The sequence below is a fragment of the Buteo buteo genome, chromosome 7, assembly GCF_964188355.1.
Source record: "Buteo buteo chromosome 7, bButBut1.hap1.1, whole genome shotgun sequence".
Taxonomy (NCBI): domain Eukaryota; kingdom Metazoa; phylum Chordata; class Aves; order Accipitriformes; family Accipitridae; genus Buteo; species Buteo buteo.
The window spans coordinates 41,503,530-41,557,180 of record NC_134177.1 but is presented as its reverse complement, the minus strand read 5'-3'; the positions used below and the strand labels follow the sequence as shown (position 1 = coordinate 41,557,180).

Sequence of the window (53,651 nt, the reverse complement as noted above, 5' to 3'; positions counted from 1 at the left end):
CCCTTCACAATGCCAGCGAGCTGCGGCGGTGCCTCCCCCCTGGGAGCAGGGAGATGCCGGTCGGTGGCTGCAGGACTGCAGTGCAGGCTGGCGACCGGGCAACATCGATCCGCAGCGGCCGTGGTGAACGGACATGGCTGCAGCGTCTCCTCCGTGTCGTCCTGCGGAGCCGATGGAGTGGGGGGGTGTGAGATGCCGTGCTGGGAGACCACCGCGGCGAGCTGTAGCTCCGTGATCATTAAACAGCTAACGGTGAGCTGGCGAAGCGCTGTCTGCTGCCATCCTTCCCCGGTGGCCGAGGACTCAGGTGGGGGGAGCAGCAGAGACAAAGGCCCTGGTGCTTTGTCACAGCTGGCCACCGCAGCCAGGTGCACAGCCCCAAGTCCCCCCCTGCCCCATCAAAACGGCCTTTGGTGTCCCCGAGGTGGTGACCGTGGGGTGACAGACACCCCAAACCTTTGCATCACCTGAGCAGGCAGCATGGAAGCAACACAGCCTGCCTGATGCAGCTCTGTGAGGTGGCAAAGCGGGCACGCACTGCCCAAGCCCCACCAGCCCCCCAGGAGCAACACCAGCCCAGGGCTGGGCTGCGGAGGGAACCAGCCTCCTCCTCCTCCCACCGCCGCTGTCACGTAACCGGCAACAAACTGAAGGGCAAAAAACTCACAGCTGTGGGAAACGCTCGCTTCTGCTGCATTGGTTTTAACCCACAGCAGCTCCCGGGCCTGTTCCTGGCTGAGCAAACAGGGAAAGTGCTTCTGTCCCCTGACCCTGGGACTGCTCCTGCACCACAGCGTCTTCCATCCCTCACAGCACCGACACCGCACTGCCCCGCTGCTCCCCAGATCCCCAGGCTGCGCAAGCAGGAAGCAAATTAAAAAGTTTCATCCAATTTCTCTCTTTTACCAAATATATTGCACTGTACCCCCAAGGAAAGCCATGGTTAGAGAGAAATCCTGTGAGCATGGCCCTGGGCTGCAGACCGGAAAGCCTGGTCTGCCCCAGCAGCAGTCAAACAGGGTGCCTGCAATTATAACAACAATAAAAATTTCTGTGTGGTTCTGGAAAATATCAGAGCCAAGAACATAGCGACAAGTTTTTCTTGTTCACGAAGGCACTTTGTACAGAGGAAGATACAAAAGTCTCCCAACACACGCACGCTGAACCAGCAGACATTTTGTTCCTGAAACAAAGACCAGCCCTAGCACTGCCAGGGATGAGAGGTTTTTCTAGACCCAGACCAGCTAGACACTTGGCTTAATAGCTTTCACCAGGGATATTAACAAACACAAACCTTTGGGGTTTAACAGCTGCAGGAGCTGTGTGCTCTACAGATGCTTCCTTTGGCTGAGCTGAGGGACCCCAATTTTGAACAGCTATTCAAGGCTCTGAAAGCACCTCACACACAGGGCAGCCTCACCCTCCTCTCCTCAAAGCCCTCATCGTCATACCCACATACTCATGTGTACAACAAAGTTGGGAAAAAATCAAAGGGAGGTAACAAAGAACCATTTAACCTGGCCCTGTGTTAACGCTGCAGAGCAGCACAGTGAGCTGAGGAGGATTCTTTGGCCCTTCTGGAGGGCACGGCAACACAGTGATGTTTCACCAAGATGGCAGGCTGCACGTGGCTCGCTGGAGCCCCATTTATTACAGAGACTGTTATCAAACCGCCCCAGCCCCCGGGGGCTCAGCCTGTCCCTGTCCGGGGCGGAAGCGGTCCAAGAAGTCCAGGTAGGCCTTCTTCTGTGGTGCAGCAGCAGGGATGAAATGCCCGCCGGGGTGGGTGAGGACAACAGGCTCCACGAAGTGCTGGGCCAGCTCCCTGCTGAGGGTGGCAGCGATGACGGCGTCAGCATCGCCCACGACGTGCAGCGTAGGCAGGGCGATGGGCTCTCGGTAGAACTGGCCGTGGGCTGGGGCGCGGCTGGCGAACCCGGCCACCAGGATGGCGAAGGCCACGGGGAAGCGGGGGTCACCGCGGGCCCTCAGGGCGCACACCATGGCGGCCAGCGCCGCGCCCTGGCTGAAGCCCAGCAGCCCGTCAAAAGGTCCGTGCTCCGCCAGCGCCGCCGCCACGGCCGACAACGACTCTTCCAGCCCCGCCGGCGCCGCCGCCACCTCCCCCGCCTCAAAACTGCCGGGCCCAGAGAACCACCAGCCGCGGGGGGGGTCGTCCTCGTCGCCGTCCTCGCCGCCGCCGGGCACGGGGTGCGGTGCGCTGACCGCCACCAGCTCTGCCCGGCCACGCAGAGCCTTGCGCAGCGCGCCGGTGCGCTGCCGAAAGCGACGCTCGCTCTGCCGGTAGCCGTGCAGACCCAGCAACCGCAACGGCCGCCCCTCCGACATGGCGGCCGCCGCCACCGGAAGCCGAGAGCGCCGCTTCCGTCTGTCTTCCCTCCCCCTCACACCTTCCCGCCGAAACCCGTGGCGCTCATTGGACGGCGAGGCGAGCGGGCCGGCGCGCCTCTGCGTTGGGGCGCCAGCGCGCCCCCTGGCGGCGGGAGGCCGCAGCGTAGCGGGAGAGAGACCGGCGGCGGGACGTGGCGGCCCCGGGGGGACGGGACGGGACGGGACGGGACGGGACGGGACGGGGCCCGGTGCGACCGGGGGCTGCTGCGGGCAGAGCCTGCAGCACGGCCTGGCCTTGCAGGGAGCCACTGCCCGCGGGCAGCCGCGTCGGTCCTTGCGGGGAGCGGTGTCGTCGAGGTATGGGGTGCGTCCCCATCCATCCCGGTGCTGGTACCGGGAAGCCCCGGCGGTGCTTACCCTCGGTGTTGGGGGGTGTGGGGGGGTGGGGGTGTGTGTCCCCCGCCGGGTCCCGGAGCGTGGCGGCAGCAGGACGGGGTGCAGGCTGCGCTCATGAGGCTGCTGGGTCCCCGGTGCTTAGCTTCTCCTCGCCCTCCACCGGCGTGGGGGGGGTCACGGGTGGCTTCCCCTGCCGCAGAGAGAAGGGGGGGTGTCAGGATGGGACCCCAGCCCCTGCCTGACCTGTGATGAGCCTGCCCGTGCTCAGCCCACAGCTTCCCATGGGGCACGGCTGGGGGAATCCCCCCCTCCCGGGGAGCTGCGGGGCCAGGCGGGCGCTCGCCCCGGTAAGGGCTGTGGGGTGCGGGTGGGGGGGGCTCACCGGCCGGGCTGGCACCGGCCCCGTTACTGTTCACCGGGAACGAAGCCACAGGGTGGCGCTTTCGGCACGTGGCACCGGGCACCGTACGGCACCGTACACGCACTGTACTGGCACAGGGCGTTCAACCCGCGCCAACGCTCCCACCACCCGTCCCCTCCACCCCGCACAGTCACCGAGAGCGAAGGGATGGAGCGGGGACCCCCTGTCCCAGTGACATCCCGCGCCCAGGTGACGTCACGCTGCCCACCTGGGCTGTCCGGCCGTGGCGCAGGAGCTGTGTGCCGGCATGGTTCACTGTCCACGGCCCCAGGGACTGGCTGGCGTAGAAATCCATGGGGTAAGGCTGCTGCCACTCGACGTCCCGGAGAGCCACCGCAGCCTGCGGAGGGGACAAGGAGCTGAGTCCCCAACTGGTGCCTGCGGCGGGGGAGCCGGCGGTGCTGGGATAAGTCCCAGTGTGGCGGCTTGGTGTGCGTGTGCCGAGCAGGGCACTGCCAGAGTGAAGCTCACAGCACTGGAAATCCCGCTGGTTTCACAAAAGATCGGAAATCCCAGCAGCACACCCGGGGCCATGCAAAGAGCACAGCCAGGGAGAGGAGGGGACGCTGCCCTGCTGCAGGGACAGCCCCATCCTGGCAGCTCGCAGCACAGTAGCTCTGTGGGAGGCTCTGGCGCATCACCCCAAGCCAGGATTGGTCCCCTCAAAATGGGAGAGGGGTGCCTACCTCGTAGGGCGTCAGTAGCGGCTTGCTGAAGGCTTCTCCCCAGTCGATGGAGAGCCGGGGACAGGCTACCTGCACCCACCTGGAAGGGAAACAGGCGGCAACAGATGGGGACAAGCATTTTGGGAAGAATAAGCGACAACAAAGCCTTGCAGCAACCCCCTGGAAGGAAACAGAGCGGGCAGGGAGCAAGGTCCCTACTGTGCCAGAGCCAACCTGCCAGGAACAATCACGTCCCCTCCCCATGCCATGGCCACGGCACATGCAGGGGTGCATAGTATCCACCCAGGTGACAGTGGGACAGATGTGGCAGGGATGGCTTCCAGCGGGAATTGGAGGGCCCAGACAGGGATGGAGCACCCTGGGGACCCCGACACAGAGGGCTGGGGTGGGGGTCAGCAGCACTCACGCGTCCACATCAGGGAAGAGGCGCAGCTTGCTGGGGAAGATCTCGGACAGCAGCACCCGCACGAAGGGCCGGCCCAGGGCGCGGAGACGCGACTCCAGGTGCTGTGGGGGGAAAAGGCACAGGGGGGGGTTAGGGGAGCCCAGACAGATGCCTGCAGCAAGCCCCTCAAGCCCTGCTCATAGCCCTTTCCTGGCCATCAGACCCTCTGTGGGTCCCAGCTCTGCCCCATGGCCACATCGCATGGCCAGGCGCAGTGACAGGGACCGCGGCCATGGCTCCAGCTCGTGCCCGGCTCTCCCCAGCGTGTGCCTCAGTCTAATGAAGTAATTACCGCTCAATGACAACAATCTGTTCTCGTTAGCGGCTGCTTTCCCTGGGACGCCTGCCTGCCCGTGAGCTGGCTGTGGCCAGAGGCTGCAGGAGAAGGAGAGGGGCCCAGGAGGGGCCAGGGACGTCCTTGTCCTCCGGAGCTGGCACTAATCAGCCCCTGCCCAGCCAGCCCCAGCCACGCCTGTGTCCTGCCCACTGCAGAACAGCGGCTGCTGGGACCTCGCCGCCCCACTCTGCCTACTGGTCCCTGCATTGCCCCAAATCTCACCTTTGACTCCCCAAAAATTGCCAGGTGTGAGCGGGGCTGCCGTGCTCAGGGCACCCCACTCCCATGGGGCAGGACACTGTGGTCCTGCTCCCCTCGCCCAGCCGGTGTGCAGACAACGCCAGCGCGGTGGCTGAGCAGGGACGCTGAACCTGATCAGAAGTTCATCCAATTAAAACAAACCCAGGGAATTAATTGCTGAGCTGCCTGTGCAGGGGGGTCTCCAAGGCTGGCCAGCTCTCCCCAGCAAGGGGCACGTTTAATGAGACCTTGTCCAGGCTCCCTCATCCACTGCTAATTGCCCTGCCCGCTCAGCTCAGGGGCACACAGACCCTGGCCAGAGGCAACTGATGGGCTGCCAGTGGTGCCGGGTCCACCCTCACCCTGGCAGCGAGGCCACTGCACCGATGCTGCCATCGCTCACCGGTCCTTCACCTATCCAGGAGCAGCTCCCAATGCCCAGGTGGGGGCCATGAGGAGGGGGACGGTACCTGCAGGATGCCGGGGGACCCCTGGCGCCCCAACGTGCCCAAGATAAGCCCCCAGCAGTGGGCGCTGGCGGCGGTGCGGATGGCATCCTGCCGAGCACGGTGCATGCGCTCGTGGCCGTAGTGCTCCTGGGAGAAGACCTTGCTGTAGGGATCGTACCTGCAAAGCAGAACCGAGCTCACATGTGCCCCATCACCTGCTCGTGCCCTATCACCTACCCCCCCTCCATGTTGGCCCCAAATGATCCCTGTCCCTCACTAACACTAATTGCCTCCCACAGCCGATGCAGGGCCCAACCGGCTCGTTAAGAGTGCAGAAAGGGGACAAGGACAGGGACAAGGCGAGTGTCCCATCGCAGCCCCCCAACACCCAGCACAGCCTGGGCTCCGCACTCTGCTTCACGCTCAGCTCCCCCCTGTCCCAGCTCATCAATTATGAAGAAATCTTTGATTTGTTGCTTTGTTTGACGAGGAGAATTTTAATCAAATCCCACTCGGGTTTCGGCAGCTTCACCAGCGCCATAAACCTGACGTGCGCCTCCCGTTAGTAACAAACGACCTACTAAGAAATTCAGATTTCACCAAATGGGCCCAGCCTTTCACTCTTGATATTTCATCTGCTTTCAGCGGCCTCATCATCGCGCTTTATGGCCTCTGCCTGCAGCAGCCAGGCTTTAATGGCTGCACCTCCATGAGCTTTCAGAGGTACTTGTCAAAATGTTTATATTCAGCCGGAGTAAATGGCTGGCGTTCATCTCCCCGCAGCACCTCTTCACCCACCCTGTGGCCCCTTCCCTGTCTGTGCCCGCTGCAGGCAGCTGCCTGCCCAGCCCTGGGCTGGGGGATGCTCCTGGGGTACACGGGGGGGACAGCTGGTTCCCGGTGTGCTGGGGGAGCGGGGGTGCTCCCTGCCACAGGGCTGATGGGGACCGGAGCAGGTGCCCGTGGGCTGCCCGTACCTGTAGGCAGGTATCCCTGGGTTGGCAATCATGATGGACTCCAGGTGGAAGCGCCCGTCACCCAAATACCTGCCGAGAGAGGAGGGAGAGCTATGGCACATGGCAAACAGCGGCACCCATCTATGTGCCTGCCGGTTTCCCAAGCCACGCTGTGCAGAGATGCTGGGAACCCAAGGGCAGCAGGCACAGCCAGGTCTTCCCGTCTCCATGCAGCCCCCCGGCATGCTGGGGTGGGAGAGGAAGGGCATGCTCGGGGCGAGGAGGGATGCCCACGCCAGCATGGGGTGGCCAGGAGCTGCTCCATCTCAATGGCTGGTTCTAGACGTTGCTGCTTCCATTTCTAATCGGATTTCAAGTCAGCAATTACATTTCAAAGCCTTTCATTCAGCTGCCCTAATGGAGTGAGGGCTTGGAAAATGAATTCAGACGTAAAACTTGACTAGATTTTGCCCTTAATTGGAGAATGACATTTTAGGAGATCAAAGCTAATTTGTCTGCAAAAGTTAGCCCCAGAGACGAGGGAAAGAAGAAAATAATAACACAGGGAGGACGCAGGTACGCCAGCTGCGTGCACCTGCACGGGTGGCCGGTCGGTACCGCACTGTGGCTCCTCCGGCGGCAGGAATGACCCACTCTCGCCAATGCGGTGCCAGCCTGGCCGCCCCTGCCTGCTCCCAATGCTTTTGGGGAGAGATGGAAACCAGCGGCTCTCCCCCAGTGCCAGGTGCCACTCAGGATGAAGCCGGAGCCCCCACTGACCCCGTGCCCAGCAATCATGAGCCTGGCTCCCCATGCAGCCAGGCTCGGAAAGGTGCCGGCACTGTTGGCTCCCAGCAGGGTGAGAGAGATGGGGCTTGACGGGCCCACACCCGCACCTGGGCTCCCCAGCTCCCCCCAAGGGTGGGGTCCTTGTATTTATTTATTCTGCAGCGCACTGCATTCACAGTACATTAAGCATTTCCATTACCTAAAATAATTAGGTGATAGGAAGCGAAGTGCTCCCTCTAATTTGCTGTCCTTAAATAAAATTAATGTTGCTGTGATGTTGGGCCCCGGCCATTTGTCTTTTCCAATTATCCACCCGCCCTTCCATCTATTATCTATTCTGATATACGACTCAATTATTTCCTCTGTGCTACAAGCACGCGCCACTCTAAGCAGTGTGGGGAGCTGGAGGGGGCCTGTCCCAGCCCACGGATGTCCCCCTGCCACCCCCCAGAACCACCCCATGGCCAGGCAGGGGGTACAGGCAGGGCGGGCAGCCTAGACCAGGCAGGAGGGTCTTGGAGGACCCTGGGTACTTACACGATGGCGTCTGTGTCCTGGGCGAGCCGGGGCGACGTGCAGCCTAGGATCTCCCCTGGGGACAGTGGCTTGCACTGGGGCACGCACACCTTGTACTGGGAGCGCAGCTCCTGTGACGCTGCCTGCGGAAGACGTGGGGTCAGCAGGGACAGACTGTGGCACAGAGCGTGGCCGAGGCCAGTGGTCCCCAGCACTGCTGGGGACCCTTGGGGACACCCCGGCCCTGGCTCCATGGGGCACCAGCGGCAATGGCTGTGCTGTTGTGCCCCAGCAAAGCAGCAGCAGAGGGGAGCCCGTCTGCTCAGGCCGGCACCGTCACGGAGGGTAATGGCCCCACACAGCTGAGATGCTCAGCAAGGCTCAGCCAACGTATCAATTAAAAGACAAGGGAAAATGCTTAATGCTTCGATAGCCCCGTGTTTAGATAGACATGGCTCAAGAGGCTCATTCATCTCCTCCCGTCCTGCCCAGCCGGCCGTTCAGGGGCAGACAGACAGACCCGCTGGAGCTTCCCCTGCCGCTGCCGGCACTGCATCAAAATGCCAAGTGCTCCACCGCCTGCCCTGACATTTACAGAGCAGCTCCCAGGGGAGCCAGGGAGGGGTGCCGCCATGAAACATTGATCAGAGTTATTATAAAGTACTTGATCAACATTACGGCAGCAGCATATTATTGCAGCGACTCGTTAGAGGGGAACTGTCACCACCGGCAACCTGGGGCAGCCGCTCCAGCCCTAGAGCCGGGGCAGGGAGGGACTAAGACAGGGCCAAGGCAGGGGAAGACACAAGCCTCATCCCATGCCCTGCACTGCTGGGGTCCCCATCTCACCTGCACCGTGGAGACGAACTGGATGGTGCTGACGAGGGCCAGGGAGGTGCCCGCTGCGAAGTTGAAGCGAATGGTCTCGAGGAAATGGAACGTGTCGATCTTTATGTCCACAAACACATAGAGCATCTTCAGCCCCTGCGTGGCATCGATGGGAACTGGTGAGAGGAAGAGAGATGGTGTGTGTGGGGGGTACACCTGGGGCCTCAGCGAGCCCCCGGCCACTGCTGCCTGCAGCCTGGGGATAAAGCATATTGGCGGGGCTTCCTGTGCCCCAACCGCCTCAGTGCGGGCAGGCCAGGGTGGGCTGTGGCACCCTTCTGCCCATGCTGGCACCCCAGGCAGGGGGTGCAGATGGGAGCAGTGGAGAGCACCCGCTCGTTTCTCTCCGTATAATGGCAGCCTGGGGAATCAATGAACACAAATCTAATTACCCCCAGTGCTAAGAAGCCCGTGTCACCACAATTAAGTGAATAATTAAAGTACACAGAGTCCACATCGATCCACAGCTCCGCATTCACTTCCCATTTTGGTGCTCTTCACCTGATCACAATTAAGTGCAAATTACTCCCTCCCGCAGGGCACGTGGGGCTGGGAGGGAGAGGGCAAGCGCCTGTGTGCTGCGCGGGGACGCGCCCCACCGTCGGCCACACTGGTGATGGGAGTACTGTGGGCAGCCCAAAAGGAGCCCAGCACCCTCTCATCACCCTGTGGGCACCCCAGGGTGCCCTGCAACCCATCCAGCCCGGAGCAGGCAAGGACCACATGGCCACGGGCAGTGGATGGCGGCTGGGCTGGTGACAGGCAGCTTGGCAGTGCCTGCCTGTCCCTGCAGGGAGCAGCTCCAGAATATGTGACTCCTGTCCCATGGAGCAGCCCGGCTCTTGCACTGGCACGCTCCTGAGCACTGCTGGATATGGCCCCTTCCTCCCCTTCCCGCTGTTCATTCATGAATAGCAGGCTACAAACCAGGGGTTTTATACTCCCTGTTCCAGTGGTGCCCATAACCCTCCTTCCGTAACAAAGCACCTAGCACAGATATTTATCACCGCAAACGCTCACACTGATGTGGCTTTCAGGACAGATTTCTCAAGTGGGGAGTCTGTATTTCATACGGAGCCTGACGCAATTCTTCAAACCCATTTATACAGCCCCATAAATGTCCAGGAGGGCTGCCAGGTGCCAGGAGCGTGGTGGCAGCAGGGATGCACGCGCCTGCCGCTCACTACGGTAATTCTGCCAATCCACCTTAAAACCCAGAGCGTCTTATTGTTATTTTTGGGCTGATTCCATCCTGGGTGGACTTCAAAGTTAGCAGCATCTGGGACAGCAGCGCAGTTTCCATGGCAACTGGATCCAGAGTACTGTCCGCCTGGGGAGCACACAGCCTCCTCCTCCCTTCCCCGCCCAGCCTGCGTTGCAACCGCAAAGCCGCTTTCCCCGGCCCCGCACCGGCCCCAGGATGAGCGGGACCCCCAGACTGTCACTCCCCTCTGCCATCGCTCCTGACTTCCCCCAAAGCCCACAGCTGTGGGGTGCAGGGCGAGAGCAGCCCTGTCCCCATCGGCGACTCCTGGACAAGCGGGGTCCTGCCAAGCCATGGCCTTGCTGCTCTGCTCTTGGGCACAGGGCTGCTATTTGGGCGCTGCGGCAGCGCATGGCTGAGCAGGATGAGCATGCCCTGCTGCCCCCAAAATCCTGCTCGCGGGCAGCTGCCCAGCCAGCCTGGCCTTGTCCAAAGCCAACAACTGAGGCTGCAGAACAGAATCCCTTTGGGAAGGGATTAGCCCTTGGCACTAAGTCTCCGAGCTGGCATCGAGCAGGGCAGGGAGCCGCTCGGTACAGCATGGTGGCAGCAGCACAGCCTCCGCAGTACCATGCACCGTAGCCTTGGCAGTGCCCCGGGGCCGAGTGTCACCTACTCAGGCAGCTGTGTCCATAGTGCACCAAGAAGTCAGCACCCAGGGCGCGGGCTGTGTAGTCGTCCACGCAGCACGCACCGTAGGTCACGTCGCCCATCACCACTGCCTCCGCGTTTGTGAACCTGTGGGGAGACACAACAGTGAGGGTCATGGCTGGCTGCTGTCACCACAGCCCACGTCCTGCCCCCCAGCCCCATGGCACACCACTACTGGGGGACCCCACGCTGCCATCGAGCCCCTTGCCACGCGCCAAAGAGGACAAGCACTGGCTACTCTCCGAGATGTCAACATGATTAAGCTGGAGAGCGGTAATCCGCCTCTTCAATTGGGTAAAGCTGTTTGCAATTCAGCGGATTATCCGCTCATCAAACAATACGCTGCCAGCTTCCTAATGCTCCAGCAGGGAGAGGAGCAGAGGGAGACCCGGCGCAGCGTGGTGCTGCCGCTCCCACCAGCCGGCCCTGGGGACCAGAGCCACCGGGACGGCCAGAACAGCCACCCTGGCATCCCCAGCCATGCCAGCCAGGCTGGCCAAGCCACCGTCCTCCCGTGCCCAGGCACCGTGCGAGCTGGTACACTCCAGCTCGCACCCGGCTGTGTCACCCACAGGTGCCGGTTTGGACAAGCTGGGTGTGCTCCCGGAGCAGCTGGTGCTGAGGTGGCACTTGGCAAGGAAAAGCACTGAGTGAACACTGGTGCTGTCCCCCATCCCTGCTCCAGAATCCCAATGCTCCAGCTCGAGCCTACCTAGCACCCGACGGCCAGCGGAGGGGCATGCACCGGCACCGGGTGGCAAAGCCGGTGCTCTGGCATGATTTAAAGGCGCCACCTTTGTGGGTATTTTATGGCACCATTTTGGGGGATTATTAGCTTGGCTGCCTTCCCAGGGAGCTGCCGCGGTAGTTTACGGATGAAAGCAGGTATCGCGATGACAAAGCCCCGTGCCTGGAGGGGCTGCTTAAAACAGATGCTAATTCCTTATTTACACCGAGGTTGCACCAGCAGCTGTAGCTCAGTGCCAGTGGGGTCTGCCCTGCTGCTGGTGCGGGGCTGGGGCGAAGGGGCCGGGGGAGGCGGGTGCCCTGGCACAGCGTCACCCCCCGCCGGCACCCGGTGCTGGCTGGGGGCCAGGGTCCCGCACGCTCCCCCCCGAGCGCCAGGCAGGGAGCGTTACGTCGGCAGCAAGAATAGAAATGGTGGGCAGAGCTGGGCAGATGGCAGAAGGTGGAGAAATGGCGGAGCGTGCTGAATATTAACAGCTCTGGCCCATCCGTCAGCACCCGGGGAGGGGGACAGGGGAGCGTCCCGGGAGAGGGGGAAAAGCCATCCCCACCTCCCGCGTCCAGCCCAGGCATCTCCCGCTTCTCGCAGTGTCACAAGGGCTGGGGACGCCATTGGGGACCGTCAGAAGATGGAGCAGATCCTTGCCAGCACACAAATCCCATGGTCCCTCGCTGCCAGCATGGCCTGGACAGGAGGATGGCTCCTCCGCTGCCTACACGGCCGTGCCATAGGACTGGGGGCTGCTGGCAAAGGTTCGAAAAGGCTCTTCTCCAGCCCCCCCAAGCCCTCAGCCCCCTCCTCTAATGAGAGGTGATGAGATGAACATGAATCAGACTCCACACATCTCAGCAAAAGTGGAAAATTATTCAGCTCCTTAAGATTCAGGACGGGGAGGTCTGACTCAGAGCGGCAGCCAGCGCCGCTTAATTTTTTATAGATTAAAATGTATGCAAATTGGCCCAAACCCCAGAGAAAGTCCCTGGGGGTGAAGAGCAAGAAAGTGAAATAGCAACAGCGGAGGGAGGAGGGCAGAGGCTGGCGGAGGCGCCTGTGGCCCGTGCCCGGCGTGCAGGGCTGCAGCCTGCAGTACGTGGCCACCGGCCCGTGGGCAGGGAGAGAGGGGGCTGAGCCCTGCCCCAGCCATGGGGAACCATCCCGCTCCAGTTGCAGGGAGCGGAGCCACGACCGAGCAAGGAGCAAAGAGGCTGTAGAACGATGCCTGGTGAGGAGAGAGCCCAATGGTGCTGCCATTGCGTCCAGCGAGGCTGGAAGGGTACCGGCAGCCTGGTGGTGCCGGCAGGAGAGGCACAGAGGCACCAAGACGGCACGCACCAGGGTCACCCGCGCCGGCTGGGCTGGACGGTCGAGCGGAGCAGCAATCATCTCCCGAGACAAATCAAAGGCAAGTGCGGGGGCCTCCCCTTGATGTTTTAATCAGTTCGGTGTCGCCGGAGCCTTTCATCAAACTACAGAGGAAGGAAACATCAATTAGCAGCCACCTGCCTCCGACGCAGGCCAGGGAGCTGCTCGCCCGCCAGACTGGACCGGGATGCAGGCGAGGGGCAGTGACGGGAGCGTCCTTGTGGGTGTTTCGTGTCTCCGCAACTCATCGCAGCCGTGGACAGGTCCCGGCAGCATGCCGGCAGGGAGGATGTGGTGATGGGGCTGTCCCCACCCAGCGCTGAGCCGCTCACTACGGCTGGGAGCTCATGAATATTGAACACGTGGGGAGGTTATTCATCTTTTACGTCCCGCAAACCCCGGCTCATTCTGAAAAACCACCCAGCCTTAGCATTTTTCTCATCTCCCCCTAATTCATTATCTCCTCCTTTAAACAGATGGCTCCCAAAATCCCATTTATAAAGCGCCATGCTCAGCACTGGCAGGATGCATGCCCGGGCAGGCCAGGTCCCAGCCCTGATCCCAACTGCCAGGACCCCTGGACCCTCCCAGCCCCGCTCTTCCCTGGCCAGTGTGGGACAGAGGCAACAGCGACCTGAGGACAAGTTTGGAGGCTGAAAATGCTGGGACAGACAAGCACACCCAGTGCCAGCATGTCCCCAGGCATGGGGCGGCTGCTCCCTGTCACCCGAGCACAGGCGCTGGGCTGGAGCAGGCCTGATTTATCCTGGCCCCTCGACAAATAAATGAGAGCATTTGCTGCCGGTAGGAGCGCAGGGTCCCCTGACACCACAGCAGCGTGTGAAAGATACCATGCCGGTTCTCACGACGTGAAGCAGAGCCGCTCTCCCTGGCAGAGAAGAGTCCTCAGCCCCGGCTCGTCCACTGCGCCTGGCTCCAGCAGCCCTGGGCATGGAGGGGACTGCAGGGACCGAGCTGAAAGCAGCCAGACCTGGCACCATGGGGCTGCCGGAGGATGAAGCTGGCACTGAGATGCTGGGGTGCCCGTGTGTCCCGCTGGGGATGGGGATGCAGACTGGGCTGCTCCTTGCTTCACAGTCACCTGCCTTGCCTGCATGTGGCCCTTCACAGCACAGTCACACTGTGGCGTGGTGCCACCTCCCTGCCAGGAAACGCCTGGGGATAAGCAAGAGGGTTATGACCTGCAAATACCCCAAGCCCTGTCCTCTGGGGGAAAGGCAGAGCCCCATGATCACCCCAAAAACCCTACACCCACTGCCTGTCCTGTCCAGGGATGGGCGCCAGTGGATGCCACTGTCCTGGGGCATGGGGGCTGAGCACAGCCCCAGCCAAGAACAATGCACTTAATTAGCGGAGAAGCTCATCACCAAGCCCTATTACCAGACTCCCAACTTCATTAACACAGGAAGGCTGCACGTAATTAAAATAATGAGTTTGCAATTTTACTGCAAACAGTGCTGGAAGAGCCCCACTGCAGCTGGGCAATCACCACCCGCCGGCAGCGCGGGGCTCCGCAGAGCATCTGCAAGTGGGTCAGGATGGGGTGAGGTGCATGTCCCCGCAGCCCCCCAGGAGCAGCCATCTCTGGCTGGGTCCCCTCCCCTGAGAGGACCCCCCCCTGCGTCCTCACTGGAGGTGCCAGGGCTAACCCCACCATCCCGAGGGGCACGTCCCGGGGGTACGCCAGCTTTGCTAGCCCTGTAGCTGCAAAAAAAAAGGAAGTAAGGCAAACCAAGGGCCCAGCGCTTTGTAGTGGCAAAGCCACCACGGCCATCCTGTACCCAGATGGTGCCTGTCCCCTCTTCCCCATGGCCAGGCCACGGCCCTGCCCGTTGGTGCCAGCTCCCCGGACTCCGTGGAGACACGAAAAAGTGGTGTGGGGCACATGGTGGTGGGCACCACACCTGTATTGGCACATCCCAGCCCTGGGAGGTGACAGTCCTATAGACCCCACACACGCTCCCCTGCCCAGTCCCCCCTACACCAGTCATCGCCCAGGCTGAGGTTTTAAACATCTCCAATGAAGTGAGAACTTCATTCTCCCTAATGATGCTGTTGTGCGGTTAATGACGGTGATTAAATTCCCCTGCACAGCGTGCTGCACCGTGCTGCCAGTGCCTCTGGGTTGCACTTAAAGGACAAGGGGAGAAGGGAAGGCAGTGCTGGCTGGCAGAGCTACGGCACTGTGCCATCAAGGCCAGATCCTGACCTGTGTTAGCATCCCAGGACAGCCCTTTGGGACCCCCGGTGATGCCACCGACTTCACCATGGCACTCAGTACCACATTGCTCAGTGGCACATCACAGATGTGCCTGGCTAGGGGACCTGGTGTCCTTGTCCTGCCACCCACCAGCCCCAGGAGGGGACAGCCTGCGTGGCACCAGGGACCCGCCTGTGGCACCAGGGACCTGCTGGGCACACCAGCCCTCAGGGGCTTTTTTGTCCTCACTATCACAGCCACAGCAGGGCATTTTAAGCCATGCCAGAGCTGCTAGGCTGTGTACACGATGTTTAACTCTTTGCTGCTCAATCAGAGACGATTCAAGACCCCCGTCATTCTGAAATGTCCTCGTACGCTGCTGGGCACACTACGGCATCATCACTGGGATGCTCTGCGCACCCCCAGCAGTGCCTTGCACCGATGCTCAAAAGCCATCAGGCCGTTGGGAGGTGCTAAGGCTGTGGCAGGGCAGCCACCCCCTCCCCGCCATCACCCGTTCCCGCGTCCCCACCGCCGAGCCACGGCTGATTAGCAGGAGCCACTTGCCCGGTCGCGGCGCGGGGAGATGGAAGGATTAGCAGCTGCGAAGCCTGACAGCTGACTTTATTAACAAGGAATCAAAAGCCCAGCTGAGAGCCCAGCTGATCCGTCTGCTCCAGCCCCGGTGCGGGGAGAGGAGGGGTACGCTCACGGCTGCGCCCCCCCCTCCACCAAGGCAGTGGTATAGGGGACACGGCTGCTGCCTTCCCAGCACGACAGCGGGTGGGCTGGGGGGCTGCCCCCCTCCCTGAGCCGTGGTCCGAGCTCCCCCCACGCGCCTCTCCACGCTGCCGCCCCCCAGCACGAGTTACCCTCCGCCGAATTACATCAGCCGTGACAAACGGAGCCAATTTGGAAGGTGCCGCGAGAGCGTCGTGATGCGGTTTCGGCAGCCCGCCGCCCCACCAGCTCAGCAGACCCCAGCTCCGTCAACCCCTCCGCAGCCGGCCGCTCACCCCAGTGCAGGTTCGATAATGACAAACCTATTAACGCTAATTAACTGAGCCTCACGCCGGTCAATGCTGTAAGTGCGCTCTCAATTTCAAAGGCTCCAGGCTAAGTACCCCACCAGCCTTTCCGGAGGCAGCAGCTGTGACACTTCGGCTATATCTTCATCCTCACAGCCCCTTGGGGCTTGGCAAGCGCCAGTGCAATGCTGGGAAGCCCGGACAGGGCGCCGGGGGGAGAGTCCCCACCTGGCAGCCCCCTCCCCTCCTTGCCCCCACTGGGGCTCCCAGGGTGCCTGCTCACTCACACATTGCAGTGGGGGACGCGGTGACACTGCCATTCCCCTGCACGGGTACAGACAGACCCACAGACAACACCGCGTCCCCCCGAGCCGCCCGTGCTGCAGCGGAGCGAGGCCACGTCCCTGCTCTTGGCCCTCCCCAGCACCACCACGCCACGGCGCAAATATTTTATTAAAAGGCAGCTCCAGCAGAAGGGATAAATATTCCGTCTGAGTGGCGGCAGACACAGCTCCGGTCGAGCCAGAACACACGGGGATGGGCACCGTTGCCCCAGGGGCACCAGCCCCAGGCATGGCTCTGCAGTCATTACCAGAGCACGGAGGAGAGGGGGAGCTTGCTGGCATCCCCGAGCCCCAAATTCCACCAGCAAGGAGGGGGCAGGAGGCTGCGGGGATGGGCTGGGGAGAGGGGCTGCTTGCTGAGCAATGGTCCCCATCGGCACAGGTATCCCTGACATGCTTAGCCCTCATGTCCCCTCTGTCCCCAGTGGGAAGGGGACATGCCACCCCAGGGCTGACGGTAGCCCAAGCCCCTGTCGCCAGCTTGGCTATGGCAGCCACTGCCAGAGCACACGGCTGCAGCGATTCCCGTCACGTCGGAGGCTCATCCGGCCCCAGCGCTGGGTTAGGAGGGCCAGCAGGAGCGGCGGCCGAGCAGCAATTCCACATTAATGCCAGTGATGAATATTAATAGCAGGAAGAGGCAGGCACTAACGAGGCCACCTGCCGATTCACACCTCACCTACAGCAATGTAACCGGGTCCCAAGCACATCCCCGAGAGAGCGGGAACAGAGCTGGGCTCACTCCTGCCCACAGTCATGATCCTCCAGCCGGCAGTGCTGGTACCCAGCACAGTGACAATCCCAGCCAGAATCACGGATGGCACCCGGTGCTCCTGGCAAGAGACCGGCAGCGGGGTGTCTCTGGGTACTGTGCAGCAGCAGCGAAGGAAGGATACGGCCCTCCTGCTCAGCCTCGAAGCCATCCCCCATCCAACCACCAACCGATTGGCGCTGCCATGTCCCTGCTCTTGGCCAGGCACCTCTCCCCACACAGCAACCATCTCCCACCACCCCTCTCCCACCAGCACCCCCCACCCCGGCACCCAGCACCCCGCCTCAGCCCTGTGGAGTACCCTTGGCAGGGAAGGCGAGTCCAGTGGGGATGCCAGCACCCTGGCATCCACCGGGAAGTGGGGCTTAAGGTTTCATTCAGATAAAAGAGCCCCTTAATCCGCTGCCTTTGAAGTTGGAGACATGAAAGCGGCTGCGTGCCAAAGCTGGAGAGGAGGCAGCTCTGCTTAAAGGGACAAGCCCACGCGGAGCCGCCCACACTTGCCCCCGTCCCCCCTGCCCCCCACACCCATCCCCTGCCCGTGCCCACCTTCCCACTGCTCCCTCGACCACCCCAAGCGTGGGGCTGCCATGGTCCTGCGGGGGAAACGATGGTAAAGTGGGGACAAAGCCTGCAAGCACGGCTGCCTCGCCACCCGTCACGGCAGTGGCTGCTCGGCTAGCGGCGGCGAGGAGGCGAGCCTGTTCACCCTGGGAAGGCAGCTTACTAATGAGTGCCGCGACCCCAATGGCAGACGAGGCATGCGGTGCTATTAGCACTAATTCACTGTGCAAAAACAGAGAGGGGCTGGGGAGGGGGCAGCCGCAGCAGGGAGAAAGCCGGCAGGCAGGGAGGGAGGGAGGGAGGGAGGCAGGCGCGCTTGGCGGTAAGGAGATTACGGCCCATTCCTGCAAGGTGCTTGCATCCGCTGCCGCTGAAAAGCCCAGCTCCTCTCCGGCGCCTCTGACCTCACCTCCGAAGTGGCACAGAAAATCAAGATAGGAGCCACGGGGACAGGGGCTGCCCAGCAGGAGCCACTTACAGTCAACCCCTCCAGGCCATCACTGTGGCCTCGGGCCTCCACAGCTGGAGAAGGGCTGCCCCCGAGCACCTCCCTGCTGCCCCGAGAGGGGCACAGCCAGACCGCGGCCACGGGGACAGGACGCAACGGCAGGGGAGGAGGGCAGGGGACCCATGTGGCGGTAGCAGCTCCGCTGCCGGCCCTCCCTTCGCTGGCTGCACTGCTGTGGTGAGCGCGCAGGCACTGAGCTGGCGTCAGCCAGTTGTTAACACGGTTGCTCCCTGGCTCCATCACCCCAGCAAGGGCCCCGACACGCTGAGCTTGTCAGCAGCTCCCGGCAAAGCGGCGAGGAGAGGAGAAGCTGAGCGGCGAGGGCCAGGCTGGCGCAGTGCCAGTCCCTGTCCCCGGGGCTGGCAGCGGGTGTCTGCGACCTGCCGCAGGACAGCAGCGTTGCCTGCGCCTCTGGCCAAGGTGTCCCTGCAAGGGCAGACATGCTGGGGCCCCTCGCACCCCCCTCAGCTGTAGCCCTGGGCCTCATCCTGCCCAGACAGCCCTGTCCGACAGCCACCCCATTCCCGGCAGCAGCTCCAATCCCCTCACCAGGCCCTGCAGCCAAGCGGGGAACCGCGGAAAAGCTGTCATCTTACCGCTCAACGATGTCTGCAATGGTGCAGGCGAACATGAGGAGCCCTTCCGGCATCTGCAGGGCCACTGGGAAGAAAAACAGCCCCAGGGTTAGGAGGGGCTGGAGGGGATGCCCCAAAACGGGGACCTGAGCACCAACCCCTAGGGTCAACGCATCCAGCTCGAGTGGCAGCTGCAGAATGACCCTCCCCAAAACAGCCAGAAACTGGCCAAAAATCCTGGTGGCTTTGGCAGCCGGGGTGCGTGTGGTCCTGCCTCAGGCTGTATCCATTCTCCCTGCTCACACCCAGCCCCTGCACACACACCTCATCCCTTTTTGAACCCACTGACACTGCTGGTCTCTCCTGTTTCCCGCAGTAATGAGTTCCAGATTTTAATTATGTGCTGCACAGGAAAAGGTACTTTCTTCTGTTTATTTTAAACCCACTCCTAATAATGTAAACACGTGCCCCTGGTTCTCCCATTACAAGAAAGACCGAATAATCATCCCCTGTTCAGCCTCTCCTCATCATTCACAATTCTATATCCCTCTATCATATCCCCCTTCGTTTGCCTCTTTTCCAGCTAAAGGATCTAAATCTATTTAATCTCTCCTTGTACAGAAGCCGTTCCAAACCTCTGATCATCCTCGCTGCCCTTCTCTGCACCTCCCCTCCCTGCTTCTCTCCTTGTTTTGGGAGGGTGGCCGGCAACGATAGAGCGTTGTGCCTAGCAGAAATATATTTATCAACGAATGATGCTTCTTGGTTTGCTCCCTCCTCACAGCTTGGAACAAATCCCTTTGCCTCTGCAGCTCAGCTGGGCCCCCCCAGCACCTGGGCTGCAGCCAGGACACCCCCATGGGTCCCCCCAGGCTGCCCCAGGACAGTGGGGAGGAGCAAGGACCGTGCTGGGGGAGATGAATGGAGGAGGCCCCATTAATTCCACTGCTGTTTCACCTCCCAATCTCACTAAGACATCCCAGCTCCAGCAATATTTATCCAAACGTCCTCTCCAGATCCCCCTCCAACAGAAATCCCTGTGCTGCCAAGCCCATCCCGCTGGCCAGCATGGAGCTGTGCAAAGACCTGGCCCAAACGGGGCTAATCTCACCCTGCTCCAACCTGCAGGGCCCAAGGAAAAGCTGCACGCACTCTGTCAGCCCCTGCCCGACCTGGGAGGACCAGGCAGCTCAGGGTCCTGGCATCCCCCAGCCCATTCGGGACCATTTGTGACTGCCCTCCACCTCAGACTGCCGCCAACAAGCAGACCCACAAACAGCTTTGCCTCCTCCCCCAGCGAGGGATTGGCAGGAGGCAGCTGGGTCACTCTCCACCGGCACGGCACTATGGGGACAGGGGATGACACCCCAGCCCCCCCCGAACCCCGCAGCAGGCAGGGCGCAGGCAGGGCTGGCCGCAGCCCGGTGGGAGGCTGCGTTCCCCCAGCAACGAGCCTCTGGCTGGGCTCTGCACGCGCAGATTTTTAAATCCCAGCACGGCTGGCTGGTTGATGGGCTCCGCTCCCAGCTCTGAAGTCTAAATCCCAGCCGCATATTTACATTTAATTAGGAGGTGCCAAGCAGCAAAATACAGCAACGAAAGCCAGAGCGACACGGCTGGGCGGCCTCGCTGCGTCCTGATGGGCAGCCCTGCCACCCACACCGCAGCTGGGACGGACTGGACAGCCCCACAGCCTCCGAACCCTCGGCATCACAGCCAGGACCAGCTCAGGCAGCAGCTCCCGGGACACCCCCGTGATGCCTGCCAGCTCCTGCCAGCTCAGTGGCAGAAAGCAGAGACATTCCTAGGTAGACACAGCGTTTCAAATCTGGCTCTGTCCAGAGCCCCTGGCGTCAAACAACCCCGTGAGCAGCCCCTGCCTCTGTTGGAAAGCATGGGTGGGGACACTGGTGACACCCACGACAGAGGAGGTTCCATGCCCTGATGCCTGTAGCCGATCACATACCGAGAGCCGGCTCAGCCACAGCAGGATGCACACAGTGCGAGGGGACAGCCCTGGCACCACCCTGCAGCACCACAGCGCCTGCTCTGGGGCCACCACAGCCACTCCCCACCCCTCTGGGGCTACAGCAACCCCCCAAGGACCCCGAGGAAGGTTCAGACCAGGGCGTAGCATGACCCAGCTCTCCACCAGCCCCTCCAGCCCCCCGCAGCCAGGCATTGTGGGGTTCCCCCTGCCCAGCCCTGGCAACATGGCAGAAAAGTGCAGGGAGAGAGGAGAGCAGCAGGGACCTGGCCGGCATCCCAGACACATCTCGCAGGCTGACAGGTCTGCGCAGCTCAACCTATCCTGTCCGATGTGATTATAATCCAGAGATACAGATCTATTAAACCCCCTTGAGGGAAGGAGAGCTCGCCAAGACAGAACCTAAACATGCCAGGGCACGCTGGACAGCTCAGCACCATCCCTGCTCCAGCCTCACTGGCCCCGCACCCTGGCCCAAGTGGGCTCCCTCACCACTGGCAAGCTCAGCAGCACCAACTTGCCACGCTGCAGCCCTGAAACCCCTCGTCCCCAGGGCTCGTGCTCACCCTTCCTGGCCTGAGCCTGCTGGATCCGCCAGATGGTCTTGGGGATCTCGAAGTTGTAGTTTCGGGGCAAGGCCTCCATCGCCTCCCGCAGCTCCACATTACTGAGAATCTCCTCGGGGATCTGCTGCGCTGCTCGCCGCGTGGGGCCTCGGGCTGCGGGACAAAGGAGGTGGCCTAAAGGAGCGACCGGGAAGGCAGCACACCGCGTACCCCACGGGCCAGCAGCACCCTCGCTGCCCTCATGCCACCCCCGGGGACAAGCAGGCGGGAGAAGGGGGTGAGTTTCTGCCCGTCATGCTGGGGGCAGGTTGTTGGCACTTTTTGGGGGGGTAAACGCCTTTTTTTTTTGCCCAGAAAGCACCACTGTAACTATGTGAAACCCTACGAGTGGGGCTGGCTCCCCCCAAGCCAGGAGGACACCAGGCACAACCCCCTACGGCTCATCCGCAAGCACCCCGGGGGTCCCTTCTACCCCAACGAGGGGATCCCGTCATCCCACCGGGAAAAAGGCAACAGCAGCGGGTGAGCCAGGCCCGTCCCCGGGAGCCTCATCCTGAAGCCAGCCCCCGCCAGCAACCGCCCCCCTACAGCTCGGCAAAGCCGGAGAGCGGCGGGGGAGTGACAGCAGGGGGATTATTCACTATTTCCAGCCCAACACCGGCACTCATGAGCCACCAAACCCTCCCCGCACGGCCCACGGTCGAACCGCCAAAGGGCCAGCTGGGCCGGGCCGGCGGCGGGGGAGGCCGGGCCGGTGGCGGAGCCACCGGCCCGGCCTCCCCCGCCGCCTGCCCGGCCTCCCTCGCCGAGGCAGCCGAAATAGCACCCGGTACCGGCACCGGGAACCCAGCGTTGACCCAACCTCAGCCCACCTGCGGCGGGCACCGGGGCCGCGCTCCCGACCCTCACGGAGGCCGCCATGGCTCTGGAGCACGTGAAGGCGGGAAGGCAGCACTAAGCGAGCCCCGCGCTAGGCCAGAACAGTCGCCGGCCGAGAGATCGAGTGTGGGGAGGTCGCCGGCGGGCCCCGACGGGACGGGCGGTGTAACGGGGACCGACGGGTCCCGGCACGGTCCCGACGGGCCCCTGGGTGTACAGGGGGCTGTGCCAAGCGCTGCGATGTCGGGCTTGACCCCCTTCACGTCGGGGCCGTGGCTCCGCCGCATCCTCCTGCCCGGTGCTGACCGCCCCGGCGCTGCCGGTCCCAAATTTAACACACGGACGGGGCGGAGGCGACGGCGCCGTTGCCACGGTGACGGGTCGGTGTCCCCCCCCCCCACCGTGTCGCGGGGTGGAAGCCAAGTCCCTGCGAGGCGTGGGGCAGGAGGGAACCGGGGGCAGCAGGGACCCCCAGGGGCGGCAGGGGGAGCGGGGAGGCAGCTGGGACCCCCCGGGGGACAGCGAGGACCCCGACGGGGCAGCGGGGACAGCAGTGGTCTCGGTGGGATAACGGGACCCCCGGGGAGGCAGAGGGGAGGAGGCGAGAGGGACCCTCGAGGGGCAGGAGGGACCGCCCGGGGGGCAGCGGGGACAACCCGGGGGGCAACGGGGCCCCGGTGGGAGGTCGGGACCGCGGTGGGGAGTGTGGGGACAGCAGGGACCGGGGGGGCAGAGGGGACAGCAGGCACCGGGGTGCAGAGGGGATAGCAGAGCCCCCGGTGGGGCATCCGTGACCCCGGTGGGATAGCAGGGACCCGGTAGGGCGGAGAGAACGATAAGGGGCGGAGGGCACCGTAGGGGACGGCAGGGACCCCGGGGGGGGGCGGCAGGGACCGTGTCGGGGCGGAGGGGACAGCGTGGACCCCGACCGGCTGCCGGGACCACGGCGGGACACCGGCACACCGGGGAGGCGGAGGGGGCGATCAGGGGCCGAGGGGGGCCGGTGAGGACGGCGAGTCCCCGGGGAGCGGCAGGGACGGTGCTGGGCAGACGGGACGGCGGCGACAGCCGTGAGCCCGGCAGCCGCGGGGCGGCAGAGCCCCGGTGGGATACCGGAGCACCAAGGCGGGCGGGGGGTGACAAGCAAAGCCCCGCGGGGGGTGTGTGTGGGGGGGGGGGGGGTGGGCAGCGCTGAGCCATCCCCCCCGGTGGGGCGGAGAGGACCGGGGCGGGGTGGGGGGGTGGGGGGGGGACGGGGAGCAGCGGCACTTTCACGAACTGTCCACGGGAGGCGGGAGAGGCGGTGGCGGTGGAGGAACGGCGGGGGGGGTGGGGGGGGGCCCGGCCGGGCTCGCCCAGCCCTGCCCAGCCCTGCCCGCCCCGTCGCTGCCCCGCCCCGCCCTGCCCAGCCCTGCCCGCCGCTGCAGGCAGCGCGGCACCGGCAACCGGGCGCCCCTTTATAGGCTCGGCCCGAGGGGGTGGGGGGCGGCGGCGGCTGCCCCAGCCCCGAGGGGGCGGCTCCCCCCCCTAAAAACCGGCGAGCGGGACCGCGCGGCGGTGCAGAAAGCGCGGTCGGTGCTTCCCCCCCCCCCCCCCCCCCCGGTATTCCGGGGGTCGGTGCCGCTGAGCGGCTCGGCCCGCCATGCCCCCCCGGGGGCCGTTCGTCCGGGCTCCGGTTCCGCGTTCCCGGTACAGCAGCAGAAGCAGCAGCAGCAGCAGCCACCGCTGCCGCTACCGTTCGCCGCCGCCGCGCCCGCGGCTCTGAGCAACGCCGCCGCCGCCGCCGCCGGGAGACCGCGCCCGCCCCGGTTTCAAGATGCTCCGCCAAGGTGAGCGCCGTACCGGGAGGGCACCGGGTACCGCGGGCACCGGAGCCGCTCCCGAAGTTTGTCACCCCGCCGAAGTTGGGGCCGCGCCGCCGGGCGTCCCCGTCCCCCCCCCTCCCGCCGCGTTACCGGCGCCGCTGCCGCCACCGAGGCTCGGGCAAACCCCCCCCCCCCCCCCCTCCACCGGGGTCCCCGGGGAGAGGCACCGGTGGCGGACGGCGGGAGCGCAGCGCGGCGGGGAGGGGAGGGTGGGACCGGGAGGAACGGGGGGGGAGGCACGGCAGGCGGCGGGTCCCGCAGGACCGGGGACGCGGCGGATCCCGCGGGCACCGGGGGACGGCGGGTCCCGGAGGCGGCGGGGCTGCGGCGGGCGCAGGGGTTGGAGAGTCGGTGTTCGTCCCCCCGGGGCGAGGGAAGGGGAAACGGGGCTCACCGGGGGGGACGCGGTGGCGGGGGTTCGGCGGGGAAGTTGGGGCGAGCCGTCCCGTTCTGCCCCCCCCCCCCCCGAGGAGATTCGCTCCGCTGTGACATCACGCTATTTCCATGGCAACCGTCTGGGACATCATAGGGGAGCTTTTTGACATCACAGCGAGAGGAGAAGCTGGCCCTCCCGGGGGGTCCAGGCTGGGGCAGGGGGGGGGCAGGACCCCCAGTCCTGCTGCGCCTCATCCAGTCCCGGGGAGATGCTGGGGACAGCGGTGCTGGGTGGCGGGGACCCCCGCTGAACCCCCCCTGCTCCCGTCCCGCACCCCGAGGAGGGGGCGACCGTGCAGCCCCGGGCCCAGCCCTCGCCACCACCACCACATGCCCTTCTCCGGCGAGGCTCCGGCAGCGGGAGAAGGTGCCAACGCCACGCCTGCAGCCCCCCGACGCGCGGACCCCCGGACGGGGCAGAGCCCCCGCTGCCACCCCGGGAATTCTTTTTCCCACTGGGGGAAATGTCACCTTGCAACTGCGGGGCCTCGCGCTCGGATGTTCCTCTCTCCGGCTCCCGCCTCGGCTTTGTTCGGTGTATTAACCCAACCGGGCTGGCGGTCTAAAGAATAAACCCCGAGTCCTCAGAGCAGCCCCGGTTCCCAGCCCCGGTTCCCAATCCCGGTGCTGCCGGCTGAAGGAAAAGCATCACTGAGACTGGGAAACCGGGAGCCCGAGGTGGAAGGCAGGCGGCAGGGCTGCCGGCAGGGTTGCATCCCACCAGGGGTAGCCTGTTAAGGTCAAGATGTACAGCTTTCATTTCTGGAGCTAGAAAAACAAAATGCAAATTGAAGAGCCTGTGGGCTAATGCAAAACCTATTCTTAAAGTTTTTGTCTTGTTAAGCAAGGAAATAGAGTGCCAAATAGGCTTTGTTAAGTGGCAGTCTAATTAATAATTTAAAATCTTGTAGCTGTCTTTCATTAGAATTTATCTGTACATCAACCACAAAATCAGTCAAACACACTCATTTATAAGTTAATGCCATTCCTGAATAATTCAACAGGCAGTTAGAGGAGGCCTCCATCCCGCCGACAGGCTCTCCCCTCCCCGTCTCGCCGTGGCCAGGTATCTCTGGGTGGGTGGGGGGTCCCGGTCCCCAGCATTTGCCCCGAGTGGGGTGCAGAGAGGACACCCCACGTGGGGGGGTGAGGGGAGATGGGGAGAGCCGCTGCCGGGGCGTGGGGCAGGGGCCAAACCCCTCCGTGGGGCTCGAGGGCGGCTGGTTTTACCGAGGGACGTGGCAGCACAAAGCTGCGCTGGTGGGAGGCAGCGCAGGCTGATGGTGGCACTGCCACCGCCTTTGGGCTTAGGGCTGGGGGACACCGCAGGGTTTGGGGGACACGCAGGTGACGTCCCTGGGGGAAGCAGCTCCGTGTGCCCGCTCATGGGGGGGGGGAACGGCTTCGCGCACGGTGCCACGCGCGTCAAAGGTGTTTGCTGCTGGAGCTTTGCGGCAGGACGGGCGATGGCGTGGCCGGGGCAGCACTGCGATGCCTGCGGACATTTTGGGTCTCCTGAGCCCCATGAGCTCCAGCAGCGGAGGCACTGGGCAGCCCCAGCGGGATTTGGAGCAGATTTTGGGCACTGGGACATTATCGTTGGCGTGGCGGCAGTGGGTGACAGCGCAGGGTGCAGCTCCAGCCTGGGCGATGGTGTCGGTGGGGCCGGTGCTGCACCGTGCACCCTGCCGGAGGTGGCCGCAGGCAGGAGCGCAACGCTGGCGACGCAGGAGAAAGAGATTTCCAGGTCAAGGATGACACCAAGGTCATGGGCAGCCACATCCCTGTCCCTGCCATCGCTCAGCCCATCGACGGGGCGTCCAGCCCCCGTCCCTCCCTGCAGGGGAGCAGCCGGCGGGCAGGGTGTGGGCGCAGGCTGGGCTGCGGTTCCTGCGCCGGGGAGCCGAGAGCCCAGAAACCTTTCTGCTTATAAAAGTTTAATTTCCTAAAGAGCTGAGAGGAAGCCACAAGCTCTCTGTGCCCAGCGAAGCAAGGGGGGTGGTTGGGGGGGGGGGTCAGGATGCGGCCCAGGCTGTCCCTGCAGCAGTGCTGGGGGGGAACGAGGGGGGCTCGGGCAGGCGAGACCTGCTCGGACCTGGAGCCGGAACAGGGACGCGAAGGAGCCGTCGTCGTTCAGTGACCCGCGCTGATGGAGCCCGGCAGGGTCAGAGCTGCGGCCACGCTTGGCTAAATGTTATTCCCACCTTTCGCCTAAAGTGCCGCACCCGGCGCCCTGCGGTCCCACCCGGGTGCCCAAGGCTGCGGGTGACACTCCAGGTGGCCTCAAAGCGCTGCTCTAAAAAATACCAGTGAACCTGCCGGGGAAACGTAAAAATATGCATTTTCCGGCATGATTTCACACCCATCTTTCCCTAAGGCACCTGGTGGTGCTGGAGCTGGCGGTGCAGGCCAGAGCTGAGCAGCGGGTCCCTGTGGTTTGCAGGATGAGGCCACGAGTGAGATGATGTTGCCTCGGGGCTGGACAGGGACTCGGGCTGCTGGAAACGGCCGGAGCGCTGATGGGTTTTGGCTCTTGCTGCCAAAACCCTGTTTGGAGGCAAAAACCAGGCAGGGAAGCGTGAGAGCCTGGAGGGACATGGTGGTGGCCAGGTGATAGCCAGAGCCACCCCCCATTGGGGTGTCCCCAGCTCCCGGTGGTCCCCCCGGCCAGCCCCGGAGCAGCGTGGAGGCAACTCCCCCTCCTTGCAGAGGAGTGACCCAGGACACGGATGCTTCAGTCCCACGTCACTGGGGGCAGCCACCCACACCGCTCTGCCCCACATCGGGGCACCCGTGGGTGCCGCCGCTCGCCATCCCCACCCCAGGGAGCTGCTCCAGCCGCCTCCGAACAGCCAAAAACTCGGGCTTTGTTTGCAAAGTGCAATCCCAGGGCTTAGCCACGTTCGGTATAAACTCTGGTTATTAACGGCAGATTATGTCTTTAAAAGTGCTTTGGTGGAGCAGCAGGCAGCAGCAGGCAGGCGAGGCACCAGCACCTGAGCAATGGTGGCTGTCGTTTGGGTTCCCAGTGGTTTGGGATGGGCGAGGTGCCGTCCTGACCCGGCACCTGCCGAAAGAGTCTGGCGACTGATTTAAGAGCGGAGGGAGGCAACAAGTGGGAGGCCGGGAGGCTGCGGGGCAGAGCCGTGGGGCCGGGAGGGAGTGGGACGCCGGTGGGAGTCAGCGAGGAGGAGCCGGGGGGTCCGTGTGCCGACGTGGGCAGGGGGTGCAGGGCACGGCCCTGAGGCACTGCTGGGATGCAGGAGCACCCTTGTCCTCTCCGGCAAGGGTGCTCCTTCCCCGCTATTTTGGGTGACGCTGCCCAAGCGTAAGGGGGGATGAGCCGGCTTGGCCCCAGGTCCCTCCGCCATCCCGCTCCGGATGTCGACACCACGTCCCATCTCCCAAATTGAGGAAGCACCGATCCCCCGTACCATCCTTGCGGAACGGCATCACCATGGAAACCCACAGCCCTGCGCCTGCCGCCCGGCAATCGGGAGGGGGGACACTTTTAGGAATATTATTTTTACTGATGACAAATGATAGAGGCTCGGCGCTGTTGGAGGAAACGCCTGCGCCCAAGCGCCGGGCATCGCCTGCCCTCCCCAGCAGTCGGTCTTTCTCCTGCCCGTTTTGCCGAGGGCAGGGCACGTGCCGATCGGGCAGCCGTGGCTCTGCCCGCGTGTTAAGTGCGGGCAGCGGCGAGCGGCAGATGCAGGATGGGGGAGATGCAGGGGGCAATCTTCTTTGCGCAGATTAGGATTGGGGGGTTATTAAGCAGAAAATGCTCCATTTGGTGTAGAAAGCTCCTTTTCCTCTTTAACAGCACATGTGCCCACCGGCTGCTTGCTTCCCGGCGGTGCTGGCACAGCAACTCAGAGCCGGTACGGCAGCTCGGAGTCAGCCTGGCTTTGGTGAGCAGCTTCTTGCGATGCTTTTGCCCGGGCTGGTAGTGCCATGACTGCCCCGGTGACTCCCAGCGCCGAAAGCCGGTTGCGCTGGGAGCCGTGTCTCTCCCCACCTCGTGGCCGGCAGGATGAGACAAGAGTGGGTTTTGGCCCCGGAGGGGTGATGGCAGAGTAGGCTGGGGGTCCGCGGTGGTCCATCCCATCCCGATGGTGCCTGGCCATGGGGAGAGCGTGGAGCCGGAGCCGGAGGGCATCGGAGATGCTCCACGTGCACCCCAAGTCCCAGCATCGCTGTCGCGCAGGGAGGCTGCGGCCGTTGTTTACCGGGGAGCAGCAGCAGGAGGGAATTTGGCTGCTGCGCTGGCAGGGCTCCTTACGGAGGCAGCCCTGCAAGCGGAGGGGAGGTGCCAGCGGCTCCGCCAGCCCTGTGAGCTTGGGAACCGCTTTTTTTTTTTTTGCTTTTTTTTTTTCCCAGCTGTGTTTGCACCAGCGTTTGCACCGGTTTACTCGGGGAAACCCCGGGCCTGCAGCCCACGCTGCCATCCGAGGGGTGCAAAGTGCATGAAGAATATCCCGGTGCTTTTTGGCCCTGTGACGAGCCCGCGGTAGCCCAGGGTGAGCTCTCGCCCGCAAGACCTTTGCCTGGCCCAGGCGTCAATGGGCATCTGGGCGTGGGGATGCACTCGCGTGGGGCAGAGTCCCTCTGATCCCCCAGGGTGTGAAGGCAGAGGGGGGAAAGGCTGATGGCTGCATCTGCCCCTGCCAGCTCCTGCTCCCCCCGGAGCCCCCCTGCCTTCTCGCTGCCTGCAAATTGAGCAGCCCATGGGGTGCTGGATGCGGCCACCCCCCGGGCAGCACACCGGAGCCGGGAGAGGGACCGGGATGATGCTCCCTCGGCAGGAGTGTACCGGGGTGTTTGTGCTAACAAGCCCGGCGTATTATAATTTCAATGGAATTTAAAAAACAAAATAGTCCTCAGACAAACGGCTCCGCAGTGCCTCTGCCAGGGCCTAAGATCTGCTGCTATCTATTTTTTAATAATTGAGGGTAATAAATATGTATTTCTTTCTCCTTTCTCTCCGTACTCCGCAGCTTGTCAGCTCCCTGCGTCTCTTCTCTGATCAGACCCCATCTTTGCCGTGCGGAAAGAGAAAGAAAAAGGAAAAAAAAAAGGGAAAAAAAAAAAAAGAGAGGGAAAAAAAAAAAAAAAAGATCCTTTAAGCAAAAAGGATTAAAGCCTTGAAAGTAGGTCTGCCCGAGCCGCTCGGTTCTCCCTGCTCCCTGCCAGCCGCAGCCAGGGCAAGGGAGGGCTGTGCCGGGGCAAGAGGAGCATTCCCAGGTGGCTGAATCCGGCCCCGAGGGGTGTTTGTGGGTGCAGAGCCTGGCCGGGCAGCGGCAAATCTCCCGGGAGCCAGGCTGCGGCTGGGCAGAGCCATCGGGCAACTTGGCAAACCGTTGTTCAGAGCCAGTTCTGCTTCGGCGGCAAATAATTCCCCAGCGCTTTATTCCCTCTGGTTTTCGGATGGAGACGTTGGCCTGAAAATGAGGCGGGGGGGGGGGGGGGTGATGACAGGGCTGAGCGTGGGCCATGCTGTGGGACCCCCCCTGGCCATGGGATGCTGGGGCGGAGGAGGCGCTGGTGTGAAGGAGGCGGCTATTTATAGCTTCCCTCAGCTTTTGTTCCTTTTCCAGTAGAGCTCCTCTCAAAATAGAAACAGCACCGGCTGCGCGGCCGCTCTCGGGGCCCAGCCTGGCTACGGGGGGCACCTCCCGGCCCGGGCTGGGGGGACACCCCCTGCCACAAGATGCCGTCGCGTTGGGTATCCCCCCGTCCTGCATCCCTTGAGATGGGGCTGGCGTGGGATGGGGAGGGGGAGCCACCCTGCTGCAGCCCCCCCCCCCCCCCCCGTGTTGGTGATGCCCATGCCGACCCTGGAAGGGGGATGAATGGCTCTGGGTGGGGGGGAGCAGCTTTTTGGGGGGGACGGCACCGGGTGCCCCTGGGGAGAGCGGGTGCAGCCCTTGGGAGCACCCTGGCAGGGTCCGTCCCCGTTTTGCAGCTCAGCTGTTGCCTCTGCTCTTCCCTCCCAGCATCCGACCAACCCCCCCCCGCCCCCCCATCTCTGATCAATATAGCAGGGAAAAACAAAACAAAACAAAGTAAATATTTAATACGATCCAGGGAGCCACGGTGAGCGCTCCCCCCGTCTGTCTCCTCCGCCAGCCGCTCGCAGCAGCTCCCTGGTCCTAATGAGCCTGAGTGCAGCAGGGATCGATGGCGAAGGCAACCTCCGCAGAGGGGTCAGGTCCGCCACGTCCCCCTCTCCGTGCTGCGCCGGAGCTGAGGCTTGGTCCCCCGTAGCCCCCCAAGGGCTGCCTGCCCTCCTCTTCCTCCTCCTGCCCTGCTTTTCCTCTCCTGTGTCCCCTTTGTCCTCTCCAGCTCCCGGGAGGGACGTGGGCTCTGCTGCTCCGGCACAGCCGTCCCTTGTCCTGCTGCCACGTGGGACGCAAGCTGTGTCGGGCATCGGCCGTGGGCTGGGGGCTTCCGCAGGGGTGCGGGATGGGGTGCGTGTAGGGCTGGATCCAAGGCGGAAAGCCGGTGTCTGTCCCCGCACTTGGGGAGCAGCTTCCTCATGGATGGGGATGCGGAGCCGGGGGGGACCCCAGACACCCCCAGAGCTGGTACTGGCTTCCTAACCAGTACCAAGACGCTGTCCCCGCTCGTGGTGTGACCAAACCTGCTGCCTCCTCCTCCTCCTCGGCAGCCTCTTGCCCCCTTGCCTCCGTCCCCACTGGGGACCTGCATCCCCTTGTGTCCCCCAGAGACTCCAAGCGCTGACGCTGTTTGGAAGGTGCCAGTGCCAGGCGGCTGGCAGGCTGGCCCCGGCAATGCCAATATGGGACCTGCCTCATCGCGCTCCGGCTCCGTGTGTTTTCCGAGTTTGGGTGGTCCCTGTTGCTCCAGCGCCAATGCTGACAGAGGGGCGCTCGTGAACGGGACCTCCTAAATTGCCTGTTGCCCTGACACAGCCAACGTCCACTGGACAAAGTCCCTGTTGTGCCCCCCATCCTGCATCGTAGATTTAAGAGGGGGGCTGAGCCGTGACCCCAGCCAGGCGTTCCATCGGATGGACCTGTGCATCACCGCGCGGCCTCATCCTGCCCTGGGCCGCGACTGGTTTCCTAGTGGGATGCAGAGACGACACACTGGATGCAGAACTGAAGAGGAGTATCTGGCTGCGCTTCTCTGCCACCATAGCGCTTTGCAAACTGTTTTTCCGTGGAAAAGTCAATTTTCCTTGGTGGCGCCTGGGATGAACCCAGGGCTGAATGCTGTCCCTGGGATGGGACAATAGGAATGGTGGCCCTGCCCGATGCCTCTCGTCCAACCCTGCCAGACCTCCAGCACCCCGAAGCCCCGGCCAGGCTGCGCCTGGGGACGGCGACTGGATTTACAGCTGGAAAACAACCTGGTGCACCCCGAGCACAGGGCAGGGAAGGTCCTTCCCTGGCAGCTTGGGGACTGTGTCATGTCTCCAAGGTGATACTGAACATCTTCCTGCAGCTTGGGGGGGTCTCCAGGCAGGCAGAGGGGAGCAGAGGTGCCGAGGCAGGACTCCCCACGGGAAGTGTGGCAGCAGCGGTGCGAGCCGGGACAGCGGCGTGGGTCCTGCGTCACAGACGCAGGCTTGTGGCAAGGTGCCGAGGAAGTTTTGCAGCAGCATTAGAAAATGTTGACATGTTTTTTGAAACAATTTCAGATCTGATATCTGCGCCAGATTGAGTTTGTAACCAGCTTTATTGTTTAAGCCTGCTGGGATTTCATCAAAGGCGTCTGCTGTTTACCCAGAACCATTTCATTGGAGAAAACAGCAAACAGACCTGCATTTCTATCTGATTTCACTTTTTCCTTTTCCTCCTGAATTTAAGTGCTTGTGAAAAGCATGGCTGATAAGGCAGAGCAATGTGGATAAATCCCGAGGACCGGCTCGGCAGAGGCTCCACCAGCTGCTCCGGGTTTATTAATAGTCCGAAGGCAGTTGCAGGACCGGCTGCCCTAGCTGGGTTTGGGATCTCCATCCAGGCAGGTTGAGCCGGGTCCTGGCTCCTCAGGATGCTGAAGGCCGGGGAGAGGATCCGCATGGAGCTTTTTTACTGCTTTCAGTGCAACTTGAGATTTAAGCGATGAAGGAGCCGATGTCTGTCCCTCCGCAGGGAGCGGCAGTGACCCGGGTGAGCCATGTGCTCCGCAACAAGCCTGGCCAAAGCCAATGCACGCGTGTGAAGCAGAGAAAGGTGAAGGAGAAACCGAACGAGAAAGGAAGGGGCCTGGTGTAAAGCACATTAATCCTCCTCGCATCTTGGTCCCGGGGGGGCTGCAGCAGCTGCATGCCCGGCTCTGACTTCTGCTCATCGCTGACCTTGGAAACACGCTGGAGAGGAGGGTTGGGGGCTCGAGACAGGACCCGAGAGGGTTTTACAAGGAGCTGGCCTGGGGGCTGCAGCCCCCCTCTGCCGCTGACTGCTCTGCCCCGGGCATCCTTCCCACGGCTGCTTTGCCGGTGCTCCTCATGGTCATCCGTCACCGGCATTGTCTTCTCCAGGGTTTGGCATCTTCCCCTCTTGGGAATGGCCTAGGTGGCCGTCCCCACCTTCCCTGGCCTTTGGGACAGGGACACGACAGGCTGGGGTCGGCGGAGCGCACCCCGCCGCCTTTTCCCGAGCCCCTTTGGCATCTCCCGGCCGCCCCGAGGGCCGGCGCTCCCTGGGTGGGTTGTGCCGGCGGCACCTCGCCGGCACTCCAAGGGCTTGTCTCTTCCATCGATCACACCTGCACGGTGACAATGTAATTTTTATCTCTGGTTGTTTATTTCTAGACAGAACTACTTGTAAATTCCGAGAAGAATATATATCCCCGCGCGTGACAGATCCAGCACACGGCGATTAATCTGCCCTCTTAAGACCTGAATGCAAAAGTGTCCCAATGTCACTCCTGGACAGGGTGTCGAGCCCCAGGGCAGCACTTTGGGGACATGCAGGGACCCGGTGGCAAAGCGTGCCCTGGTCTAGGCGATGCTCCCCTACTACTTATTGCACTCGCTATCAGCTCTGGTGGTCCCTGTCTGATGCTCGCAGCTGCTTTGGCTCTCCTGGCTCAGGCTCCAGCTCCTCTTTTTGGGAGGTTTATGCAAATAGGGCTTTTTTTTTTTTTTTTGCCTTTTTTTTTTTTTTTTTTTTAATTCCTTGCCGCTGCTGCTCCTCCGTGCCCCAGATAGCAGAAGTGCTGAGGACAGGCGTTTGCGTCAGGTCCTGCGGCACCCGCGTCCCGGCCGGCCACCCGACCAAGGGGAGGAGGGATGCGGCGTGGGGATGTCCTGGGGGGAAAGGGGCAGAGAGCAGCTGGCAGAGGCCAAGGACGGAGAGGTGAAGGTCCTTTAATGGCCGGTACCTCTGCACTGCGTTAGCGAGGATGGGCACCGGTGCCAGCGGGCGTAGGTCTGGCCCCAGCCCGAGCGTGGATCTGTCCCCAGCGAGGGGCAGAACGGGGATCGAGGTGTCAATCCGGGCTCTGCAGCAGCCCGCAGCCCCATCGGCAACACCCCCCCCCGTGCCATAACGCCGCTTATTTACAACCTCCTACTTGGGAGCATCTGGGAAGCGAAGCGCGTCATTTCCAGAGAGAGCAAAATGCTGCATATTTCAGTGTCTTTTGAATTTTTTAGGTTTCCCTGAACTGTGCTAATGGGTTGGTGGTGGCGGGGGGGAAGCGAGGGCCCAGCCCAGCTCCCGGCCTGCCTTGCTGCTCCGCTGCGCGGCCATGACTGCATTGCTGCTCTTAAAATATTCAGTGCTGTTGGCCACAATTTCACAGCGGGTCAAAGCGCGCCGAGCCAGCAAGAAGGAGGGAAAGTGTGACAACAAGATTAACCCCGGCCCGGCAGGCCCCCTCCGTGCTCGGCAGGCTGAGCACGATGTGATGCAGCCGCCTCGTCCCGGGGGACGGGCAGCGATGCCGGGGGGGGGGCTGCGGCACCCAAAATGCTTCTGGTGGCCCCATCTTGCTGCATCCGTGGTGTCATCTCCAAAATGCTGTGAAGGGACAGCGGGAACGTCCCGAGTCCTGGTGGGAGGGCTGAGGATCCGCTGGGCTCCAGCATCTCCCCCAGGCAGGGGATGCTCCTCTCCTCGCTCCAAGCTGCCGCAAAGCCGGAGTCGTGCCGGGGCGCCTTGTCGAGCGTCCTCAGCACTTTTGCACCCCAAGACGTTGTGGTTCCCAAGGCCTTGCGCAACCATCAGTTAGTGCTAATGATGGAGCAGCAGATTTACGATGCAAAAGAGCAGACGCTTGAACCTAGAGGGGATTGCGGATGGGGATTTAATAATCCTGCCATCGGCCTGGAGTTTGCTCTGCATTTTCTAGCTTGTCTGCCAGGCTTTTCTAAGAAAACTTCTGTGGCTGGGCGAAAAAAAAATGAAGCAAAGCAGGTGGTCCGTGCCACTCATGCAAGGCGGGATGGTGGGAGGTGTCTGTGTACCGGCGTGGAGCCCAGGGTAGATGGGGGATGCTGCGATGGGCAGAAGTGTCCGTGCCAGGCTCAGCTCCGGGAGCCACGTGTTGTCCGGAGGCTTGGTCTTGTGTCTCCTGCACCTTCCTTGGCTTCTCGGTCCCGTGCCGTAACTTCAGAGCTCATCGACAGCGGCAGGGATGATCTGCAAAGCCCTTCTCCTTGCATGCAAGCATGGCATCGTCTGCAGGCAGTGCTGCAGCTGATGGATGCTCTCCTGGGGTTTTAAGGATGCTGTGGTTGAGTTACTGGGGTGTCCTTGGGGGTCAGGGTCAGCCCCCAGCACCCCACCAACCTCCACGAACAAGAGGCAGCTGCCGGGTTGGGGGATCTGGCAAGGAGCTGCCGGCACGGTGACCGTCACCCATCCCGGGTGGCCACCTCCAGCCCAAAGGCAACCAGCCCCGTGGTGGCACTGCCCTGTCCCTGAACATGCCCTCTCGGCCCCAAAATCTCCCTCCCCAAGCGTGCACGGGCATGTTGGTGTCCCTGCTGCGGTCGGGGGCCGGACCGGTGGTGTCCCCCCGAGCCAGCCCCAGGGGTGCCCTCCCGCACCCTGCGCCGGTGACGAGCCGGGCTCTTCTCCCTAATTCTGCTTGATCCCTCTTAAAGCACCAGCAGATGTTCTCATTATCCATTTAAACATATAATCCTCCCCCGAATCCTGCTAAGCTCCTGGCCTCCCCGATACCTCGTGGCAGTGCGTTCCACAGGTTAATTATGCATTTTTAATTAATCGCCAAGCGGAGAGTGACCCATGAATAAGGGACACGAAGCTCCAGCAGCTGGGAATAGTCGGCAAACTATCCCCAGGTGGAGCCGCGCCGGTGTCACGCTCTCCCTGAATAACAAACCCGGCTCTAAAAATTCCTGGTTTGTGGATCTGACGTGACCGGAGGGTGGGACAGAACTGTGCCCCACACAGATGGGACCCCCTGGCACCCCACGTCTACCACCAAACGAGGAGGAACCGTGTCCCTGCTGGAGCTGTCTGGGTCCCACCTGGGAGCGATGGAGCAAGTGTAGGGAGGAGGAGGAGCGAGGCAGAGAGGGAAAAAAAAAAAATCACATGTTGTTTTTAAAAGGCATTTTTGAGTGAATGCTGAATAGGGTTTGGGAAAATTGCCTTAAAGGCCTGTTCTCTGCAGGGACGGAGCTTTTCATGGAGCACGAGTATTTTGAAACTTAATTGCACATTTGCACGGGCTAGTGTTTTTATTTCTCTCAGGTCTCCGAGGTGGTCTTTGAAGATTGCTGTCTCTCTGTAATGGTTTTCTTTATCTCAAATAAATTCCGCACACCTGCGAGGTGGAGCTGCTTGAAAGAAATGATGTCGAAATTGGCTCTCGATTTAATAAATCTGCAAATGGAGCTGGGATGCAGAGAGGCGAGGTGGCTGGTGGGGCCGGCTGCGCCTCCTCCCCGCTTCCCACCTCTCCTCTCCCTTTCCCTCTCCTGCCCCCTCCATCAGCTCGCTTTCAGCCTCTCCACGGGCCGGGACAAGCGTGGGGCTGAGCGATGCGGGTCCAGATGCCGCCTTTCCCCCCTGGCAGCCGCTGGCCGGCACGTCCGAGGGGTCTCCGGCTGACCGCCCTGCGGTGCAGACCCCTCTAAACGCCCACCCGGCCACCTCCTCCGGCGACGCGTTCCCCTGGCACAAACCAGCCCGTGCTTCCGAAACCGGTGGCAAAAGCTGCCGTCGAGCGAGCGTTCCATTTTGGAAGCAGAGCAAAGCACCGGAGAAACGCCTGCGGCACAGTTCAGCGGTGCCGGCTGTGCCGCTGCAGCAGGCAGAAACAAATCCCCAGGCGGCCGGGGCAGCGTGTGCCGGGCAGCCCCGGCTGTCAGGCGGAGAGGAATGGGCGGCCGTGGGAGTACACAGACAGGTTAATGGCAGCTGTGGATGCTGCACAATTGGATTTCGCCTCCTTGTTTCTTAAGGAATCAGCGTCTCTCTCTTGCTCAGAAGTCTGGCGGTCCCACTCCTCTCCCTGGGAGCCTCAGTGGAAAAGCACGCGTGGAAAGCACCCAAAAGGGCATTTCAAACCCTCCCTCCCCTTGCTGGGCTCCCCAGACACGAGGTTACCCGCAGAGGCCGTGCCACCTTCTGCACAAACTCCGGCTGCTCGCGCTCGCTCCGCTTCAGGCGAACAAGATGCCGGGTGATTTTATTGCGTTGCTGGATTTTGTTCCACTCTGTTATTCGCCACGATTGAATTTGCTGCTGCGGAGGCAGGAGCCGTCCCAGCCAGAGCTCCTGTGCCGCCCTCACCGAGCCGGTGGGACAGCGACCTTGTCTCGGTATCTCGCTTAGCCCTTGGCTGGGTAATTCGGTGCCGGCGTGGGAGCCGGGTGTTCGTCTTCCTCCTGCCGAGCAGCCCGGCGTGGTCCGTCTCTCTTGCCTGAGCCAAATCCTCACTCTGCTCCACTTTTAATCGTTGACCTTGTAAATGCTTTCAGGGAAAGCATGCGCCTTCCCAGCTCCCTCTCTCTCTTTCTCACCTGATACGTCCCTCCGTCCTCATCTCTCTGAGTAGCTCTCAAAGTTCTGATGCCGTGCGCATCACCATGGTGCCTGAACCCCTGGGCAGAGCAGAAACGCGTGTCCCCGTTACGCAAACCCTCCCCAAGTTTTAGTCATGCTCGCCGGTTCACAGTGCCAGTTGGGAAATGGCACTTCGTCTTTCTCTTTCCTTCCTTCTCGGACTTACATAAAAAACACCTTGGACTCTCCTGAAATGGTGGTTTCTTGACCCCTTTTGTCTTTGTGAGGGAGAACTTTGGAAGTTGTGCGGTGGCAGGGCTGGGACCATCCCACCTTTCAGTGCGAGTGGTCTTTAACCGGTGCGAACCCATGCAGTGGCACCGATGCCCCCGCTCCCCCCCACCGGCACCGTGGCTGGACCAGACCCGGGACTGCATCTTCATCACACCCCCAGCACTTAACGGAGACATGGAGCCATTCCCGGTGTATTAGGAAACACAGCTGGGAGCTCCGTGAGCTGCCGGGGGGCAGAGCCGGCCGGGAAGGCTGCCAAAGCCTCGCTCTCTCCGTATCGACAGCGTCGGCTCTTCTCCCCCACCGCCTGTGCCATCACCTCTGCCCCGTGATTGAATTAGGAGGCTGTAACCCATCTCCCTCCCGGCCCCGGTCCCCGCCGCGCCAGGCTCAGATGCTGAACTTGAGAGCCATAATTTAATAAGTCTCAGGCAGACAGCGCGCTTGGATAGCCGTCGGGATCTCTCGCCTCCTCCCTGCCCAGCGATGCGCTGATTTATGCTCCCAGGTGACAGCCAGGATTTTGCCCGGGATTTTTGGTCTGCCGGGAAGCATTGCTCTTTTTCCCAAAGCGGGAAGCTTGTGGGGTGAGCCGGGAGCAGGAGCAGGACTGTACAGGCTGCGGTCGGTGCGTGTTCGCCTGCGCGACCCTTCGTTAGGCTGGCTCTTCGTTTGGGGGAGGGAGAAGCGACGGAGAGTGGAGGGACCCCATGTCCTTACGGCAGCAGCTGCTTTTGGGCTTCCTGGGCGCAACGAGTTAAAAGTTGCAATTAGTAAAGTGCTGACTATGGGAAGGTGGGGTGGGAAGAGAGCAGCGCTAAATGAAACCTGAAAGGTTATTCCAATAAGTGGCAGCATGGTTTCCAGCTGTGCTTGCTTTCCTGGGAGCTGGGGGACGAGGGTTGGGATCCAGGGAAGGGCGAGAGATGCCAGGCGGGATGAGGGATGTTGCTCGAGGATGCTCAGGTGCCGGCAACGCCAGCAGCACAGAGGGGCTGCTCTGTGCCCTCGCTGTGATGGTGACAGCGTGAGAAAATTTGGCAGGGGTTTCTTTGTAAGTGCTCCCAGAGGAAGCCCGTTGGGGGCCAGCAGGAGCTCAGCACTTACTGGAGTGAAAAATATGGCAGGGGAATCAAAGCGGGAGGGGGACAGGCCACGGCGCCCTAAGGATGCTCACACCAGTGCCAAGCCAGGAGCGTGGTGGGGTGGGTGCTGCCCGTTCTGCGTCCCCCGTGGCTCCTCCACGAGGGCCGAATGCTGCCGCAGGCATGGAGCCCGGTGCCCCCTGCATTTGCATGGGGAGGGTTTTGGGGAGCGGTGTGAGCCACGCTGCTTTTGGCAGGGGATCCTTGTAGCGTGGCGAGTTGGCCGTCAGCCGCAGCGGGGGGCTGCAGGGGGGAGCGGAGCTGGGAGCCAGGCTGGAGAGGAGCTGGGCAGGGCGGAGGTTCCTGGGAAAGGCGTTTTTTCTTCCAGTTGAGCAGGCAGGAGCCCAGGCAAGCGGAGGCAGCCAGTGGTGGCCTCTCCCTGCCAGACGTAGCTGTTCCAGCTCTCCGCTGGTGCGACACCACGGTGCTATTATTAGACTCCGGTAGGTCTCGGTGGGTAGCTGTGAACTCCCCGATGCTTCCAGTAGCTTGGCGGATACCAGGGCAGAGCGGGATCTGCTGGCACTGGTGGGGACGAGAGGCCCCGGCGAGCTCAGAGGGGATGTGGGTGGCAGCGAGGGGTGGCAGAGCCGCCCCCGGTTTGGGGGCACGGGGAGCCATGCACCGCAGCCGGGGCTGGAGCTGCAGCAGGAAAAGGCAATTAGTTGTCTAACGAGAGGTTTGGCTGAGGAGGAGGGCACGGAGCCCCTGGGAACACTCGGGGGGTCGGTGGTGGCCGGGAGAGATGCTGCCCCAGCAGAAATGGGGGATGCAGGGCTCTGGGTGAAGCCGCACCTAAAAACCACATCTGAATTTCACAGCATGGCTCTAAAATGGAAACACGATGTCCCCGTCACCGCCGTCCTCAGCAGGAGGCATGGGGGAAGCGCGGCAGGGCTGCGGCACACCAGGACACCCCATCCCGCGCCGGAGGAGGGCTGGCGCTGGGGAGACATGGCGTCTCCCGCTCCCATCCTCTCCCCCAGCCTGGTTTCCAAGCAGGAGTGTTTAAATGCCTTTTATGTTGTGACTCAAATGATGAAAGACCTGAAAATGGGACTAACAAAGACGAGTTGTACTTCAGAATAAAAAAACCCATGAAAGCAGCAGATGCTGTCATAGGAATAAATTGTATCAACAGCGATCAGATGGGAAGTGAAAAGTCAGAACGGAGTTGCTCCTTCTTTCCCGTTTCCAGAGAAAATTTCTGGGTCCATGAATTTAGCCAGAATCAGGTAGGATGAAAGGCTTTGTCTGACAAGGCATTTCAAAGCATCTGGGAGCCTCCAGAAGAGATGTGGCCACTTGGAGAGGGAAACGGAGCCCCTCAATTTTAATGAGCATTTCAGTTGCCTTCCTTTATCCTTCTGCCAAGATTTTCCTCCCCCCACCCCCCCCCGCAAAAAAACCGATTTCTGCTGTTTGCAATTTGTTTTAACTTTGCAAAACGTGCGTTTAGGCAACATGACATGAGGAGGCCGAGGGTAGAACATCCCTGTCACTCCATACAGCTTGGCCTGTTGCTTCTTGCTGTAAATACCTCCCCGCTGCAGCCGGCCCAGCCATGTCGGCTGCTGCCGGGTTGGTACCACCATCTTTCAGCATCTCCTGTTCCCTTCCCAGCCCCTGCAACAATTTACCATCTCCCCGTCTCCCCTTTCTGCTGTGACTGGATCGCGTGTGGGCTATAATTAATAGAAATTAGACTGTCGAGACCTTGCAGCCCCCATCCCGTAATTACTTGGCCTTGCTGCATTCGAGGCACAGAGATCGGCGGCGAGCTCGCAAGCCACTGGCGATGGCAACGCATCCCGTTAACAAGCTATTTTTATTAAGCTTTTAATGCAGGCAGTTGCGTGTCACTGGGGGATGTGCCGCATCTCCACAAAGTCGGCTCCCGGGGGGATGCGCAGGGGGATATTTTGGGATGAATGCAGGCTTCGGAGCTAGACAAAGCAGGATATTAACAAAGTGCCGTGTCCCGACCACGTTCATCTCTTGCACATTAATTCCCGGCACCCAACCGCTCCAGCCTCCCGCCGTCCAACTGTACAGATTTCAGGGGCTTGGCAAAGCGTTGATGCTCGGTGGGCGGTGATCCCCCCCAGGTCCTCAGCTCCCCCCCACCCCGAGAGCCATGGGGGAGCGTAACGATGCCCGACATCTCACTGGGCACGCGGCATCTCCCCACCGGCTCATTAAACCTCTTAACAGCCGCCGTGCGAGGCGCGGGTCGGCCCGGGATGATGGGCAGAGGAGCGGCAGAGCGCAGCTATTCACACCACTCTGCTTTTATCGCTGTGCTTTTCGCGAGCTGGTAAAAAGTTCAGTGCAAAGCACAGGAGAGGTCTCTGAAAGGCAGCCGCACTCATGACCCAGAGTGCCGGCACACGTCTCCAGTGGGGTTGGGGTTTTGCCGGTATCTGTGAGGTTCACTTGGCTGCTGACCCACAGGGATGTTCACTTGGAGGGCTCGTGGCATCACGTACCCACCCCGAGAGGAGACCAAGGGCCTGCGGAAAGGTGCTGCTGCCCATTTCAGGCGCAGGAGAGAGACCCGAGGCTGCAGGCTGGGCTCCAAATGACGCCATTGCTTTTTTTTGGGGGGGGAGAAGAAAATGTGACAGAGCTGGTGGCTTTGATGCCTGCCCGTCAGTCTCATTCCCCCCTGCTGCAAGCGGAATGATGTGCGGCTGAATGGGGAAGAAGGTACATGACAGGCTCCAATTTGCCCTTTTCTCCACCAAACACAAGGACATCCAGTAAATCTGAAATGCAGAAAGACTGAAAAGGGATGAAAGGGAGCCTACACGGCATGGTACGTAATTGGCTTGTGGATCTTGGTGGCACAGGACACTGCTGGGGTCGGGACCTCAGCAGGATTACACGTTTATAGAGCTAATGCTCTCCCTATTAGCTATGCTAGCATAAAAACACTGCAGAAGAGCCCTTCGCCTCCCTATTTCGGGCCATCAGCTGCTCCCTGCTCCATCCAGGTAAAGGTCCATCCAGCGCATCCCTGGTTTTCTGCAGCCTCCCGTTTTTGCATCTCCTGCAGACGTGGGCTGGATGGTGGGGCAGCCGAGCGTGCACCGAGAGCCCGGGCAGCTGTCACTTTGCTCTTCCATCTCACATTTGCTCTGTTCTGGCTGTATTTCTGATCCTAAAGAAACCCTCCATAGGTCCTAGCCAGCTGCTGGCAGGGAAATGAGCTGGTGAATCTGCTTTCGCTACACATGAGCTTGTTCGGCATTTGATACCGATCTGGCTGGTGCTCATCTGGGGTGGGTTTTGTCATTTCATCTGCAATTGTTTTGCTGTAAAGCACCTCGGAGGGTTCGCTAGCTAGCCGGCTGTTTGACAAAGGACACCATTCTTATTACTACTGTGAATGAACTACTTTGCATTTCTGTGAATGGGAAGGAAAACTTGTCACCTCAGGACAAAAAGGGAGTGGAAGTATCTGATGATCCCCTGAGACGCCTCAGACAATCCACTAAGCTCAAGTCATCCTCCCGTATTTGTCTCTCCTCGGGGGCAATTGGAATTATTAGTCCCTTCTCAAGGACCTCAAGATGTCTCTGTCCTTTGCCAATTCCCATCCTGGCTTTGCTGCAGGTTACTGGCACATCCCGCCGGAGCCCCATCCCACACTGGGGACCAGCAGAGGATGCCTGGTGCCTGCTGGGGGTCAGGACGGCAGCGCCCGGAGCCGGTGAAGCCCCCAGATGTCCCTAAAATCCTGCAATATCCATGCACGCTGCGCTCAGGGTGTCCCCTCGGCCACCCCATCCTCTCCCAGAGGAGAAGGAGCATCCTGGTGTCCATTGACACCTCCAGCCGTGGTAGGACCGAAGGACTTGACTCATCCATCTCTAAAGCCAGATGTGCTGTTTCTGTCCAGCGTGCCTCTGCTCCGGGAAGGTTCCACTGGCTTTTGAGACACTGGTCCATCATGCACGATGGGATGAGATGCAGGGGCACAATAAACCCTCCAGCAGCAGGGAAAGGAGAGTCAGGAAAAGAAGATAATCTCTTCTCCCTGGTATCCAGGGATAGAATGTGTGGGAATGGTTCAAAGCTGCACCAGGGGAGGTTTAGCATGGAAGCTAGGAAGCATTTCTTTACTGGGAGGAGTGGTCAAACACTGGAACAGGCTTCTTGGAGAGGTGGTCGATTCCTCAAACCTGTCAGTTTAAGAGGCATTTGGCCAGTGCCCTTAATAACAAGCTTTAACTTTTGGTCAGCCCTGAAGTGGTCAGGCAGTTGGACCAGATGACTGTTGTAGGTCCCTTCCAACTGAACTATTCTATTCTATTCTATTCTATTCTATTCTATTCTATTCTATTCTATTCTATTCTAAAGCTCTGCCTCCAAACCCCACGCAAGCAGCAGCCCAGCCTCTGATCTAGATAGTCTTCTCCCAAACACTGGCTTTTAGGCTCTGCACTGAGGTACCGGGTTTGTGCCCCGTGCCTGCAGCCGTAGGACCGGCAGCATCCGACTGCAGCTGTACTCCAAGGGCATCGCTGCGGTGGAAGGTGTACTGCAAACTGGGGTTAAGCAGAGCAGATTACATGGGGAAAACACACTCTGCACTCCCTCTGTTTCTGCTTGTGTTAGTCCTGAAACAAGTATTTAAATTAAACAAGTTTCTATAGCTGAGTTTCCAATCCCACAGCCACTTCCACCGTTGGCCTCCTTTTTTCTCCCTTTTTCTTTAGCTCAAGCAGCGGGAGGAGGAGATGCAGACACAGAAAGGAGTGCTAATTAAACAGGGAGTTCCACATTAGGGTACAAATCCTCTGGACCAGCATAAACCCTGCCAATTTCTGTATTTATTTATTATTTTTTCAGTACAATTGTAATTTCCAGTGGTGCCTCCAGCACCAGGAGAGAGTTCAGGGGCTGCTCTCCGAGAGGATTAGCACGCTGGAAGCATTATTACTTTCCTTCGCTGTGAATTCAGGAGTGATTCCCTGATGGCTGCACTCTATATAGAAGTGAATCGGTGCTAATTTGTTTTTGAGGATCACACATCCACCAACATGTGAAAGACAATCCTGCCTCTCGATGTATATTTCGAGTCAGTGCTACAGCAAACAACGAAAAATAAGCAGGCAAAGGAAGCCAGACCTCCCTCGCCCGGAAAACCAGAGCTGGGAAAGAACGGACTTCAATTTTTTTGGATGCTCGTGTGAGTTGGTGCTGCGTCTTTCCGGGATTGTTTTGGGTTTTGGCTGTGCAGTGGGGGCTTGGGCATCCGTTGCATGGAAAGCCTCAGGGATGCCGCATTGGACGGGATGTCAAAGAGACTGAGCATAAAAGGCCCCCCCCTCCTTTTTTTCCTTTTCTCCTTTTAAATCATCCTCAAGTTTAACCGCAAGAGAGGAATAAATTAACTAATTGAATCTGTAACGACAGAGGGGGCCGGGCACCTGGCAGGAGAGCAGCCACCCCACCACCCATCGCTCCTCTCTCTTTATTTGTGTGATTCAGAGGGACGTGGTCCGTGGGGAGATATCAGAGCTGGCTGAAATGGAAGACAAAGCTATTGTTTCAAACAGAGTTATTGATTTTTACATTATTACACTATGAAATTTATGGTCTGGTTTCAAACTGCAATAGGAGTTAATGACCATCATCCAGAAACTTCCAGGTGACCTTGGCCTTGACTTTGGTGGAGGAAGGTGAATAGCTCCAGATACCGGGTCAGCAAATGCAAAATGAACTTGCGACACCCTAAAGGACTTGATTTTGGGGTGCTGCTGACCCCAGGTCTCTGCCCTGAGCTTTAGCTCACAGCAAACTCCAACCTGGTTGACAGCAGTGATGGAGGGGGGGAAATTGGACCTCCTGGGCTCCAGACAAAAGCCACTTCTGCTCTTAAGCAACATTTTGCTCCTCTTGAAGCACCGTGATGTCCTCGGAGCTCCTGAGCATGGTTCTCTATCCTTAACTGCCCACCCGGCGCAGCCTGGCTGACCGAGGGTTTGCTCCGGTCGGTCACCACTGGAGAAATGCAAACGAGGGGACTCCGGGATGGCTGAGGAGCACCGGGAGAGGAGACAACACAGCCCGGAGCAAGAGGAACCCTGGAAGAGGGGAAAACAACGGGCAGTGCCCACAAAGCAGGCAGCTGCCTGCAAAGGGCATGGCCCATTCCCAATGCCGGCCGGTTCTCCCATCCCAGTCGATCGAGGAGGATTTGCTTTTTAATGTTGGGGCTACGAAAGTGGGGTCAGGGTGACCAAGAAGAGGTTTATACCAGTTACCATGCGACATACCAGTGACACAGAAGCCAGCCTTTTCCTGGCTTTTCTTTAAAAGATACCTCCCAACGCATCTTTTGGCATCGGTCTCTTCCCAAAGCTTTCCTTAGCAATATTCCTTCCAAATTTCCTTGTATATTTCTTCCTCTGGGAACAGTCTTTCCACTTGCCAGCGAAGGAAGGTAATTTCCAGCTGCTGGAGAAGGATTTTTTCTTGTAGTACCTTCTCCCTGGAACATCCCTGACACTGCACCCCGAGGTAAAGTTGTGTGAAGCCGGTAGCCTCCAAGCTCATCTTCTGCCTCGGAGGTCATAATTGCCATTAAATCACAGCTTGCCTAACCAAATTATGCAAAACCGAAATTATCTCCAATGATTTTTATGTTGCTGAAATGTTCCAGAACTGCCGGGGTGATGACTGGGGGATTGGGAGCAGCTGTCACTCCATCAGAAACCATAACTCCAAACAGCTGGGATCTGTCAGTTATTTATGACACTGCTCGGGAAAAAAAAAAAATAAAAAAAAAATGATGAAGGTGGATGGGTAGTTGCCACTCTCCGCCTGAAAGGCAGCTCGTGCAGAAAGCAAAGCCCTGTGCCGTGTCCCGGCGCTGGGAGCTGCAGCCGATGTTGCGGGGAGCAAACCCACTGAGGATGCTCCTGCCACCGAGCGCCGCAGGACCGTGGGGCTGCACCTGAAGGGCTTTGCAGAGAGGCTGAAAGCAAGCTGCTGCTTGCTGGGGAATTTAGTCTTTGTGACAGTCAGGATGGGCGTGTTTATTTTATCCTCTGTGTTGCAAAAAAAAAAAAAAAAAAAGAAAAAAAAGAGGAAAAAAATACACAGCTACTAAGCACAGGTCTGACACCGCTTTGTCAAACCATCCCAGATCTGAAGTTTCACTCTTGGCTTGTGCCCAGTTGCTGTCACTGCTTGGCCTTACCTTTCATCGTCCTTTACTTGGCAGATGAAACTGTGAACATTTGAGGCTTCTTTTTCTCCCTACACAACAATTTCTCTCTATGGCAGTGCGAACGTCCCATTCTGAGTTAGTTCCCAAGTTTCAAAGTGTATTTTCCCCCGGGGGTCGTAGTCGTGTCTTTGTGCCCCAGTTCAGTTGGGGTGGATTTAGAAAGCATCCTTTCATAGATCCAGGGTGTGAACGGGGCAGGAAAATCTCGCTCTGGAGCTCCTTGACAGCGAGGTGGTGGTGTTACACCAGGTGTGAATTTGGCCTCAGAAGAGGGTGAATGATGAGTAAGCTTCTGCCTTTTTGATAATCTCAGCTGCGAGCAGAAGCCAGATGCTTTGTCCCCACTTGTAGCTTGCTCTGGTTAAGTATTATTATTTATATTATGTAGTAGCTATACATAGTGTTTTATGGCAGTAAAGATACATAAATCAGCAACCAGAAGACGAGGGCTTTGCTCTAAAGAGCTTATAAATCTAACAGCTTGAGCAGCACCGGTAATGGACACAGTAAGCAGGCAGTCAAGTTGCATGTAGACATGAGCTAAGATGGGTCTCCCCAAGCAGATGGCGGTTTAGGAGAGATTTGAAAGAGAAGCAACCTGCTCCATCCTCGAGACCAGATCCCGCCGGAGAATTAGACGGGCTGTGACCCATATAAGCTTGTCGGGGTGGAGAGGTGAAAGCATCCATCTGAGAAAAGCAGCTCGCAAAGAAGGAACGGGCAGGGGGTGGCGAGGTCTCGTGGCGGGGCTGACTTTTGGGGGGCTCTGCGCTTGCATCCCCCCTGGGGCCGAAGCACCTATTCTTGTCCTAAGCGATTCCTTCCCCTCAAGCCTGAGACTCCGAATGAAAATAAGTAGCGTTACATCTTCCGAAATAAACCAAGACTCTGCCTTGCTCCAAGATACAGTAAAGCGTTAAAAGCTTTAAAATGCAAGAAAACGGCCGGCGTGGGTACGCCCCGCTCTCCGGATCGAGCAGCGCCATGGGGACAGGCTGCCTGCAGAGCGGAGCCGAGGCCAGCATCCCTGCCGCGGTGGCGGAGAAGTGCTTCAACCCTTCAAACATTCCCCCCCCTGCAATCTTGGGTATCAAACCAGCCTTTTTTTTTATTTATTTACTTCTTCCTGTGCTGGCACCGGCCTGGGAGGAACCTGGTCTGGGCTGGAGAGAGATGTGCTGTGTCTGGCTGAGCATGCCGGCTCCGGGCGTCTGCATTCTTCTGGCCGCTTTCAGCTCCTGCACAAATTGAGGCTTCACGCTAAATGCATTATGCTGTATAACAATTAATCCCGTGCTACATATAGAAAGTCCTTACTCATCAATAATGCATGCGGGAGGAGTGATTTTCACTCTCAGTAATAAGGCTAAGACAATGGAAACAAGCAGGTAATGGAGAACATTTATAATGATGTTAATCTAATAATGAGTCTAATGCTGTTAAAAGTAAGACTGCAAACTGGACGCATCCAAAGATAGATTATTTCAAGCATTCATTAACTGATGCCTAATTAATGCCCAATTAGAGAGATGCTACATGGGAAATGGTTTGGACAGTCGGACGAATTCATTCCAATCACTGAAACCTCAGTCAAAAGCAGGAGGCAGCAGAAGGACACTAAGCAGAAGCCGGGGTGACTCAGGGCATCGGTGGGAGAAAGCCAGGAGATAAGCACCCCCTTGCTGGTTTTATCCCTGTCAGCAGGGCTTTGTTTTTATTCACTTCACCGGCAGGTTTCTGTAGGATTTTTCCGTGCCGCCTTTGAAGCTCTCCCTCCCTGGTGAGCTCCGACACGCGTGCTGGTGACCCTCCATCTGCCTCGCAACCTTTACAAGATGAAGTTGAAAGGGCTGCATCGGGAATAACGAGTTCAACAAGTTAGGCAGGGTCTAACTCTCAGGGGAGCCGGGCTGGGACCTCTCGGGAAGCTCCCACAGTGCTTTCCAGCCTGGGAAGCCCAGTGAGACCCCAGTGCTCGTGGATGTCTCGTCCCAGTGGGGCTCGGCTGGTGGCCATCGCAACGCTGGTGTTACCAGCCTCAGGAGCTTCAGGACTCCGTGACCACGGCCTCTTTGCTTCTCAGGGGTCTCATTCCCAGATCCAAACTGGGACTGAGCCCAGGGCATCCCAGGAGCAGCTTCTCACAGCACTAGGCAATCAGCAGCTTTTATGGGCTTGGAGGGAAAGCATCCTTGATGAGACCATGTGCTTTGAGTGCATCCACTGGGGAGTCCACAGGTTTCCTCTTTCCAAGTCCTGCCCACCTAATTATTTTTTCTAAGCATCTGTCCTTCTGTTTCTCCATTCTCCTTACCCCTGAGTTGCAGCACGTAGGTAGAAAGAAATATTTCAAACACAATTAATAAGAAAGCAAGCCGTCCCTAGCTTTTCTTCCTACCATCGTACTCTTGGGAAGCTGAGAACCAGCAACACCCCAGACTATCCCCACCACCATCCAGGACTGTGGGAGTCACATCTCCCTCTCCGTAGGAACTCCAGCCACTAACTCGCAAACGCCTGTTAATTAAAGACATGGACTCAGTTCCCTCTGACCTTTACCTCCGGAGTTCTCGCTGCAGGCAAGGAGCCGTTAAACACTGTGCTCCCTTTCGGCAGGAGCCTCCACCTTGGCCGTGCTCCAGGGAGACCCAGGCTGCCTTCGTCCATCGCCGCGCGTTGCTAACAACCTCCTGTCATCGCCATCCCTATAAGTGAAATCGTGTACGCTCCCGGATCCCTGCCCGGCTCCACCTCCCGTCAGTAATCCCGTTAGCCTGGCAACTGTCGTGTCACGGAAGAGCGCATAAAACTGTTGTTTGGAAGCAATATGTAATCTTCCAACCTGCTGCTTATAGCTGGGAGATGGTTTATTGATTCAGACCCTTGTGATTTGGTATTTGCAATAACAGACTCCGCATGTGGGAGATCGTCACGGCGCTTGTGCCTGGCAGGATTTTACTAATAAACATAAGACTTACAGAAGGCTTTGTACTTCAGTGTCACCGAGGTAAGATGGGGACCATGAAGCCATCCCACCTTGGCGAAGCACGTCCGCGGGTAAAAAAACCAACAGAATCTATCTGCAAACTTAGCTTTATCTTTACCATCGTTATCTGGCACTCGAGTAATCACAATATCCTCAGGATACCACTGTTTCCCAGGCTGCGCTTGCACGGCGAGTTGCAGCGAGGGCTCCTGTTTTGGCAGGCAGCGCTGGGTAGTCAGCGCCGGCACGATGCTCCCACCAGCTCAGCCCCTTTCTCATAGCAAAGGCATGACAGCAAAGCCAAAACGGTACAGCGGTGACTTGGAGAACATTCTTTTTCCTACACAGCCGTAGGAGTTGTCGCGAATTAAACATTCCCGACTTACAGCCCCTTTCTGGCAGCGGCGCAGGAATGAGACATCCCTCCTGGTAGCCGATGCTTAATTTCTGAAGGGCAGCTCCTAGAAGAAGTCCCCCCCCTTCTCATCGCAGCCAAGGCTTGGGCCAACGCTTTGGCTAGCGATGCTATTTTTTTTTCTATTAACAGCCCAGTCAGAGATGACTGCCTCTTACCGGTGATTTATGGAGAGTCTGAATAACCCAGTTTATCTAAAAATGTGACAACTTTGCCTTGAAAGGATGGGTCCAGATGGACGGGTCACCTGCTGTTAACTAAACGGTAATAGATCTCCATACCAGGCAAAAGGCAACGGTAATCGTGGAGTTATATTTCAAACACAATTAATAAGAAAACAGTGATTTTTTTCTTGCCTCCCACTTGTATTCAGCTGTAGGCACTGAAAAGAGGGACTGTAAAAGCCCAAGGGGTCCAGGCTCCTGGACTAGCTGGTGATAATGACATAGAGTAATTAGAGATGAACTCCACTTCCACTCTCGTTTTTCAGATTATTACAAGCTGAGTGCAAGGCGAGGACTCGTGGGCAGGATGGCACCGGCAGCTGTACGCTGCTCCGATGTTACTCCTTTCCCCTGTAAAGTCCAGAGGCAGAATTCATTAGACATGAGCAAATTTTGCGTGTAAGAGGAAAAAGCCAAATCTGGGAGGAAAATCTGAATGAGAAATGACAAGTCTGGTGCAATGAGTCTGAAAAGCCACTCGGCGCAGAAGGAATAGCCTGAAAGCAAGCCTGGTGCGAGGAGTGGGAGCGAGACGGGAACGGGGCGGCGAAACCGGCACTCTAAGAGCTGAGCAGAGGGAGGGGATGATTACTGCCTTGCTCACCGCTTCTTCTCGACAGTGAGAAAGCCCTGGTCACAGGCACGTACTGTAGCATTAGAGGATGCAATATGCTTTGCCACAGGACATCCATTTAAAAATATGTCTGAGCATCCCACTTCCAAACGGGAGTTTTCAGTTCAGCCTTTTCCACCAACTGCTGACAACATATTTTCCTGTAAATCACTTGGTTTTCAGGGTGGATGGTGGTGTCTAACAACCGTAGTAAAAAGAGATGGTGGGGATGGGTCTCTGTCTTTGGGGGAGGTGGGCGTGCTGTGCAGATGCACTGCACACGTGTAATTTTAGGTGGTTCGCTGGGAACTGCTAAAGCTCTCTACCTTTTCCGCTCCGATACGTAAGCGCGGGCGATTTAAGAGATGTGTTACAGGAGGGGTGGACGCCTACGTGGGTTTGTGTCTCCTCTGTTTGCTCTCACACCTTTGCACAGCGGCATTTCCTCAAACTGCGCTGCCTGCCTGCAGGCAAGGGGCTTTGCTGCCTGCACTGCCAGCGTGAATTCTCACCGAGAAAGTTTCTCCTGCCCGTTTTGAGCTGGGAACACAACCGCCTGCCGGTTGCAGGCAGGGTGAGGAGGGAGGGAGCGCTCCATATATCGCGTTTAAACTACCGCGAGTGATGAGCCCACTCATCGCAGCCGCGTGGGTCATTCCTGAGCGAAAATGAGGGCTGAGTTAATTGGGGGTGTTTTTCACCCGGAATAGTCCCCACGGCGGCGGTGGGTGGGCAGGGAGGTGCGCGAGTCCCCGCTGACCCCGCTCTCCCCTCTCTCCGCACAGGGGGGTTTGCAGAGCTGCTGCTGGTGCTGCTGGGGCTGAAGGTGCCCGGCACCCTGGGCTGCCCCACCGACTGCGTGTGCTACCCGTCGCCGATGACCGTCAGCTGCCAGGCTCACAACTTCGTCACCATCCCCGAGGGCATCCCTGAGGACAGCGAGAGGATCTTCCTCCAGAACAACCAGATCACCTTATTGCTGCGGGGCCACTTCAGCCCCTCCATGGTCACCCTCTGGATCTATTCCAACAACATCACCTTCATCGACCCCAACACCTTCGACGGGTTCGTCAACCTGGAAGAGCTGGACCTGGGGGACAACCGCTACTTAAGGGCTTTAGCTGCAGACACTTTCCAAGGGCTGGTGAAACTCCACGCCTTGTACCTGTACAAGTGCGGGCTGAGCTCCCTCCCCAGCGGGATATTCGGTGGTCTCCACAACCTGCAATACCTTTACCTGCAAGACAACCACATCGAGTTTCTTCAGGATGATATTTTTGTTGACTTGGTTAACCTCAGCCATCTTTTTCTCCATGGAAACAAGCTCTGGAGCCTCCATCAGAACACGTTCAGGGGACTAATAAACCTGGATCGGCTGCTCATCCATCAAAATCAGCTGCAGTGGATTCACAGGCGGGCTTTTCACGACCTCCGAAGATTGACCACCCTTTTTCTCTTCAATAACAGCCTCTCGGAGCTGCAGGGGGACTGCCTGGCCCACCTGGGAGCCCTGGAGTTTCTCAGGCTGAACGGGAACCCGTGGAGCTGCGATTGCAAAGCCCGTTCGCTCTGGGAATGGCTGCACAGGTTCAGAGGCTCCAGCTCCAGCGTCATCTGCGAGTCCCCCGAGCAGATGCACGGCAAGGACCTCAAGGTGCTAAGAGCGGAAGACTTTAGGAACTGTTCAGGCTCCGAGTCGCTCCATCAGATTAAAACACATACTTTCTCCACAGCGGACAGAGGAGCCTCCAAAATCCACCACCCTCACCACTCCTCCAAGGAGAAGGGGAAGGAAAGAGGGGCTGAGAACAGTTTGCACAGCAGCCAGCCCGCCGCCCCCCCCGGCTCCCGGCCGGGCTACCGCAAACCCGGCAAGAACTGTACCAGCCACAAAAGCCGTAACCGAACCTCTAAACCGGTATCCTTGGGGCCGCGGAAAAACGGGCAGGAGGTTCCAGACTATGTGCCTGATTATCAGCACAAATTCAGTTTCGGGGCGATGCCAACGCTCTCCCCCAAACGCAAGGGTAAGTGTACCCGGCGGACACCCATCCGCCCCCCCAGCGGGGTGCAGCAGGCAGCCGGCTGCTCGGGGCTCAGGGCATCGCTCCTGGTTTTTATGATGGTGTTAGCAGCCGTCATACGCTGAGCCCCCGGCTGCGGACGGAGCGAATCTGTACTGCCACCAATCTACAAAGGACCAGAGTTTCTTTTCTTCTTCTTTTTTTGTACGTGGAGAGTGTTGGCCTGGTGAAAGGAAGAACGTTGTCTCGGCTTCTGACGGTCTCTCCGTGCCCGGCCGGGCTGCCAACGCGGACTGTGCCGAACGCAGCGGGAGCGGATTAAAAGGCATTATCACACCTTGTCACAAACAGCCTAACCGAGCACCTACAACAACAACAAAAAAGCCAACCTTACAAAAAGCAGATAACAGGGACGGTAGCCAATTCGTCGGTGACAACAACCGGACAAATGGACTGTATCCGCGCTCTTGTGAAATCCTGTTCATTTGAGAGCGCTCTGAACGACCCCTCCAATTACCGAAAGGAACATAATTGCTGTAAAAATGATCACCAATTAAGCCTACACTGTTTCTCTGAAAGCGAGTGCAAGGACACTGATACCGATGTAGTAAGGACATTGGTTCTCCCACGTTTTAGCCCTTTTGGCTCCAAACCCAGAGGCCAAAGTTGGCTGGGAATCGCTTAGAAGACAATCTCAAACCCCTGAATATCTCAGGCATTACAGCAGAACAGGGCTTGCCTGCTGGGCTTGGAGTAGCCAACAACCAAAGGAAAGACTGATTAGAGGTGGAATTAAACAAAAAAACCCCCCCAACAAACCCAACACTTAAAGAAATGAGGTACCCGCAGGAGGTGCGTTTTTTTGTAACCATGTTCACACATCTGAAAAAACCCCAACCCCAACAAATGCACAGGCTCCTGCCCCTTCCCCTCAATTATCCATATGTATGTCTTATAATGTTTATAAACTATATGGAAACTATATCTTCAGAACTAAGGATTGTATTGTTGAATTTATAGCAGACCAGTATATGATTTTTTTTTTCTCGAAACAAACAAACCGGCAGCAGTGCCTACAGATGCTGAAAGCCATCGGGCGGGCTCAGTACGCGCGGGGGAACCACAGCGGACCAATGTTCTCAGCAATTCAGAGCACCAAACTTTGGGAGGGGTGGGGGGGGTGGTTGTACGCGATGCAGCAAAGTCCATATCCAGAGAGCCAAAACTCACCCTTACATCCTAATTTGTAACCGGGGGGAGAGAGAGAGATTAATTAGTCCAAATAAATAGAGCCATAGAGCTCTGTCTCCGGAGAGCGCTGCAAGGCCCCGGGGAGGAAAGGGGCTTTTTGGGGGGCTGGAGGCAGAGAGGGGCTTCCCAGCTGTGTCGGTGGCGTGAGGACCTTTATAGCTGGACTAAGGTTTTCACTGGGGCAGCAAGGAGCAGCTCCCAGGCTGCGGATAGTCCTGACAGCGTTAGGAGAGATTTCGTTTCTTAAAAGGAA

General features: G+C 59.7%; 3 protein-coding genes across 8 annotated transcripts; 1 reads left to right on the top strand and 2 right to left on the bottom strand.

Moving 5' to 3' along the window:
* Window positions 1-415: 415 nt before the first annotated feature.
* On the bottom strand, window positions 416-2,730 carry OVCA2 (OVCA2 serine hydrolase domain containing). Its single transcript, XM_075032670.1, has one exon. The coding sequence runs from the start codon at window positions 2,347-2,349 to the stop codon at window positions 1,666-1,668; it is 684 nt and encodes a 227-aa protein (XP_074888771.1). The 5' UTR covers window positions 2,350-2,730; the 3' UTR covers window positions 416-1,665.
* Window positions 2,731-2,788: 58 nt separating this feature from the next.
* DPH1 (diphthamide biosynthesis 1) lies at window positions 2,789-22,006 on the bottom strand. 6 transcript variants are annotated; one of them, XM_075032664.1, is made up of 12 exons: window positions 21,938-22,000; window positions 21,066-21,218; window positions 18,534-18,597; window positions 10,356-10,477; window positions 8,437-8,591; window positions 7,609-7,730; window positions 6,304-6,372; window positions 5,348-5,504; window positions 4,262-4,362; window positions 3,856-3,934; window positions 3,378-3,509; window positions 2,789-2,938 (listed from the first exon to the last, which is right to left on the bottom strand). In XM_075032664.1, exons 1-12 carry the CDS (start codon window positions 21,984-21,986, stop codon window positions 2,861-2,863), a joined length of 1,281 nt encoding a protein of 426 aa, XP_074888765.1. In that variant the 5' UTR covers window positions 21,987-22,000; the 3' UTR covers window positions 2,789-2,860. The 6 variants fall into 6 exon arrangements, with proteins under 6 accessions (XP_074888765.1, XP_074888766.1, XP_074888768.1 ...); XM_075032665.1 differs by having other exon boundaries at window positions 21,928-21,978; XM_075032667.1 differs by lacking the exon at window positions 10,356-10,477 and having other exon boundaries at window positions 21,938-22,006.
* RTN4RL1 (reticulon 4 receptor like 1) lies at window positions 21,985-52,455 on the top strand. The gene is made up of 4 exons (XM_075031133.1): window positions 21,985-22,005; window positions 23,640-23,773; window positions 28,628-28,767; window positions 50,834-52,455. The coding sequence occupies exons 1-4, from the start codon at window positions 21,985-21,987 to the stop codon at window positions 52,270-52,272; spliced, it is 1,734 nt and encodes a 577-aa protein (XP_074887234.1). The 3' UTR covers window positions 52,273-52,455.
* Window positions 52,456-53,651: the final 1,196 nt, after the last annotated feature.

What these genes read in the sequence shown, in the direction of transcription:
- OVCA2 (XM_075032670.1), bottom strand. Translation starts at nt 2,349, where the DNA reads ATGTCGGAGGGGCGGCCGTTGCGGTTGCTGGGTCTGCACGGCTACCGG.
- RTN4RL1 (XM_075031133.1), top strand. Translation starts at nt 21,985, where the DNA reads ATGGCTCTGGAGCACGTGAAG. An exon ending in TTTCAAGATGCTCCGCCAAG is followed by an intron (nt 23,774 to 28,627) that starts GTGAGCGCCGTA and finishes TTTTTTTCCCAG; the next exon opens with CTGTGTTTGCACCAGCGTTT. An exon ending in CGAGCCCGCGGTAGCCCAGG is followed by an intron (nt 28,768 to 50,833) that starts GTGAGCTCTCGC and finishes CACCCGGAATAG; the next exon opens with TCCCCACGGCGGCGGTGGGT.
- DPH1 (XM_075032664.1), bottom strand. Translation starts at nt 21,986, where the DNA reads ATGGCGGCCTCCGTGAGGGTCGGGAGCGCGGCCCCGGTGCCCGCCGCA. An exon ending in ATTGCAGACATCGTTGAGCG is followed by an intron (nt 10,478 to 18,533) that starts GTAAGATGACAG and finishes GTCTCCCCACAG; the next exon opens with GTTCACAAACGCGGAGGCAG. An exon ending in CTCTTCCCTGATGTGGACGC is followed by an intron (nt 3,935 to 4,261) that starts GTGAGTGCTGCT and finishes TTTCCCTTCCAG; the next exon opens with GTGGGTGCAGGTAGCCTGTC.